We start from the raw sequence: 69,103 nt of genomic DNA, 5'->3' as shown, positions 1-69,103 counted from the left end.
TTGCATCTCTGTGTCTTATTCTTCTTCTCTTGTGTTTTATTAATTATCTTATAGGACCTTGTGTCATCTTTAGAGATAGCTAAGCAAACATGAGTTTAAAATGTAAAATACAAGTGAGAACTCCCTGCCTCTTAGTTTTTCCAACAGAAGAATGCAACTGTGTGTATATGAGCTGAGCCCAGTCATGGCATTCCAGGCGCCAACCAAACTAGGATCAGGAACGCAGCAATGGTGGAGATGCATTGGTGGCAGGAACGCAGTAATGGTGGAGATGCATTGGTGGCAGGAACGCAGTAGTGGTGGAGATGTATTGGTGGCTGCTGGGAAAACCTAAGCAATGGCAGTTAGCCAGGGTTTCTGTTGCTGTTATGAAACACCATGATCAAACACAAGCAGGGAGGGAAGGGTTTATTTAGCTCACACTTCCACATCACTCTTCGACTACATCTGAAATTAACTAAAACACAAAGTATACGTGTGAGGGATTTTTTTCTTAATTAAATCATTTAAGTAGGCAGACCCACTTTTCGTCTGGATCTGCTGAAGTAGGGAAATATACCTTAATCCGGACCTTTGCAGGTGGAAAGATCCACTATTAGTCGGGCCACACCTTCTGGTGACAGCCTGTATAAGGACAGTCGGCTCTCTCTGCCTGCTTGCCCTCACTGTCACTGGCAAATTCATTCCTTCAGTGGCATTATAACCTACTTCTTCAGGATTCTGCCATGTGCTAAGGGCCAGTTGAGGCATCCAGCTTTGTGGGCTGAATAACTATTGGATTGTTAGACTTTCCATTGGCAGACAGCCATTGTTGTACTAGCTGGGCCATAGCCTATAAGCTACTCTAATAAATTCATATATATAGATTCATTCTTTCATTTCTGTTTCTCTAGAGAGCCCTGAGTAACACACTGTTCATCACTGAAGGACATCAGGGCAGGAACTCCAACAGGGCAGGAAACTGGAAGCAGGGACTTATTCAGAGGCCATGGAGGGCTCCTGCTTATTGGCTTGCTTCTCATTGCTTGCTCAGTCTGTTTTCTTATGGAGCCCAGGGCCCCCAGTTTAGGGATGGCACCATCCACAATGAGCTGGGTACCCCGCCCCCATCATTCATCAATTAAGAAAATGTCCTACAGCAATGGTTCTCAATCTGTAAGTCGTGACCCCTTTGGGGGTCAAATGACCCTTTCATAGGGGTCACATATCTATCAGATATTTACATTATGATTCATAACAGTAGCAAAATTACAGTTATAAAGCAGCAACGAAAATATGGTTGGGGTCAGCACAACATGAGGAACTACATTAAAAGATTTCAGCCCTAAGAAGGTTGAGAAATACCGCCCTTCAGGCTTGCCTATAGCCTGATCTTATGGAGGGACTTTCTCAATCTAGCCTCCTTGCTCTCTGATGACTCTAGCTTGTGTTAAGTTGACATATGATAAGGTAGTGTAGTTAACCAGTCCAACAACTAACTATATTATCTGCTGAAGCTCATGACTGGCCCCTGGTGTGTCTTAGTAACTGAAATCAAAAAAGGCATTCTCTGTCTTGGCAGGCTTTTTAAAATCAGTAGTTGCCACTCAGAGTTGTAGCCTTTAAAAAAAACATTAGAGATTTAAAGAAAATGCAGAAGAGGAAAATATGTTTGAATACAGAATTCCTATTGGGCATCTGTATTCCACAGAAAATGAGGTCCTAGCCAGCAACCACCCTTAGACACAAGGGGCTCCAAGCTCAGAGCTTGAGCTAACTGCAAATGTCAGCTGTGCCATTCCGAGCCATGTGAGCTGTGAAGTTGCTAACATTGTCTATGCAAAAGATCAAATGGCAAGAAAACAGAGTGGTGGATCAAGGCAAACAGATGACTGCCCTGAGTCTTCTCACCTGGGAAGGCCCCAGGCTGACTAACATGCCTAGCAGGGGACCTCTGCGAAATCTACATGATACAGTCTAGGGGTCTCCAATGGGTTCGTTTTCTCTGCCACTTAAAGAATTAAAAGGTAGGAAAATCCTCCAGTGCAAACCGGAACAGGCAGAAGCAGAGGCTGCAGAAAGGTGTTTATGGGGGTGAGGAAAGACACACATACCATAGACACACAGAGAAAAAGACCTTCAGCAAAGTACAGGGAAGCTGAGGGGGTCTCAAGAAGCTGAAAATTCCAGCCTCTTTTCTAGGGCTGAGGCTTTCAAAGTCTCTGATGGGTCTTCCTCTCCTAATTTTGATCAGTCAGTTTGAAGAAAGACAGGATGGTTGATTGGCCCAGAACAGTCCTGAGCAGGCCTTGAACTTGTTGGACCAGTCCATTAGAAGGGCCTGCTGGCTAGAAGCAAAAGCAAAAGTCCTTTGTTTAAAGCTGCCAGGCTTTTTTTTTTCTAAGTCAGGAGGGTGAGGAAGAAACTTGCCATCTTGAAAATCTGACCATCCACAACCCCAGAGAAGAGAGGAAAGAAAGAGGACCCTAAGAGAGTCCTCCCACCCCACACCCAGAAGGGTAAATGCACAAGCTCTCCTTAGTAAATTGGCAACATGAGGGAATGGGGGAGGATAGCAGGTGAGTGGGGAAGAGATTATGAAGGATCAATAAGAACGAGTTGGGTAAAGGACAGAGAGGGAGAACAAGGAAAGAGATTCCTTGAGAGAGGGAGTCATTGTGAGGTTAGCAAGAAACCAGACACTAGGGAAACTCCCAGGAAACCAAAAGGATGACCCCAGCTAGGAATCTAAGCAATAGTGGAGAGTGTAAATAAACTGTCCTTTCCCTGTAATCAGATAGATGACTACTATAATTGTCATCATAGAACCTGCATCCAGTAACTGATGGAAACAGATGCAGAGATCCACAGCTAAGCCCTGGGCCAAACTCCTGGAGTCCAGCCATAGAGAGGAAGGAGCAACATTATGAGCAAAGGGGTCAAGACCATGATGGGGATACCCACAGAAGAATTGACTCAAGCTAATGGGAGTTCACTGACCCTGGGCTGACAGCTGAGGAACCAGCACAAGACCTAATTTGGCCCTCTGAATGAGGGTGACAGTTGTGTAGCATAGGCATTTGGTGGGACCACTAGCAGTAGACCCAGCGTTTATCCCTAGTGTATGACCTGGCTCTTTGAAGCCCATTCCCTAAGGAGGGATACCTTGCTCAGCCTGGTCCTGTCATAGGGGATATGACAAACTATGCTTCCTTCCCATGGGAGGTCTCACCCTCTCTGAGGAATGGATAGGGGGTGGGGTGGGGAGAAAATGGGAAGAGGGAGAGGGAACTGGGATTGGCCTATAAAATAAGATTATTTTTAAAAGAAAAAAATCAGAAAAGGAAATTTGCCTCCTTTATTACCCAGCCATGGCCCCACTACCTGTCTATCTTCATTATCAGGGAGACTGTCTATCTCCTAGGGTCTTATAAGTGTGTTTATTAGCACATAGTAAATTCCACTGGGAATTGTGGCTGGTATAGCATATAAGCAACTGTGGGCCTTAATTCCCTTCTCTCGGATGCATAGCCGTTCAAGATTAAGTTCAATGTTGTTCTAAAAGATGCAGGATCACTCCCTGTTTGAAAGAGCTCTTGTGTTAATCTTATAAATATTTTATAGGCAAGCGGTGTGGCATGCGAGTGTTTGCAGGAAAGGATCACAGAGCCATGGCTTCTGTAGGAGGGCTGCCACCACTGTGCTTGCTCTGTTCTTGGCTATTGGTGTCTCTCACAGGCAAAGGCACAGCCCAGCGAGGCTCCCATCGCCCCCACCCCCACCCCAGGAGCCGGTCTTTGATGGACTGAAGACAGGGTCGCTTCCCTCTCCCTGCATCCTGGGAAGTGGGGTGACATGACAAGAGGAATCTGGGATTTGCAGAAGCATCAAATGTGAGCCCGAATTCCAGCCCTGAGACTCAGATTTGAGTGGGTTCTGGAGATCCAACTTAGATCCTCATGCTTTTGACACAAGCCCTTCATCTAACAGCCCATTTCCCCAGTGCCCTCGATCTGTAAATGGGTTTTCCTGATCTGCTGTCGACAAGACTCTCCCATGTGGATCCTCTCAAGCCTCTCTGCTCCTCCCCTCTCTAAACACGGCCTTTGTCCATTTAAAGAGCAACCAGGAGGTAGCTTTCCTGTGCCTCCCAAGCTCATGGACTTTCTCTGCCCTCAGAAGCTCCCAGTCTACCCAGCAGATGTGCAATGGAAGTGACCACTGGGCACCTCTCTCTGCCATCCCCCAGATGGCACACCTGGCTGTAATGTCAAGTAACCTGATAACATTAGACCTTGGCAGCCTTAGAATAAAATCACTAAGAAAGGAGATGGCTGGAGTGTGGAATTTTCTAGACAGTCAGGCAGAAAAGGTCTGTGTGCTTACATGTCCCTCTTTTCTCCATTCCAAGGGTCCTATCCCTATACCCATGTCATTCCTATATCGTGCTAACCCTTCTGCTACTTCATCACAGGTATCCTCCATAGAAGGATGTTCTGCACCCCCCCCCATTTCCTTCTCTTTTTCCATGTATGTGCGCAGAAATATGCACATATGCGTAAGGTCAACCTTGAGTGCTATTCCTTGGGAGATGTCACCCTTGTTTGGAGAGCATCTTTCCACGAGACCTGGGACTCACACCTTAGAGGCTAGCCCTTGAGGCCAGCATCTCCTCCTGTATCTTTCCAGTCCTGGTATTGCAAGTACACCACAACATTGGGCTTGTTTTGTGAGTTCTGGGGATCAAACTTAGAGCCTTCCATCTATGTAGCAATCACTTCACCATCTGAACCATCTCCTCAGCTCTTGTCTTCCTCCTCTTTAACCTTTTTCCCCTGAAACTTCTGTCACAAAGGGGAGAGTGGTTTTCATTTGGGAAAGCCCTAAGCCCTGACAGCTCTGCCTCTTGGCTCTGTCTGTGGGATGGGGTGTGGGCAGAAGTGAAGAAATGGCTGCCTGTGTTCTCAGCCTTTATCTCCTGTGAACTCTGAGGTGGCTTTCCCTCCGCCATCCAGGGTTATTATTTCTCAATAATACAGACTTTTCCTCCCCCTACAGACCAACTTGAACTCACCTCCAAAAGTACGGTGTTTCCATAAACAGAGTTCTGGCAAGTTTCTGGGTGAGGGCAACTCCGCTGTGGGCTGAGGGGCTCAGGACTCTTGTTTACCTGTGCCAGATCTGCTGTGATTATATGAACAAGCCCAGGGTGCTCCTGAGTTCTGTCCTTCTGAGCGATGAAGTTGAAAGGGTTCCAGCTCCCGCAGCTGTCTCTTGTTTCTACAGTATAATCCCAGTATTCTTCCCTTGGGTGAAAATGGGGGTTTACTGGGAGGCTTCAAAGTAATCACTAAACCCAAAGACAGAAAATGTACACGCGGGCCTCGTGGGAGCCAGAATCAAGAACTAAGATAAATTTTTGTGTCTCCTTAAATACCTGCCTGTAACTAGAAGTTTCTCTCTCAGCTCCCAGATCCCAAATAACCACTCTGAGGCTTAATCTTAATTGCAAACTGTTTGACCTATGGCTCGGGCTTCTTACTGGCTAGCTCTACATATAAATGAACCCATTTCTAGTCATCTATGTATTGCCACGTGCCCCCTGGCTTACTGGTAATACTCTGCCATCTTACTCCTCCAGCAGCTGCTGGCATCTCCCCAACTCTGCCTTCTCCCTTTTCCTCTGCTCGGATTTCCTGCCTACCTATATTCTGCCTTTCCATAGGCCAAAGCAGCCTCTTTATAAACCAATGGTAATAAAACATATTCACAGGATACAGAGGGCCATCCCACGTCACCTGCCTTCTTGTGGCTCCTGTATGGGTCTATTCCATTCTGCCTTTCTTCTCTACCTGAACCGTCCAGCCACCCAGTGCTCATCTTAGTTCTCCATGGCTGATGGGTGACACCAGTCTCTTATTTCAAAACTCCTAATCAGTTCCATTGCTCTGGCCCAGTCATGGGTGGATCCTTTCAAGGATGGGGTCCTCTCATAGACGAGGAAGGACTTCTGTACTATGCTTTGCTGAGGAAGGGGAGCTGTGCCTCAAGGAGCTATGAAAAAAGGTCAAGTTCCCTAGAACTAAACCTTGATATTTATCTTTATTCTTAGCTGTCGTCACTTCTCAGACATGAAGTCTTTTGCATTGCAATATCTATGCAATTGCTGTCAGACAATATCAGTTGGTACACAGTTTGCATGGCCTGCACCTGTACAAAGAGTGAATATAGAAACATCAAAGCTATCATCAGATGTTGTAGAGTATTGGTTAAAGGTGTGTTACGTTCATTTATGCTATGGAACATTTGTTTAATGATGCAAACATGTGATGCATTCTTTTAGGTTGCATTTGTTTAACTCTGTGAAACTGTATTGCTTTGCCTGTCTACAACACCTGATGGGTCTAGTAAAGAGCTGAACAGCCAATAGCAAGGCAGGAGAAAGGACAGGTGGAGCTGGCAGGCAGAGTCAATAAAAAGGAGGAGCTATCTGATCTGGGAAGAGAAAGATGAGGAGCAGAAGGAGAGAGGAGGACTCCAGGGGTCAGTCACATGGCCAGACATGGAATAAGAAGGAAAGAATCAACATACAGACATAGGAAAAGGAAAAATACCTAAAGGCAAAAGGTATACAGGATAACTTAAGTTAAGAAAAGCTGGCAGGAAACAAGCCAAGCTTAAGACTGGGCTTTCATAAGCAAGAAAAAGTCTCCGTGTGTGATTTATTTGGGAGCTGGGTGATGGGCTTCCAAAGAGCCAAAAGAGCAAAACAAAACCAACCAACTGCTCAGGGTCTCAGCTGCCAGGTAGAAAGTCCTGGGGGTGCAGTAAAGCACTCTTGTGACAACATTAGTCACAAAGAAGGGACAAAGTTGACATCTTCAACAGCATTCTCCTAGGAGGAGTCACAGGCCCATTCTGGGTGCCCACAAAGTCATGTTCTATACGTAAAAGTTTTCTGAGACTCTCTTAGCTTTAATCCCAGCCTGAGGAAGGAAGAAGCAGGCAGATCTCTACTCGTGTGAGGCCATCCTTATCTACATAGTAAGCACCACCAAGCCAACGAGGGGTAACATAATGAGCACACGGTCTCAAAATAAAGCAGAAGACTCTGTCGGTCAATCTCTTTTACATCCCTGCATGTGTGTGTGTATACACATATTTCTTGTGATATAATGACCTATGAAAGATTGAAAGAATGACTTTAGAACTTCAGAGAAAATCAACCACTAATTGGCAACTTACAAAACCTATTAGGCACACTCGTGGTTCATCTTATCATCAAAGGTGGCCTGAGATCTAATGAGACACCATAGTGTCCTCCACAGTACACGCAGTGAGGTGAAGTGGAACTCCCCAAACTGCCACCCACTGAGAGCTCATCCACTGGGCAAACGTGGAGCCAGTCCAGCATTCACCAGCTTTTGTAGAGCAGTAGCAGTTGGTCCTGCAGAGCAGACTCCAGCGTCCTTCAAGGTTAAAGAAAAGGATGTTTGCCATGCTGGGCTTCTCAGTGTCAGCAGCATTTGGATTCTACAGTAATGAGGACTCATATTTCAGAATTGGCTCTCCCTGCATCACCCTGGCCTGGACTGTGGATGCCGCTGGCTTCTTGGTTAGCTTCCTGCCTCTGACAGCCTAGCATCCTGGTCCAAGAGCTGCAATCTTTCCCTCTCCCAGCCTTCCCCTTAAGCCACCCTCACCCCATCCCTTTGAGAACATGATGGTTCGCTTTAATTATTACTCCGTGTCTCTCCCAGAAGAAATTGTATTCAGTCAACCAATTAATCCCATCTAAAAGTACTTTTTAGACAGGAGAATCTACCTGGATCCAGGAAAAATAATAAAAAGCACTGGGATATGATTGCTTTTAATTCCTTCCCATATGAATGACGCGTTTCCACTAAGCACTGAAGCCTCTGTCTCGTGCCATGTGCTGCTGTGAGCTTCAGAAATGTGCTAGCTTCAAAATGGGTCCAAAAGCTCATTGTTTTCAGTGTGTGCTTATGAGAATTTCTGGTTAAGGAAAAAAAAATTCTCTGTTGTTTTGCCTTTTTATCCTGTCTCCTGGTATTAATTACATTCAAAATAGAAATGTTAGCCTTTCATTAGTATTGGTCCCAAGTCTATGAATGCACTGTAAGAATAAAGATAGCATTGCTGGGATCTTATTTCGCCTGCTGATGGTAGCAATTGGCGTATAGGTGGCCCCTCTAACATCCTAGAACAGATAGATAATTGTCCTTCCCGGCCACAACATATAAGCATTTGATTTTCATCCCTATTTGATTCTTCATAGAGAAATCCTTCAGGTTGGCTTTTGACTTTAATGGCTAGGCCATCTACAAGAGGCCATAGACTAAACTGACACATATGGAAATCATGTAACCGTCCATATCTGTTGTGGACAGTCTGTAATAGAGAGCAGGGGACAATTTGTGCATTACAAAAACACCAATTCTAGTTGAATTCATAAAAAAATAAAACCTGTGCTATGGAAGTTTGTTTCTGCTTGTCCCCGGACCTGAAGCAAACAAAGCAAATCACGAAGATGATTGTTTGGTGTCTTCTAGCAGGGCCACTGCTCCGATCTGGGCCACCTGTAATTTAAATTTGACTTCATTCTATCTGGAAGAATTGGGTCCTTAAGAGAGATGTGGTCCTTGGGGGGTTTTGTCTCTTGGATTTCTTGTCACTTCTGTTTTCTCAGATTAGTAAAATAGTCTCTGTGTAAGCAACCTTCCTTGAAGTGTCTCAATCCCAGTGTGTCCTCAATGGTGGGATTCTAGCCAGGGCTGCCTGCCTCAGTGCCCAAGTTCTTGTCACGGTGCTGTAATGTTTCTTTGTTCCACAGAAACACTCATCACTACAACCTTTTTACCCTGAATTAGTCTTATAAAGACGGGCATAAAGAAAGGCCTAAGGGTTTGATAACTAGTAGTATCACAAGGGGAATTCTGGCTACACATATATAATGGTAAGAGTGCGTTCGGTGCGGTTGGATTTGTAGTAGACCCTGGTCTCTGAAGTCCAGGGAGCTGCATCACATGATGAATGGATCTCAAATGTCTGTAGTGTGCTCAGAGGACGTTCACATTGATATACATGGGGAAATACACTGGACAAGTAGCATGGAGTTGGAATATAAAGATCCTCAGAAACCAGGGAGAGAGTTAGGGCTCATACAGAGGACATGAGGTAGGGCCATGGAGGAAACAGAACAAGAGGATAGCCTTGGCCACAGTGACGTGGGACCAGGACTGTGGCCATCACTAGAGCTCACTGGCCATTATTCAGGTGAATGTGGCTATGGCCTGGCTATGAGCAAGGCTGGTCAGACAGAAATAGAAGCAGGGAGAAGCATATGGCTGCTGACAGGCCTTGACATTCGGAAACAGTGAGTGAATCGGGATTTAAGCCAAGACAGTTTAGAGAAACAAGACAAGCAACTCGGAAGATGTTGGTTTTGGAAAAACACAGATGGCTCCTTTTCAGATGTTTTGACTTTGAACGGTTTCTGAGATCCCTTGGTGATGATTTCCTGGGGTCACTGGAAAATGGACTTGGACTGGAGTAGGAGATCAGACTAAGGATGCGGGTTCTGGAATCAGAAATTCCAGTAAATGCCACAGTGAAGGCTCCCTGCGCACGTATGCTCACAACACACACACACACACACACACACACACACACACACACACCCAAGAGGCTTGAATTGAGCAAACCTCAATTAAAAAGGAGTTGAGGAGGAGTGGACCTGACTTGGGAGACTGGCTTATGCTAACTTTCGCTTGTATCTGGAGCAGTAATAACCACTTTACTGACAGCAGAGATGTAGGTTTTTGGTTCCCAGCTTCCCCTTCTCAGAGGTGATGACTAGAAGTTGGATCATCAGTCTGCCTGTCATGGGAACTGCCTCAAGATGCCTAGCCATCTTGAAGGGCAAAGGGTTGATGCTTACTGACTCTGTATGTGTGTGTACGGCTCTTTCATTGAAGGTCACTGCTCCAGCTAAAGTTGGCAACTCACCACGTGCTCTCACCCTGGGATTGCTGTCTGTTCCTCTTTACCTTTTTAGGAAGTGTGTGTGTGGGGTGGGGGGTATCTTAGTTTTCTTGAGTTTCATGAGCAGCAGCCATGGACTGAGTGACTTAGCACATCAGACATGGACACAGTTGCACTCTGGGAGACCAGACATCTGAGATCCGGATGTCAGGAAGGTTAAGTCCTCCTGGAGACCTTGAGGGAGGGACTCTCCTTTATCTCCCCTCACTTGCTGCTGCTGGTGCAACAATCCCTAGTGTTTCTGACATGTCAGTTACTCACTTCCGTCTCTGCCTCCATATTTACAGGTCTACCTTCTTTCCACCTTCTGGTCTCTCACTCAAACGCAGTTATTAGATCTAGAATGATCTCACCTCACCCCTTCTTTACCTCTTCAAAGACCTCATTTCACAGTAAGATCATAGTCTGAGGTTTTTTTGGTGGATAAGATTTTTTGGAAGTGAATGCCATTCAATCTGCATATTTCTGCTGTGCCTGGCTCCAAGGGTTTGCCTTTGACCTCGCTCGCCATTCCTCTACCCCACTACCCCCAACCCAAGCACTTACAGTTCAGTCTCTGTGCAAGCAATCCCCCCTTGAATTATCCTAATCTCACTTTGCCCCCTGTCTTGGATTAGGATTCACACTGGTAAGCATGCTTTTTGGTTTGTTTGTTTTTTTTTTTAAAAAAAAAATAATGTCTTAACTCATAGGTAAACCTGCATGGAAATGAATTCATCTCCCTTTGGGGGCTTGGTATCCAGGAGAGTTAGCCTTAAGTCTAGTGCTCTGCAGCTGAAAGTCTCTTGGGCCCAAATTATCTACTAGTATTTCTCTTTCATTCTGAATGACTCTTTTGTTTTCATCTTAGCATTCCTTTATTAATTAGTTTAGGAGATATGAAATGGGGTAAGTTAGTAAGAAAAGTGCTGGTTCTCCGAGTCCCCCCTTTCTCTTGCCAAATCAGATTCGTGTGTCTTTTTTTTTTTTTTCACGTTCAGGGACGGGTGCACAGTGGCTAATCTAAAGCAGGATGCCTGTGTTCACACTCCTTGGTCGTGACCGAAAGGAATGTCGAAGCAGTTATTCCTGTGAGTGCGGTTCTGTGTCTTGTACGCCATTGTGATCACTCAAGTTTAGGATAAACACTTGATAGCATAGCTAATCCAGCGTATGGCATCAGGCCCAGCAAGGGCCCCGCTTATCCTTCGGGGCTATCTCCTGGTTTCATGTTTAGTTTGAAGATGTCATCATGTGGAACCCTCGGAAAATGAAGACGGACCTAGCCGCCAAGCCATTGTTTTCAGCTGTGGGGAGTTTGAACGTGTCCCAGAGTTCTCTGCTTTCCCATTCTTCCATCCCGCTGGCCAGCTGCCAGGCATTATCAGGATAATCTGGCATTTTTCATACAACATCAAGAGCTGGCAGAATGTGGAGCGGCTCTCACTATGCCAATGTAGCCCTCTCGTTCTGCAATGAGGAAATGACCCGGAGAAGTGAGTCGGCCTCCCAGTGTCCCAGGAGGCATTCCTGCTACAAGCAAGCAGGGAGCCCAGGGCTTCACTTCCCTAACCGTGACCTTTCTGCTGTGATTTGCTACATAACTTTTACACAGCCACAATGCCACAGACAGCAAGTGCTGTAGTGGTGTAAGAGGGGAAGATGCCACAGTTTTTCATGGCTTGAGAACGAAAGAAGACCTCAGAGTGGGAGGAGGGACTGGAGGGGCAGGAGGGTTTAGCCTCCAGCAGGTTGTCATTGGAGAGAACCTTCCCTGGAGTTTGCCTAAGGGTACTTCTAAAACACGCCTGTTTTAATTTGCTAATCAACATAATTGAGACTCCCAGTCTTTAAGTAAGTGAGGAAAGGAATAGTAAAACCCTTAATTAAGAAAATGGTTTTCAGGCTAAGAAAAAAAGTAGATATTCTCGGGTCAGATACTGCTATCAATAATGGCTGAGTGCTGCTGAGGAAAATACTTTTTATAAAACTAGATTACAAAATCAAGAAAACATGCATAGAGCTAGAATCTAATTACTTAAATCTAGTTTCTTGGAATTAGTCCAGAAAGCCATAAAAGCCAAGAATTCTAGTATAGAATTATTTAGGTCGGTTACAACAAGGCCCTACACATATATATTTCGTTGTCAAAAACTCAATGATGTTGGTAATTTTTTTCCACCCGTGGGATCTTGCTTAGTCAGAGAGTAAAGGGCTTGGGAGTCTAAGATATGTTTAGTACTTACTTCTGCCAGGTCTGGAGGAAGACGCTGAGATGAACACAAAGAGACCCGTGCCTTCTAAAAGCCTACGGCCCACATTGGCAGATGAGTGTGTCAACCAAAGATCTCTGAAGGAGGAAAGAGAAAATGTTTTACAGAGGGCATCTCTGGCTTGGACCAGCAAATAGACAGTAGGGGGGTGGGGATGAGGCCCTCCCGCCAATAGGGAGCTATCGCTGGGGTAGTTGATGTGACTGCATCAAAGCAAGGGATGACAGAGAAAAGCCCAAAAGAGTGGAGTGGGCCACTTCCACTCTGTAAGAGATTCCAATGTGACTTTTGGACAATGGGAGTGGAAAGATTATATTGCATAGGGTGTGTGCATATGCGTGCACGCATGTGTGTGCGTGTAAAATGTTTGCACTTGACAAAGTAGAGGCTAAGCCTGGCAGCAGGAAGATCAATTAAGAGGCTCTGAAAAGGGAGATTTTAAGGTCTGTACTGAGAAAACCAGTAGCAGAGATGGTGGAAGGCGGCAGAATCATGTCCAGATGTCAGTGCCAGCATAGAAGGTTCATGTTATAGGATAATCTAGGCTTTGGGGTCAGATACCTGGGCATAATTCCAATCCAGTCACTTGCTGGTTACATGAGCTGGCCAAGGTGCTCGACCTCTACAAACCTCTGTTTCCTGCTGGAATGCCCTTCCACGGCACTATCCTACTGCCTGGTGTACTGACAGCGAGAGTGAGCTCATAGCCCTCACTCAGGGAAGAACAAAACTGTCTCTGGTACCTTCTCCCCAGGTACCCTGACTTCCAAGTTTTCTTTCTGGTGCCCTTATTGCCAGTGACACTTGATGGTATATGTGTGTGGGAACTCAGTTTTCATTCATGCTGTTCAGATTTACCATGTCACTGCTACCATCTGTACCGACAGCTGAGTGGATAGTGTCACCACTTCACCATAAGCTGGTCCCTCAACGGAATAGGCACAACCCATTTCCTACAGAGAGGGAAAGCAGGGCAGGGCATTAGCCTGAAGGAACCTGGAGCTGGTCTATATGAGACAGCCTCTCGTTTTGCTGCCTTTGCAGAACTGTTTGGAGGTCTCTGTCCCTTTGTAAGGGAATTTGTTATTTTACGGGGGACTTAGAATGTTATGTGTCCTCTGATGGAAGGGACAGCTTGAAACTGGAATGGCTTCAGCAGCCCTTCCTCCCTGCCAGAGAGTTAAGACTGTTTGATTTCGGCATCCTAGCAACCAAATCACCACCAGTGGACCGGCATGGCGTTTGTATAGCTCCTCTCTGGCACGCCTTCCCTTTCAAAAATGGAATTTATGGCTTTGTCCCTAATGGGCCTTTCACCCCCTCCCCTAGAGGAAATTCAATCCACGATGCCAAGTCATGTAAGCTGAAGAATTCCAAGGCTGCGAGTCCAGTTCAAGTGCACAGGGCATGTGTTTGCTGCTGCCAGCTGCCCTCTGGCTCCCCTTTGTTTAGATAAATAATTGAAAGTGTGCCATTTACAAGGCTGGGGCCCGAGAGCCACACGAAGGAATCTGGCTGAAGCCCTCTTAATTGGAAGCAGGAGATAACCAGAGACACAGCACGTTGCTCTCTTGACATCTTAACTGCAGATAGGGTGATGGTTTGCTTGGAGCTGTCGGTTGCCTGAATCCCAGGGTAACCCTGGTCGGATTCTTACCTGTTATAAAAGCAAACCACCTTCCTGGGTCCCACAGGGAGTTGCCAAGAGTGTAAGATACTGATGTGGAGCACAGCTGGGGTCAGGCTGGGGCTGAAGAAAGCACTACACAAGGCCTGGAGTCTAAAGCATCATAGCCCAGCTCTCAGTGTTGGGTAGCTTAAATGCTTGTTCCAGCCCAGAGAGTGCTCACAGTGACCTCTCAGAGCTAAGTCACAAAGAGGAAAATGGCCATTTCACAGGTCTGTGAGGCTCTGCAAGGTGACAATCTGCTGAGTCCAGATGCTTAGTATGTGACCCTTCAACACAATTTCAAAACAGAACCTGATTCTGGTTGGCTTCATTAGGGCATCCTTGGGCCTGTGTGTGGTCTAGGTGGTCCTTAGCATAGTGTTATGACTTTTCCTGTGAATTATCTGTTCACGCCAGTAGCCTCCAGTGGGGGTGGAGGTGGGGCCTAAGCCCTGACTTATAGAACTAACTCATGTAGGAATGGTCCATGGATATCTCTCTCTCTCTGTCTCTCTCTCTGTCTCTCTCTCTGTCTCTCTCTCTCTCTGTCTCTCTCTCTCTGTCTCTCTCTCTCTCATACACACACACACACACACACACACACACACTGATAGTCTTTTTCCATGCTTGTCTGAAGGTCTTGCTCCAAAAGGGAAGTCTCTAACACAACCATGGCTCCTTTAAAAGGCTTTTGTTTGTTGTATGTACCTGGACCCACACTGCCCAGCATACTTCCAGCCCCCAAGGGATCTCAGGATCTTTCCAGTATTGAAGTGGCACCTCAGGCACAACGGACCACTGTTCATCTGACAGAGGACAGTGTTTATCTAGTGCTCTTAATCACACAGCAGGATGTACCTCTCCTGCCTGCCCCACAAACATCACGGCCACCACAATGTTTGAGACTGGAATAGGGGCAGTGTGCTGAAAACCTCAGTATTTGGCATTTTTCATCTTATTATAGTGCCCAGAGCATAAGTTATGCCCCTTAGTTGGAACCATCCTATTAACTGATAATGTAAAGTTTTGGTTATTCTAGTGTCTATTTCTCTCCATCGACTCTTGCTTGGTTGTTTCTTAGCATTTAATGATGGGCATGTCTATCAGCGGGCTTGTTGGCACTGTTTGGAATTCAAGGGTGAAGACTGAGCCCATCATGGTCGGTTTCCAAGGCTACACATGTCTTTGAATCATCAATCACATGGCACCATTTGCTCTTTGTCTTAAATGCCATACGTAGGTTGGGAAAGCAACATTGTTCTCGCCAAGGTTAGGGGTCACTTGGCCATAGGATACCCCAGAAGACCAGATGGAAAAGCATTTCAGATATCTAGGGGAGGCAAGATGCTAATAATACAAAACTGGCCAACTCTGTTAAGCAAACCCGTTGTTTACTAGTGATAGTGTTCCTTTTCCCATGGAGCCCACAGGAGTATTGCTTTGGCTGGAGACAGCTGCGGGGGAGGCCAAGTAGAAGACAGAATAACAAGGCATTGCCAGTGAACACGCATGGAAGTTCTGCATTAGGAATAAAAGAACTTCCCCATTGCCTAAAGCAGGCTCGCGTTTCCGAAGCATGTTCTCTGACTCTTCTTGCTTGGCTCTGCTTGGTACAGACGGGATCGTGTTTTGATTATGGACTCCAAGACTTTCTCAAGGCCATGCGTAAATAATTCACTAAGGCTATAAAACACCTGGACACCCAACAGATCTTAGTAGAACTGAAGTTTCTGTATGCTCAGGGAGGCTTCTGTCTGAACTTTCTGTGTGACTTCTGTCCACGATTAAAAAAAAAAAATAACGTAGATAAAACATAACTCACTGAAGCCCACCTGGACTGAATCCCCAAGTCAAAAGACCTTTTACAGGTACTTCTCCAAACGGGGTCTTTTATATGTTACTAGGCTAGCTGGAAAAGAGCACAGTCTTAGTGGTGAGTGACAGGGATGGAGATGAATGACAGGAACGAAGGGAGTTTGGGTCAGGATACCAGGAGAGAGGCATTCTTCAGCTCGACTGCTCTAATCTCTCTCACCTATACCAGGTTCTTCTCTTCCTCACCCCTTCTCTTGGGACGTTGGTTCCTTCTGCCCACTTGGGACCCCTTTCCACTGCCTGAGCTCAGCTCTGCTTCTGGAACTGTCTATCCCAGGCAGTGCTGTACTCATGGCAAAGGAGTCAGCCGGCCCTATCCTTTGAGAACTGTCGGATCGGTGTGTTTCAGTATCTTGAGCATTTTCTGATCTTTAAGGTTTATGTTGATAAATATTTATGATGTTGTCCATTGTATAGGATCTTTCTGCATTTCTCTGAGGTATCTGTCGGTGGCCTGATCTTCTCTCCAGTCACCCCTATGTGTGTGTGGTTGTGTGTATGTGTGTGATTGTGTGTGTCTATGTGTATGTACATGTACACATACAAGTGCATGTGTATATGCATGCATTTGGAGACCTCAGGAACTGTCCACTTTAGTTTTCTCATTAATAAATTTTGTTCTTTGATAATTTCATACATGTATATAATAGATTTTTGTTCCGCCCCACTCATGCCCTCTCTTATCTTCCTGCCCCCTGTGCCAGCCCCACTTCTTCCCTACAAATCTCTCTCAGTATTCATGACTCTTTGTTTTCTGTCCCACTGAGTTTAACCTTGACTGTCTCTTTGGCTGCGAGTTTCACGTTATCCGATAAAGAGTGGTAGAATCATTGGTTGGTACCCAACCGGATACTATGCCTTTCTGTCTCTTAGGATCTGTTAGCTGCTGTTAATTAGTTGTACCCACTGTTCAACAGAACTGGTAGGACCCTATGAGCCTCTCCTTCATCCACAGCTGACTGCTGGCCAAGCCAGTCTTAAAAATTCCCTATAGCCATGATGGCACACAACACCGCCAGTTTTACTTGTTAATGGGCTTGATTCAGTCAGCAGTCCTAAGAATAGATGTTATTATGAACAGGAGTACAGCATAAATGTCCTGAGGCGGCTTTGTAGCCCTGATAAAGTAGCCTCCTTGCCAAACCGCCCTAAATTCTGGGTCCAGCTGCATCACTGTAACATCGGACGGCTTGCCTGCAGTATGTCAGCTCCAATTCTTCATCAAAAACAGCAGCGTGGATGGTATTCACCCCAGATAAAGTGGAATGTTCTTATCCCCATGGGGCAGAAGATGGTAGAACAATCCATTTGTCAGTGTTTCCTACAAGGAGCATTGCTGAGGTTATACCATTGCCAGGCAACTTTGAGTCAGTCCTTTACCTCTGCCAGTCCTTAATTCCTTTTATTCTCTGTAACATGGAAAATGGAGGAAGGAAGGAAAAGTGAGAGCCCACAGGAGACCAGAAGAGATAAAATGAGGGGTGGGGGGGAGAGAGGAAGAGGAGAGAAAGCCATCAAGTCTCTTTTTATAAATAGTATCTAAGGTTGTTTCCAAAAGAAAGAATTCCAGCCAACTTTAACTCGGTGAGAACAGACAGAGCATCTGTGACTGTTCAGACACTGGGATGAGTGCTTGGCACAGTTGGGAGCATCCATCCGGGACCATTCAGACAGGGGGACGAGTGCTTGGCACAGTTGGGATTTAGTCTCTGCCCTCTTAGGGCTCATGGAGGCCAGAAACGTGGTAGGTAAAGCATTCACTAGAAAGCTACTGTCCTGCTTAGCTTTTCATTTCTGTGATTAGACACCATGACCAAAAGCTACAAAGGCAGAGGAGGGTTTATTTGTCTTATATATTCCAGATACAGTCCATCCCTGAAGGAAGTCAAAGGAAGAAACCTGGAGGCAGGAACTCAGAGTCCCTGGAGGAACACTGCATAGGGGCTTATTAATCATGACTTGCTCAGCTTTCTTATATAACTTAAGACTACCAGCCTAGGGTAGCACCACCCACAGTGGGCTGGATCCTTCCACATCAAACGTTAATCAAGGTAATGCCACCCTGGCTTCCCTATGGGCCAATCTGGTGGAGGGGTCATTTTCTCAATGGACATTCCCTCTTCCCAGATGACATTAGCTTGTGTCAAGTGGCCGCATATATGTGTGTGTGTGTGTGTGTGTGTGTGTGTGTGTGTGTGTGTGTGTGTAATTATCACAGCTACCTACCTCCAAAACTGACTCAGAAAAGACAAGGGCTGTCCCCTCCCTTCTTAATAAATTATGCACCAACTTTCATGGAACCTGGATTCTTTTTTTTTTTTTTTTCAAGACAGGGTTTCTCTGTGGGTTTTGGAGCCTGTCCTGGAACTAGCTCTGTAGACTAGGCTGGCCTCAAACTCACAGAGATCCACCTGCCTCTGCCTCCCGAATGCTGGGATTAAAGGCGTGCGCCACCACCGCCCGGCTCCTGGATTCTTTTAGAAGTGGAAAGGTACTGTATGTTTATACAACGATAGTGGAAATGTAAACTAGTCCAGCTAATACAGAAATCAGTACCAACGTTTCTCCACTAATCCAATGCAGTGGTCAATATACTGCTGGCTTCAACAGGAATGGCTGAGAAACTACTGAGTTCAAGCAAACTAGTAGTGAGGCTGGTGGTTAGTGTGTTACCCTGATTGCCATGTATAGCCTCTCTAAGGAGGCCTCTGCCATGGATCCTGGCATGCCATTCTGAGGTGGCCATAATGACAACATACCTGTGTTTCTCTGGCTCCTGAAATGGAGTGTATGCCCTTCCTGAGTTCTGACTTCCATGATGCTTGTGTTTCTGTCTGCTGTCATCCCTAGAGACACACAGTGATTGTCACCCAGGACCAATTCCCAATCGTATTCATCTCTTTGTCGCCTGTGCTACTTGTTCATGGCAAGGGCGGCCTCTGGTCTCCAGAAGCTTTCATTCTTATCCCAACTCAGCTAGTGATAGGTGCTATAGGCCTGCTTTCAGAACTGTAAGGAACAATTGTGGGATTTAAATAATCCATGGAAAAATCCATAGCGTGCCATATAGTAAGATCTCAATTAAGTGTTGGTTGAGTTAATTGAACACTATGAGTTTTGAAATGCTCTTCAATTTTTGAAAAGAAATTGAAATTTTATTTTTTTATGTCTATGAGTGCCTGGATGTGTGTCTGTGTACCGTGTGCATACAGTGCCTGAGGAAGCCAGAAGAGGGTGTCAGATTCCCTGAACTGGAGTTTATAGGCCTCTGTGAGCAAAGCCATGTGGGTTCTAGAAACTGAGCCCAGGTCCTCTGGAAGAGTAGCCAGAGGACTGCTTACCTCTTAACTGCTGGGCCATCTCTTTAGCCCCTACTCTTCAATTTTTGACTCTGATACTAAGTTATTGGTTAGAAAGTTCAGACTTTGAGTTAAATAAGTGTCTGCTCCCATGTGTGATTTGAAAGGAGAAATCCTGCTTTGGGATGAAATCCTCCCTCCAGTGGCTTCGACCTAACTTAACGTCAGATGCCTTTTGTTTTCCTGCAGAGTTGTATGCATGTGTGATGTAGGGCATGGCATGTCACAGCGACCTAACCTGCAAAATGAGGTCTTGATCTGTCCTCTTTTCAGTGTAAGTGACACCTTCAGACTTCCTCATTCCCAAGTGACCAACTTGTGGGCAGCAGCTTGAATGAGCAAATTGTGTCTGCACATTCTTGTGCTGAGATCTATGTGAAAATGCCCCATTTAGGTGGAAAAGTACGGAAAAGGGGAGTGGGCGCCAAGGGAACTCAACCCTCTGTGTGATGAAAGGAAAGAGCGTAGCCCCGTCAAAGCTGAGCATCATTCAGGTTTGGGTTAACTTACAAGGAAGGCTCCAGACATTGGCATTTCAAGGATCAGCAGTTTGTTAGGTTCAAGGGCCCCATGCAATTTATTTCTGGAGCAAAACAAAGGCTGCGTGTTCTTTGGGCCCTTTCTGCTTACGGACCTTGCATTTTCGGTAGCCTTTCTCCCGCGGATCCAATTTGTTCTGTCATTTTGGCTTTGAATGTGTGTTATGTCCCAGGAACCAAAACCAAAAATAATAAATTACACAAGATGATTTTTTTTCCTCCTGCACAACACTGTCAGGTGTCCTTGGCTCTCTTGATAACCGCTCAGTCTTGGAGTCAGCTCCCTTGGGTATTATTTACCCACCACTCAGTGTAAATTCTCTCGCTGTAATAAAATACCTAACAAAATCAGGCTTCCAACTGACAGCTTACAAACCTAGCTGGAATTTGGGTTTCTGTCCCTGTAGAAAGGGGGTACGGTAGAACTTGACCACACTGATTCCATTCATTGGTTGAATAGGATCAAGCCCTGTTTTTCCTTTCACTTAGAGTAACGTCTTCAAAGTTTATCCACATTATACTATATTGGGATATGTTTGTTAAGACTAAATGATTCTCCTGCCCCATTCTCCCTCCCTCCTTTTCTTTCTCTCTCTCCCTCCTTCTCTCTGTCTCTCTCTCTCTCTCTCTGTCTCTCTCTGTCTCTCTCTCTGTCTGTGTGTGTGTGTGTGTGTGTGTGTGTGTGAGTGACAGTTTGTTTATCTTCTCATCAGTGGATATCCAGGTTCATATCTTTGGGACATTGGGACTGACACTGCCATGAGCACTGATGTACAATATCTGCTTGGAGTGAGTGCTTCCTGTCCTGAAGAGGCATGGCTAGGACCTAAGGTGACTCTGTTTACTTTCCTTAGAAGCCACCGTAGCATTGTTTTTGTTTGATCTTGACCATTAGCTGTGCACCTACTACCAAGTTCATTACAATTCTCATATTTTTGTTGGCAAGACTTGTAATAATAAGCTTAACAAAATAGACGTGTAGATAGGGAAGTTGGGGCGTTTCTTGGTTTTGTTTTGAGTTTGTGTTTAAGAGTTGCAGTATGAAATACAGGCCTATGTCATTGGCTTGGGAGCAGAACTCGCTGGTCAAATCCTGTTCAAAGGCAGAACCAAGCACGCCCAGATGGGAAGTGAATCATTTTACTTGCTTCTGTTTTCAGGGCTTTGGTGTGAAAGGAATTGTGGTCGCCCATAAAGTTAGGCACGGCGCAGTAAAGATTACAGCAGAAGGAAAAGTTTAGAAGGGGAAAGGAAAACATTCCTCGCTGGAGGGAACTTTACAGAGAAATTCAGACCCACTTGAAAACACGAAGCCCTTAAAAAATGAGCCCCAAGGGGCCCCCATCCACGCACTCCCTGGAAGAGGCTGTTTGGATGCTTTCTTCTCAGGCAAACTGCAGCCTGGTTAGCAGGAGGACCATAAATTATGCAAACTCTTGTGTTTTTGATTTTTTGTGTGTGTATTTAGGTTTTGTTGTGGTTTTGGTTTGGGTTGTTGATTTGCTTTTTGCTTTGCTTTGCTTTGCTTTTTTTTTGTCTGTTTTGTTTTGGGGCTCACCTGTCTTCATCTAGGACAGACCTGTGAAGAAGTCCTAGCTCTGTTGCCATTTGGAGCCATTTCATTATGGCCCTCACCTTGGAGGGAAATTGTAGGCTAAGGGAGTTCTTTAACACTTGGGCCTGGACAGTGTCATCTACTGACGGGGTTTTCCACTGGCTCTCTGCTTTACTACGCCAGAGTATTGAACTTCTGGGTCTAGTTTCCCAAACCAGATATGCTTGTCCCAGGAGTGGGCAAAGGCTATCTATTAGACTGCCTGGGATTTGGGAGGAAGAGGGATGAGACTTCAAAGACTGTCAGCTCACCTTGCCTGTCTTCTGGCCCCCATTGTCTTCCATAGCTGGTGTGAGCCTTGTAAATCTTGCTGTGGTTCGATGGAGTGGGTGACGTTTCTCTGTTGTAACCACGTGGGTTAGAAAGTATCCCACTGGCCACCGCCAGTCTCATCCTCTCCTCAGTTAGATCATCTCTGCACTGTGCTGTGGAGAGATAATGCTCTCCAAAGTCCTTGGGATGCGGAGTTGCAGGTTCACTTCTTATGATTACTTGGGGTTAATTTGTGACAGAACAGGGTGGAGGGATCGAGTTGTCCTTTGCTACCAAAATGAAATCGGACGTTTCTTTCTCCCACACCATTTGGTTTTGGAAGAAGACATGTGTCCACCTTTAAGAAGTGGCAGAAAGGTCTGCCACCAATACCCAGAGGTACTCACTACCTGGGAACCTGCTGGCTATTAGTCCTGGGAATCAAGCAGGTGATCTTCATTCTCTTTCCTGCCGGATGGCCACAGTTCCCCAGCCTCCTCCCCAGCCCTGGAGCAGACCGCCTGAAGGGCCTGTCTTCCTTCTCTATCTCTGTTCCCTGAGGAATCCTTAGAATCTAAGGGCAGTCTAGAGAAGCATAAGGATATACTTTAAAATCCTGTACTCCACCAAATTGGAAGCCCTAAAATAAGTGGGTAAATATCTTGATATATATCACCTAAAGGGCTGAATCAAGATCAGATAAGCAGTTTAAACAGATTTATAACCCTTCAGAAACAATAATTAAAAGACAAAAAAAAAAACCCAGTAGGATTCAGCACATGATTCTTTCAGACTTTCTAAGAGGAGTTAATGCCAGTGCTCTGAAATTTTCCCACAAAATAGAAAAAGAAAGAACATTGCCAATTCTTTTTATGAGGCTACAATTACCCTGATAACTCAACCACATAAAGACCCAACAGAGAAAGAAAATCACGGAGCAATTTTCCTTATTAACACAGATGAAAAAAAAATCTCAATAATTACAAACTGAATCCAAGAACACATCAAAAAGATCATCTACCATGACCAAATAGACTTCATCCCAGAGATGCAGGGTTGACTCAACATATGTAAATCCATTAAGGTGATTAAATATATAAACAGACTGAGAGACATAACCACATGATCATCTCATTAAAGGCAGAAAAGGCCTCTAACAAAATTCAATATTCCTTCATGATAAAAGTCCTTGAGAGACTAGGAATACAAGAGACATACATAGGCATAATAAAAGCAGCTTATAGGAAGCCCAGAGTCAACATCAATTTAAATGCAGAAAATCTCAAAGCATTTCCACTAAAATCAGGAACAAGACAAGGTTGTCCACTCTCTCTATACTTATTCAATACAGGACTTGAAGTCTTTGCTACATCTATAAGACAACTGGAGGAGATCAAGGGAATACAAAAAGGAATGGAAGAAACCTAAGTATCTTTATTTGCAGATGATATGATTATATACCTAAATGACCCTAAAAACTCCACTGGGAAGCTTCTACAGCTAAGTAGTAGAATATAAAATTAACCCAAAAAGTCATAACTACTGTAAGCAAATGACAAACTGACTGAGAAGTCATGGAAACAACACCTTTCACGATAGCATCAACCAATAAATAAAATACCATGGGGTTATTTTAGGCAAGTGGAAGACTTGTACAATAAAATCTTTAAGATATTAAGAAGCACCAATGAGTTGAAAGATGCCAGGGAAATAATGCATAACAGGACAGGCACACATATGAACTCATAGAGACTGTGGCAGCATTCACAGGGCCTGCGTGGGTCTAAGTCAGATGGGGCCCAGGGCTAAGAGGGAAAGTAGACACAAGCCACCATCCCTAATTCAGACTATATCTCTAACTGATAACTACTCACAAAGGAAAAATTAGTTTTCTCTAATGAAGTCAGACTTGGTATTCAAGTTGACTCTTGACCCCATGACCAGCAGTAGATGGTCAACACAAAACAAACTCCGTGGCAATTTTAGAGGTTTTTTTTTTTTTTTTTTTTGCAATTCAGATCTTTTGCTTATGTATTATGGTTTCTGATTTTGTGTCTGTGGGTTTTTGCTTGTGTGTACAAATGTGTATATCTCAGCATCTGTGTGTGTTTCTTGTGTTTTTTTCTTGTCTCTCGATTTCCCTGTTTTATTTTCCCCATTCTGGTTGGTTTTTATTTTGTCTTATTATTGTTGTTGTTATTTAGATGCCAGTTTGTGTTCTAATGAGAGGAGATGGAGGGGGGAGAGCCACAATCAGAATATATTGTATGAAAGAAAATCTATTTCCAATTTTAAAAGTGGGAGAAAGATGAGCTTCAAGGTGAGAGCAGCCGAGAGAAATTGCCTTTGCTGTTTTCTTATTGTATTGATTAAGCTGCACCCTAAACACTATTTGGCTCCCAAGCCCAGACCTGTGCCAGCCACCTTCATGATACTGTGCACAGTCTCTGCAGTAGTCCGACCCTGAGGCCAATAACGTGTATCCACGTTTTCCCACAGGGGAGCTGAAACCCAGCAAGCACAGGAAGCAAGCCCGAAGTTCCATCCTTAGCTCATTAAACACCAGAGCCAGAATTGTAAAGTCAATATTCCCGGACCCCAGACTAGTTCTGCATTGACTAAGTAAAGCCTGGTACTGAGGACTATAAAATAGCCAAAAACACACATCTCTCAATAAGTATAAAAATCTGTGTATCTGGTACGTGAGTAGGGAAGTTATATAAGAGAAAACCCAGGCAGATCTTGGGGAAACCACAGTAAGGGTTTACATATTTGTCTACTGCCTCAACTGACTCTCAAGGTCCTTCTGGTCCTCTGATTCTTGGATTTTGCTAAAAGTTCTAGTCGAATGTAATGACCAGCAAGCAGCCTGATGGCCTTATCTTCACTTATCTTCATCTTGTAATTTCATTTTTCCCTTCCAAACGTATGAGTGTGTGCGTGTGCGCACACTCCCGACTGATGGGCTATCATTCTGGCTGTGTAGATTTTACTTACAATTTTATGCATGTGCTAACTCCGGGTGACACCCAGGGGAGCCATCTTTAGACCGTCTTGATTAGCAGATGTTGCCCTTGCTATGTAATAACAATCTAATCGCCACTTCCCCTTGCCAAGAAATGAGAAAAGCATCCTCGTTTGGAAACCAGCTCTAACACATGCAATGGATTAGGAAGGGCTGTCTCCCCAGAGTCCCTGCGAGCATTCTTCACCGTAGTTTGTTTTTCCTAACGATAAAAACTGCACAGTGGTGTTTGGAGTTCATTCTAACAAGCGCCTGGCTTGCATGACAAGATTTTCCTTGCGCTGCCTCAACTTTTTTACATGTAAATTATGTTGTAAGAAATCTTGGGCATGGGATGATGTGTGTAGCCCATGTTTAATTTTCCTCTATTTGAGAATATTTCATTTATTTTTTTAAACGGCAAACTATGATTGGTGGGTAGTTAACATGCAAAATAATGATAAGTTCCCAGGAACTCTGGGAAATGTAGGAAGGTGGCTCACATCTGAGCACCTTTTCTCTGGAACAGAGAGCTGGATGGACTCAGTTAAGAAAAACTCAAAAGTGCATGCTAGTTCTTAGTTAAGCTGGTGTGGAAGTGGCACGTGTTCATCCTGGGGCTCGGCACTTTCCTTGAGCCTTCTGAAACATACCAGATCACTTGGACATCATTTCATCTTGTAAAAGGTTATCCAAGAAAAAGCTCAGATTACAGTGTCCATCTGTCACCCTGGCACTGAGGGGCAGAGACATGAAGATGTCTGGAGGTCACTGGCCAGCTGTTTTGACCCAATACATGAGCCCCAAGTTCTTTAAAACCCTATGTGTGAAGAAATACATGCATATATAAATTACAATCTTGATGTCGGCCTCTAGTCTCCATGTATGTGTGTGTGTGTACATATACATAACCACAAACCGCCTCCCTGCTTCTCTCAAAAGAAATAATGGAAGCAGAAAAAAAACCTGTTTGCACAGTACAGAGCCTTTCAAATGGTCAAAACGTGGACAGTATCCAAGTGTAATATCGCGAATGAAGAGAGAGGCTGAGAGTGAGGATGGTACCGTTTATTATGATCTTTCAAATGTCTTAGAGTATGTGAGCAGCTGTATCTACGCTGTAGCACTTGCATACAAGTAAACTAAAACCTCATGCTTAGATGCTGTTAGATCTGAGTATCAGAAACGTATGTTTTCTCCTCCACCCAACCTACTCATGTGTCACTTCAGTGTCAAACAGCAAGCAGCTTTCTAAAGAGTGACTACACGTATCTCAGTTGGTAATAGCCATAAAGTTGTAATGAGCTTTCTATACGGCTGACATTCCTTTTGGTTGCAGGCATCTTGGACTGTTTTCTATGCTGTGGAAAACTAGGCTGAGTTTCAGCTCCATAGCAGTATCAAGGTGGATCTTCTGGTCATCACCATCAAAGTGTTCCACATGGGCTTCCCTCGGAGTGTGATATTTTAGTGGGAGATATCGGGAAATTATATCTAATTATGTCTTTCAGATCAATACTGTAAACTATCACTGTGGAACACTTCCGGTGTTGACATAGATTTCTGTCCCACCCAGTTCTACAGCCATTCAGTCAAAGAAACACACAGAGGCCTATGCTAATTATAAACTGGTTGGCCTATTAGTGCAGGCTTCTTGTTAACTCTTACATCTTAAATTAGCCCATAATTCTTGTCTGTTTAGCCACATAGCTTGGTACCTTTTATCAGTGAGGCATTCTCATCTGGCTTCCTCTGTGTCTGGGTGATGACTGCAGACTGAGCCTTTCCTCTTTCCAGAATTCTCTGTTCTGGTCGCCCCACCGATACTTTTTGCCTGGCTTCTGGACAATCAGCATTTTATTAAACCAGTACAAGTGATCAATTTTTACAGAGTACAAGACCATTGTTCCACAGCATTCTGGCACAGTGGCCATTTGCTGATTGTATAAAGTCCCACTTCCTTTAATGAACGAAAATCAAGGTAAGCTCTTCTTAGTTAGCTTCCACTACATCATGGCAAGGGTGCTTGAGCCAGTGGTCCTCAAGCACTCCTGAGTCAGTGATCTTCATGGTGCTTAAACCTGGGGGTAGTGTGTTAACTTGATGGAACTTCCTGGACAGTGGGGAGGCGTTATCACAAGCCTATGTATTAGTATTGTGTCAGGATAGGGATTTAACTCTTCTCAGGGCCCCTCCCTGGGAAGGGCATAGTCACTTGACCTTGCTATAGGAAAAAAGAAATTCCTACTTCTAGTGTCAAGCTCTCTGTGCATGGTTCTGACAGGAGGTGACACATGCAATACCAGTCAATGGTAAAGTTGTTTGGCTGGTTGGGTGGGGAGTTGGTCTCCTTCTAATAAAATATACTGAAGAAGGAGTCAAGTTTATCTATTTTAGGAGGACAAGACAGGCAGAAAAAGATGGGCATAGAGAGTAAACTTTTATCTTTTTGCTCAAATCTGTTTCAAGACTATCTTGACACTATTTCTTTCCATGTGTGTGCATGCGTGTTTCACCTGCATCCTTCTCTGTATATCACATGAATGGTTGGTGCCTTTGGAGGCCAGAAAAGAGCATTGGATCCCCTGGAACTGGAGTTATGGGTTATGAGTTGCCATGTGGATGCTGAGAATCAAACCCAGGTCCTCTGGAAGTGCAGTGATACTCTTTATCTCTAACCCATCATTGGTTTTCATAATGACAGCTGACTTGTGTGCTTCTGCAGAGAGACAGCCACCACGGCTTGCCTCCTTGTGAGGGACACCACAGGAAGAAGTGAAATGAGATGCCACACTTGACCCAATTTCAGATTCTCTTGCAAATATGTTTTTGTATAACTTTTCGTACATTTTACAAGTTGAAGAGAAGGCTTAGAGGTTAAGAGCATTGAGTGCTCTTCCAGAGGTCCTGAGTTCAATTCCCATCACTATCACCTGTAATAAGATCGGGTGCCCTCTTCTGGCCTGTAGGCATACACACAGGCAGGACACTGTGTGAATAATAAATAAGCTTTACAAAGATTTATAGAGTACACACTTAATAACATTTTGTAAGCCTTGTGTTTTTAGAAGAGATTTGCTAAGGTTTCTCCCACAAACAGTAATTCACTAGGCAGACAAATCATGCGAGTTGACTTGAGCAATATTATAGACTGTACAAATTAAATTATCTTTATTTTATTTTATTGAAAATAGACTTTTTCATACAATGTATTCTGGTTATCATTTCCCTTCCCTCTACTCCTCCTATATCCTTTCTACCTCCCTACCTACCCTCTCATCTGGATCCACCCCCTTTCTGCCTCTCCTTGGAAACAAACAGGTGTCTAATAAATCATAATAAAGTAAAATAAATAAAAACAAATTGTAATTAGACTAAACATCTAAACAAGAAAAAGCGACAAAGGAAAAGCACAATATGCATATAGACACACATGTTCAGACACACATGTTCATGTACACAAGACATATAGACACGCATGTTCACACACATAAGACATAGACACACATGTTCACACACACAGGAATCACATTTTTAAAATAAAACAAACCAGAAGCCATAATAATATACACAAATGATCTATAGGTTAACAAAGGGCTGGGGGGAGCTGACAGTGTTATTTGACAAAGAACAGCCAAAGATGTCGTGGAGTTTATCCAACCTGACTGACTGGCAGAAAATAATTACTGTTTATAAGTTTACTAATTCACTATTTTTTTTAAAGATAGTGTCTCACTTTGTAGCCCAGGTTGGCCTTGAACTCATACAAGATCCAACTTCCTCAGCCTCCCAAGTCCTAGAGTTATGAGTGTGTGCCATCACACCCCATTGGTTAATTCAGTGTTCTTTCCTGTGTCATCTCTCCATTTTGCTGTTAAATACACATGGCAGAAACTGTTTGGGATTCTGTGGGTATTTTTAATGCTTAGATAAGTTTTATAGTTTTAGAATTTTCATTTATTATAATAATTTTCTTTTATTTATTATTATTATTTGAGAAGGGAAAGGGGAGGGTGCATAACTCATCACACATGCAGAGGTCAAAGGACAACTTTCAGGAGTCTGTTCTCTCCTTCTACAGGGGGATTCAGGAATTGATCATTGCCAGGCTACGTGGCAAATACTTTAACCCACTGAGCCACCCAGGTAGCCTTAGAACTTCCAATCATAAGAGTTTTCTGTTTCTTTGATGAAACGTTTTATTTTTTAATTGGTTACAAGTGTATTTTCCTTTGTGTCTTCAAGCCATGTATCTGACAGCTGGGAGTGGAGTCCCCGATGGTCTCTTCAGAGGGGGTCACATTTGTACAAGCATCTCCTAGCAGCCCTGTGCATCTGTGCTCTTAGAACACAGGCACTTTCCTTGATTAGATATACATTGGAAATGGGGGTATGGTAGATGGTAGCCCAGGACTTTCTCTCCTCCTGTCTGTGGTCCTTCATTTATACACTAAAACTATATTGTTCTCCAGAGGCAATTAACCTACTTCATAGGACCCAGAGTGTTGGTTTCGTGTATTAGGTGGCAGATGCTGGGGTGTGGAAGATATGTGGTCATCTGATTTTAATATTTTTCTTTTTAACCTCAGATTGTACCAAAAATACTCCATCTCTACTTTTCTCTGGGGTTTTTTGGACACATTATGTTATATAATATCAGTAACTATAAATAACCTTATTTTCAACCCAATATTACATCTAAGATGCTTTTTTTGTCTCCTAGGAAAAAATGCTGCAAAGGATATAAATTTGTTCTTGGACAGTGTATTCCAGAAGGTACGTAATTTAATAGATGATTTTCATGACTAATGACTAGAGAATACAATGTTTGGGTACACATGGAATGTGTGTTAGCTATACATATATTATGTATGTCTAGTTATGGAAGTGATCATAATTCCCTTTTTTAATGATCGGATTCCAGGTGGTGTGCTCTGTGCGAATCACCAGCGTGCTCAGATTTTAGGTTCATGCTTAGCAAACTGGCATCACATGTACTAGTTGTAACATGATCCTCTTCAAGAACTCTTTACCTGCTCTCCAGCATGAAACTTCAAGCTCCTTTAGAGGACTTTCAGCAATGCTAACCAAATCCACAGTCCTTCCCTAAAATTAGAAAGGTTTCAGGCTTGGCCTGATCCTCTGGGCATATGATTCAGAGTAAAGAGACAGCAGGTAGATTACATTGGACAAGATGAACAGATTTTAATTACGTTTTAATGGGCTACTTAATAGGATCTTGGGCAAATCACATTTTAAGCCTTTCTCTTTTATAGGTAGGTTTTGGTACCAAGTTAAACGGGTTTAAAAAATTTTGCCGTATATAATCATACATGTGGCATTTAAGCTCACTATAAAAACACTGTGTTATGAGTGTGAGTCTTTTTGTCACCAGTATTTTATAAGAGAGGAGACAGAAACTTAAAGACCCCGAGTTTAAAGCTGGGGATAGTGGCTCAGGCTCAGATAGGCTGAGACAGAAATTCACCTCAAACTACAGCCAATCTGGGCTATATAACAAGACCCCATGTTAAAACAACAAAATCCCTCTACATTCATTAGTCCAATAAAAAAAATACCTAGGATCTCACTGATAATCAAGCACCAAGCTGAGCAGGTGGGGAATATGGCTGCTCAATTAAAAAGGCAGAGCATGTGAGTGAAAGAGACAAGCCTTGTGGGTACTGATGAGACAAACTAGACCTTGTTGAGGGTTGAGAAGACTTGGCGTTGACAACGTCACTTGAAAGCTATATAGAACAGTGGTTCTCAACATTCCTAATTATATGAACCTTGAAGATGGCTCTTCATGTTGCAGAAACCCCCAGCCATAAAATTATTTTTGTTGCTACTTCATAACTGAAATTTTGCTACTGTTATGAATCATAATGTAAATATCTGATATTTCTAAGGGTCTTAGGCAATCCCCTGTGAAAGGGCTGTCCAACCCCCAAAGGTTGAGAACCACTGTTCTTGACTATCAACCCTACAACACTGAGGATAAATATGGAGTTTTTTATCCATATTTATTTCATTGGAGGTGAAACCTTGTGTGGAGATAAGACGTGTACTATGACACAGACAACAAAAAAAGAGTTTAGGCTTTCAAAGTCTTCCAACTCATAAATGACTGAGAAGTTTGGAAAAGTCTCAAGAGCTATAATGTCAGATCGCAAACGCAAGACCAAGCCATGGTTTAAAGGTGACAAATGCAGGCTGAGCACTTCTCGTCTGAAATGCTTGGTGCCAGGAATACTTCATGTGTCAGAGTCTTTGGATAGGGAAATATTTACACAGACCTTACTGTTTGAACATCCCTAATCTGACATCTGAAAGGCTCCTAAATCCAAAAACATCACAGAACTCAGAATGTTTGAAGTTTTAAGATTAGGGATTCTCTACATATGTAAAAAGCCTGGCTTAACTGAGCAAGGACGGAGCCACACAATGCTCACCTTTGCAAGGGTGGCCTGGCAGCGTTATATACAGTGGATTTAAATGTGAAGACTCTTGGTGAAGATGCTGTTTACACAAGAGTGTCTGAGTCTGAATTAGAATCATGCCAAGAGAAACAGAACCGAGACGATAGAAAGTAGATACAATTTAGATAGGAGCTGCATGACCAAAAGTGGGTTGGCGCTAGAAAACAAGCATCAGAGAGAGAACTGAATAAATTCATTACCTTTGCTCCCTTCGGAAGCCCACAAAGCGGAAAAGACATAAATCCACAAGATCCAAAGGAAAGAAAGAACAGATATCATCAACAAAATGTTGGAACCTAGAGATCAGCCCTGGGGGTGGGAAGACTCTTAGCAAAAAAGAAGAGAATGAAGTCTGAGCCACTACCAGGAAAAGCCAGGGACAACTGACCTCAAGGTAAAATAGACAGGCAAGAGCACTAGAAATAAAGGTGAAAGTGGTAGCAAAAGCAGAAGGGGCTGGGAAACGGCTCAGTAAAGTTTTTATGGTACAAGCATGAGAACCTTGGTTCAGAATCTCAATGCTCACATTAAGATACCAGGTGGCATAATGTCTGTAACCCCAGTGTTCACAAGGACAGACGTAAGCAGGGTCCTGGGACTCACTGGTCAGCAAGCCTACCAGATTTGGGGAGCCTCCAAGATCAGTGAGAGATCCTCTCTCAATAAAAAGGGTGGAGTGTGACCAAGAAAGACACCCACTAGTGACCACAGACCTCCGCACACACGTGCATGCAAACCAAAAAAAGCAAAAACAGAAAGAAAAGGATTAGCTAAGAGTCAGAGAGATTGCCCTCCTAGATCTTGTTCTGTCTCAGACAGAACACCGACCCTTGCTTGACCAGACAAGGAGAGTCAAGACAGTTCTTCTGGGAGGTGAAACACAGGCTTCGGAGAAGACAGCCAGACAACAGAGGCATTCAGCTCAGGCTCACACATTACCTGCTCAAGCACCAAGCCTTCACTCTTCCTTTCAGTTGCAGTGACTTATACTCAGACAAAGACTTAGAAATGTTATCCCTGGGTATACCAGATGGCTCGTGCCAAAGACCTGACACTATCATTCTAGTATATATAATAAATGCAGTATGAAATTTCAGCACAGTAGAATTAAAAAAGAACCCTAAAATTTTTCAAAGAGGAATAAAAATTCCTGTGAAATAGAAAGACTAGGATTTAGCTGTGGTAGGACCATAGGAGACAATAGAGCAAACAGGGACGTAAAGTTGACCAACCTAGTTACATATTCCAGGTATCAGCACTCCTATGTGTTGGCAGTCATTTTTACATGTGTGAGCTCAACTTCTTTTGTGGCCTTTTTTTGGGATATACTGGACAGCAGGCTCTACTGAATTAGGATAGTAAATCAGGAAAAAGAGGGTATGAATGGCAGAAGGCAGGGGTGCCCCTCAAAAGATAATCACATAAAGTCTTAATAGGAAGAATGTTCCATTAGAGTGCCCACCCTTTTGACAGTGTGACTTGATGTCATCTATAAATGCATTAGGTTATATTCACAGTTACCCAGGGACACATGTGACTGTGTGGGTTAGACATGCCTGTTTTGGGGAACCTCCAATATATCCAAATACTTTAGTCATTTTACGAGAGTTCCAAACTTATCTCTGGGGACAAATTGGTAACAAAATTTAAGAAACTGAGTTGTGTGGATCAAAAGTTAAGTCCAGAAGGAAAACTAACTGATGAACAGAGAGGATTTGATAGGAAGAATTTCTGGCTGGACACTGAAAGTTGAAAAAGAAAAACATTAAGTACAACAGAGATAAAAGGTGCAGTCAGAGACTACCAGCTCTGCATAGGGAGCAAATAGAGACAGTGGACCAGTTCAGACTGGTGAGCTCAGAGGGAGAGTATCTATCTGTGCTGGCTAGTTTTATGTCAACTTGGCATAGCTTGAGTCATCAGAGAGGAGGAGCCTTAGTTGAGAAAATCTCCATAGATTGCATTGTGAGCAAACCTGTATGGCATTTTCTTTTCTATTTTATTTTTGATTTTTTTTGAGACAGGATTTCTCTGTGTAGCTTTGGAACCTGTCCTGGCACTCACTCTGTAGACTAGGCTGGCCTCAAACTCACAGAGATCTGCCTGTCCCTGCCTCCTGAGTGCTGGGATTAAAAGTGTGTACCACCACAGCCTGGCAGGCATTTTCTTAATTAGCAACTGATGTGTCTCTCAGGGATGCTTACCACCCTGGGCTGGTGGTCCTAGTTTCTGTAAAAGGCAGGCTGAGTCAGCCATAAGGAACAAGCCAGTAAGCAACACTCCTTCATGGCCTCTGCATCAGTTCCTGCCTCCAGATTCCTGCCCTGTTTGAGTTCTGGTCTTGACATTCTCTGATGATGAACTGTGATGTGGAAGGATAAGCCAAGCAAACCCTTCCTTCCCCAAGTTGCTTTTGGCCATGTTGTTTCATCACAGTAGTAGAAACCATGACTAAGACAGTATCTCTGAATGGAGCCTAGACCTCTGAGGAACTAGACAGTCAGGACTGTTGTTCTGAACTCGGAGAACATAACCCATAGATCTAGAACCCAAACTTTGGGGTATTTCTGGTGCTGGCATATCTCAAATAGGATATAATGAGGTTGATTCTGCAAGTGGCAGGAAAATGATACAGCGGCATTTCTTACCGCTGTTGAGACACTATGCTAGTGTGCGGAAGGAAGGAAACACAGATGAGTCTCCCAGGAAAAGAAGCCCAGACAACAAGCAGACATGCATAGCCCTCCTTCCTCTGGCAGCCTCTCTGTCTTTGTGTTTCTATGTTCATCTTCATCATGTTCCTCCCCCTCCCCCAGTGCCCCTTACTGACGGTACCTAGTAGGCCAGTGACTACCAAAATAAAAATGGCCGAAGACCCAAGTCGTAAAGCAGCCCATGGAAAAGGAGGTGACACAGATTTGAACTCGTTAGCAACCACCAAACATACACCAGGGTTATCTTCATTCTGGGGAAGCAAAAAAGTGGGGGGTCCCCGAAAAGATAAATGGTCAGAGATCATGTCTAAGCTCAGCAGAGGACAGCTTTCATATTGTCAATTGGTTGACAACACCGAAGTCCTATTCAACTAAAATTCCAAAGAAATCACTGACTCCGTGGAAAAATTTAGAAGGGTGTTGTTGCTCAAGGCGTGTGCGGAGGCGATGAAGACTCTTGCACGACAGGAAATGAACAGGGAGTGCTGAAAATGAAGACGTGAGGTGAGCTGGCCATTGTGAGACGCAGGGGTGAATAATATGAGAAACACAGCTCACCGAATGTGCTGGAAGTGACACCCCAGGGAAGCAGGGATAGAAGGGGGGATGCTGGGACAATGGCTTCTCAAAGCACCCTTGCCACAGTTGATGCAAGTTCTTTTAGGCAGGCACTCTGCTTTCCTCTTGTCTCTGGCTTCTGCCCAGTTATGGTGACCACTGGGAGGAAAGGGTTGCTCACCAGCCATACTGAGATCCTGCTCTCTCCAGCCAAAAGAATCTAGAACTTCATTCAGAAAAAAAAAAAAATCCTATATAACCAGAAACGGTTTGCAAGGCTGGTCAGAATCCGTGCAGGCAGAACAGACCTGGGCTCACACTTATAGGAAAAAGGGCTTAGTAAGGGCAGTTTTAGGTCATCCTGAGACTGACATGACCCTTGTCATGCTAACCCAGGCTGCATCAGGAGCTTACACAGCCTGCGCTAGGAGCTGACAGCCCACCTGCTTGACTTCATATCTACCAGAGCAGAGCCAGGCGCTCTCTGTATCCAAGGAGACTGCATCTGTCGGCACCCGAGGAGAGCGGCCGTGATTAATGAGATGTTGAGTCTGGTCTGGGAGCAAATGCTGAGCCAGAGCTTCAGACTTAGAGCCAAAGGCCCTTCAAGAGGTACATTAAACACCAGTTCATCAGAGCCCAGGGGAGCCTATGCCCTAATTCTTTGGGTAATAACAACTCTACTCTAGTTTACACAAGCTTCAAGCTGATAAGACATTGGTAGCCATTCAAATGTGTGTTAGTCTTCTCCGAGGGCAGGGTCGACCTTCCTGTTAGTACACCTGTGACTCTTGCTCACACAAGCACTGGCTCTGAGAAGTCCCCACAACCCCAAAGTGTCCCCGCTCCTTCTCAGAGCCTGCCTGACCCCAAGGTCTTCCTCTCAGAGTGTGACAGTCAACTCTCACCAGCTCTGGCCTGTCCTCACATTCTGCTGGAAGGAATACACTCTCTGTGTCATTTGGAGTGAAAGACAACACAGGTCTCAGGGATGTCGTGCAGCCTGGCTGCCTAAACATCTTTGTGTTCCGGATAACGATGGAAATGGAAGGAGAAAATCCAAGTGACGTTTCTTTTAATCACAGAGATCCTTGCATTAAGTCATCCACTGTGATACTCTTGGAAACTTTGAAAGAGTTGACAGCTCTCTAAAGGTGGCCAGCCACACTTCACATTTAACTCTTAGCAAAGAGCAGCCTTCCAAGTCTGTTCCAGGCTAGGGCTGGCTCACCCAGCTCCTGCTGAGGTTGATGTGAACACACTCTTTCTTTCAGACTATGACATCTGTGCCCAGGCTCCCTGTGAACAGCAGTGCACAGATAACTTCGGCCGAGTGCTCTGCACGTGTTACCCGGGATACCGATACGACCGTGAGAGACACCAAAAGCGGGAGAAGCCGTACTGCCTGGGTGCGTAGGAAATGCATTTCTAGCTCCGGGGGATGTGCTGTGTTCAGATACCTCTGCCCTTTGGTGGATTTGCTGCTGCCTCAGAACCAGGTCAGAGGAGCTGCTGCAAACTGAGTCCTCCCCTTAAGTCTTTGGACTCATGGGATGGAGTGGTGTTTGGTTTTAGCCTGGGGACCCTAGCTTTCGTCATGTTCATCAAAACAAATAAGGTACAAAGATGGCTTCAGGAGCTGGAATTAGAGCCTAACTGAGAGGAGAGCTAGGGAAAAGGGAGGGTGTCCTATACGAACTAGAATCATCTAAGACAGAACACAGAGGGGCAGGAGCCAGGTGTGGTGGCACACACCTTTAATTCTAACACTCAGGAGACAGAGGCAAGGAGATCTTTCTGAGTTCAAGGCCAGTCTGGTCTACTTATTGAGTTCCAGGACAGGTTTACATAGAGAGACCCTGTCTCAAGAAAAAAAAAAATCAGAAATGCAAAAACAGAACAAAATGAGGCTTGGCAGCCCGAGAGCACAAGCAAGAGAATAGAAGTATTGTTGTCGAGGAGGGGGAGAAACAGTTTAAAGAAAGCTGAGACCAACTGCCTGGACTACAATTAAGCAAACAGCCTACGCACCCTCAGTGGCTACCAGCCTGTTTCTTTGTTTCTATTGGCCATGGGTTTCCTACCATGCCATCCAAAGAAGACGCATTGTCTCAAGAGATTGTCTATTTCAAAGTGTGATCATTCTGTGACTAACCTGGGGTCCTGGCCTCATCTCCAGGGCAAATAAGACACAGCTCTGAGTGGTAGACCCAGGAATGTAACTTTTCACAAACATCACTTAAGTGATTGACAGGTTTAGAGAAGTTCAAGAATCGGAAGATGAACATAGACTCAAGTGGGAATTATTTAGCTGCCTTGATCAACAGTCATTTCCCTATGCCCACCAGGGCTCTGGAGAGAAACTTTGGGGCAAAGGTCTAGCCATAGGCCTTCTACAGCCTCCCAACAGTATCTGGAAACAGTACCACACACTAGCAAAGGATGGGGCCAACACAATTAAGTAAATAAAGCAGGAGCCCATGACATCACCTACAAAGAGCAGGGATGTTACAAATGGCTCAGTGCTACACATGGAGGCTAATATTTCAGTGTCCCATAGCCGCTTCAGCCTTCTGTTTTCTTTTGGTGACCAGAGGAGGCTGGGTACAACAAAAGGCGCCCCTAAAATACAACAGCTTCATACTTAGCATTAGGACAGGGACGCCTCTAAAGTAGGCTTCATTTGGGACCCTCAGCCTCTAGACGACAGTGTGCTGCCAGGGGAACACCCGCATCGCCATCCTCTCCCTGGCACCCTCGGCTCCTGGCAGAGATAGACCTTTGGCAGCTTGCCCAGGGAGGAGTTGGAAAGCTGTCCATCTCCTGGATTCCAGGGCTGGGCTCTGCCTGCCACATGTGTCGAGTCTGAGGTGGTGTCCTTTTTCCTACCCGCTACTCCAGATGTCTTCGTTCCGTGAACAGGAAACGGAATATAGCCTTCCCCTTTTTCCCCCGTGGTGAGAGACAGTTCTGTTTCCCACTCCATGCCATAGGGAACGGAATCAGCGCTGTCCACAGTCCATGCTGACTCGCTTGTGGTCCTGTGTTTGATAATCTCATGGCTCATTTCCACAGCTCACCCGGGGGTCAGCATGGGTCTGTGTGGAACAGGGACTGCCTGGGGAAACCTATCTCCATGAGGCCCAGCCTACTATTTACTTTTGTTAGAAGTAGTGTCTTCCAGTTACTGCCATGTCTCTTAACTGGGAAGAGACCTTTCCCAAGTGACCTTTGGGTCACCATCGTGCTGTTTGAAACCTCCCATTAGAAAGGGGGATGAGACCTCAGCACACCAAGCTACCTGCCGAAGTCAGCTGTGTTGCTGGTCATCCTGTTTTCTCTTCCATGAAGCCCTGGTGATGGAGGAGGGAAATGATATAAAAATTAGCCAATAAGAGGCTAGAACTAATGGGCCAAGCAGTGTTTAAAAAAAATACAGTTTCCGTGTAATTATTTCGGGTAAAGCTAGCCGTGCGCAGCTGGGTGGGAATGCAGCCCACTGCAGCTCCATCAACACCCTGGGGAGTGCTTAGGACTGGCCTCATTGTCATGCCCTACCACCCGTGAGTGAGCCTCTGTGGCACCCACCTGCATGACAGACACCACCTCTCTAGGTCTCTAATGGCAGGCGCATGGCCCAAAGTTAAGGTTTCGTGTACGGCCTGTGTTCCTGGCACTTCACTTTATTCCACACTTCTCTGGTTCAGGTCTAGAAGTTTCTCTCACTCAGGTCAACAGAGGGGGCAGCTGTGTTGCTGTGTTGACATTGTTCTATGTATTTGATTCAAACCAGATATTGACGAATGTGCCAGCAGCAACACCACTCTGTGTGCGCACATCTGTATCAACACCATGGGCAGCTACCACTGTGAGTGCCGGGAGGGCTACGTCCTTGAGGACGATGGGAAGACCTGCACCAGGGGAGACAAATACCCCAACGACACTGGTGAGCAAGAGAAGCATGGTACCCTTGATTGTGTGCGCGTTTCTATTAGATCTTATTTAGAGTGTCAGTTTAAGAATTACATAGACATAGCAATGAAATTGTCTCTTATGTTTATGATTTTATATTCTATAGATGTAGCTTATACGTATAATGCATATTGCATATTTATATGTAAAATGGTATCCCATGCTACATCTTATGGTATGTATGCATGATATATAATAATACACACAAAATATAAAACATGATTAGGTATAATCTACAGTCTATATTACGTAATTATACTATATATAGTTCGTGTTACTTTTAGTACATATGTTATTTATCCCATTTTATATATTTAGATGTAGTATGGATTATACATACATAACGTGAAAATTATAGGTACCTGGGAGCCCAGCCACTCCTCTGGTGACTCTGTGCAGGGTGGGACACTTACAAGTGGCACCTAGGAAAAAGTCATCTGAAGGTGAGCTGTCAGGAGCAGGGTCTGTAGTGTGGCATCCTGACTGATACTGGAGGAAGGGGGTATGTCTGTGGGAAAATCAGTAGCACTTGGCTGTGTGTTTCCAGGATCCTAGAATGAACAGGGAAGAGGCCAGACATGGTATTCTCTCAAAGAAAGTATGTTGAAATGTGTGTTTGAATAATTGCCACTTACGGTCACAGTCTATTTCAACACAGCCCAAAATGCAGTCCGTGTCGTGTGCCCCTCTGTGAACTCGCTGCCTGGTTCAGGATCAGATAAAGACAGAAATTGGAGTGCGAGTGAATTTTTACACCCGTTTTGACAGAGGACATTTATTTAAATTCCAAATTTCATGCTTGCATTTCACATATAATCTTTTAAGCAACTCATTTTGTATGAGCCCACAGTCAGTTTCCCAATTCCTACCATCTGGAGCTTCAGCGTGGAGCTGGGAAGCTGCCGGACATGAACACGGCAGCCAGATTCAGCCAAGATGAGACTGGTCACCAGAGCGTGGGATCAGCCTGCATGCTGGGGGGTAGTTCCTCTGAAGGAAAAAAAGAAAGAATAAAGTAAAAAAGAGGAAGAAGGGGAAAGAGAAGAAAGAAAAGAGCTCCCAGATTGGTGGGGCAAATGCTTATAACATTCACGTGCAAATTGGCCTCTGATCTCTCTGCCAAGTGCCAAGCTAGTCAATAAAATCTAGAATTTTAGCCTGTGGGGACCAATGTCCAGCTGGGATGAACTTTGAGGCAAAATAGTCTTCCCTACCAGTGTTGGCCAAACAAGTTCCCTAGAGAGAAGATCCTTAGCCGTTTAGAGGCCCAGAGGCCGAGTTTGTACCATCAGGAGCATGCACACTGCATGTGCTGGAGTGCGCACGTGAACTCACAGTTAAGAGAGGTTAGGGGGCCTGAGCCATGCCCGGGAAGGGAGGCGACTCCTAGGGCAAATCACGTGTATCGAGAAAACCAGAAACATCTGGGCACTCACGTGATGAAGCCTAAGCTTCAAAGGGGGCTGGGAGGCAGCAGACAGCTGGCCACCAGCTGCCTCGCGAGAAACAACTACAAAGGCAGATTCTGAAGAGCAGCTAGGTTGAGTCATGGAGAAACCTCCGTGGACAAAAAGTCAATGCAAAACAGCGACTTGGAGCCAGCTCAGGGCAGGGCATTCAGACCCCGTATACGTAGAGGGGGCTGAGCATGGGCACCTTTGAGACTCTGAAGCATACGGAGCCTACCCATCCAGAGGGCGCTACAGATAAAAAAGGGCGGCAATCTTTGAGGTACAAATGAAAATAATTTACAGACCATTTTTTAATTCAAAATTAAAATCACTGCTGTCTGCCCCACGGGCAGGGAGATACGGCATATCTCCGTATTGAAATGAAGGCACTCATTGACAGCGGGTACCACCTTTTAGCCATCAATCCACTCACATGTGGAACTGTGGAGGAACGTCGCAAGGACATTGTAGACTTGGGTTCCCAGCTGCCTGTACACAGTTGGCTGTGGGTTGCCTGAATTGATATAGAGACAAATATTTTTTCTATGCGGACAGGAGGGAGCCTGGAGAAGCCCTAAATAGAGCAAATCCATCAGAACAGCAAATGTGTTGCTGAGTGTCAGGGTAGAAATTCATGCCTTGAGGGGAGGGTATTCAGATACCCATAACACCGAGCTGACCACTCCCACAAGAAGTCTCTGCCTGTCAGGGCAGAATGATCTTCAGGAGAGATGGCTCAGTGGGTAAAGAGTGTGTTATACAAGCACGAGGATCCACATTCAGATACTCGGCACCACATAAGAAAAGCAAGATGCAGCAGCCCACGTCTCTGACCTCAGAGCTAGGGGGCTTGGAGACAAGCAGATCCTGGGGGCACATCAACCAAGCAGTCTAAGCAAAATAACAAGATCAAACTTGAAGTTCATGAGAGACTTTGTCTCAAAAAATAAGGTTGAAGGCCTGGAGAGGTAACTCAGCAAATACGGGCTGGTTTTAGGGCCCAGCATCCACATCAGGCCTCTTAGAACGATGTGTAACTCCAGTTCTAGGTGATCTAGTACCCTCTTCTGCTCCTCCGGCACCTGCATGTACCTGGTGCACACACATATACACCATCACACACATAAATGTCTGGATTTTTAAGTAATAATAAGTTGGAGAATACTAAAGGAAGACACCAAATGCACATTCACACCACATAAACACACACACACACGTGCAATATATCAATTCGTAAAAGGGGTATTACTATTTTAGTTTCTGTTTATTGTATGTGTATGTGTGTTTTGCCTGCATGTATGTCTGTGCACCACATGTCTGTGCACACAGAACCCAAGGAGGCCAGGACAGGGTATTGGATACCCTGGGACTGGAGTTAGATATGGTTATGAGCTGCCATCTAGGTGCTAGGAACCGAACACCATTCCTCTGAATAGTGAGTGGCCAGGGTCCTTAACAAATGAGCCATCTTTCTAGCCCCCAATTAACTATTTTAAGATCTCGTAGGTGATGATGTCCTAAAAATCACAGATTGGAAACTACCTTATGCCACAAATCTGAGTTCTAGAGCTAAACTTGGTGGGACATCTGGTCAATTCTCAGACAAAGGTGTTACTAACCGACAGCAGTGGAGACGGAGATTCACTGTGCAGGGCCTGGCATAGCACAGGTGGAAACAGGGCAGGCCTCTTTCAATGTGCCATATTCAGGAATTCCTGGTTCCTCTAACAGTGGCCAAATGGGAAATGCCCTTGTCTTTTGCTGGAAAAAAAAACATCTGCTGATTTTACCATTAAATCTTACTGAGACACAAAGCGTAGAACAGTTGAATCGCGTTGTAGGTTTTCTCCCATTTCCTCCTGCCTCTTCTTCCACCACCCTCCGCACACGGCAATTCCACCTGTTTTGGAAGAAATAAGACACGTTAATAAAACGCCACCATCAGCTCTTTCACACACCCCAGAGTGTGATCCTTACAGTATCATTTCCAAATACTCCTAATTGTCAATTTACAGTCTCCACTGCACTAAGCACCATAGAGGGATTTGGTCTGGTTTTATATTTGACAAAGGAGCATGATTACACTGGTGGTCAGGGAAACTGGGGTAGAAATTGAGAGGAATCATTCATACAGATTTGAGAGAGGACAAGGTCTTTGTGCACCCAGGAGTTCCCTGTCCTAATTCAATTGCTTGACCCCTGAGCCACCACTGCCTCAGGTACTTTTGTCTCTCATGACTCTGGGGACAGAGAGAAGAAAAGGGGAAGGAAAGGGCCCATGAAGACAACCATGATGCCGCAGGAAGTTCCTCACCTAGGACGTCAGAGCAGGTGACCCAAGCTAGGTTAGTGCTCACTGACAGTGTGCTTTGAGACTGGTCTCTGGGGGCACTGCTGATCTCCAGCTCCGGGGTCCCTTTGCTCTTGGAAAACGTTTCAAAATATGCTGGGATACAGTATAACAATGCAAGTGTTCCCTGCATTTTTATCTCCTTGTCCTCTATCCGTGCAAGAACTCAGACTTGAAAACATGCCCAGCTTTAACACCTTCCATGTAGGGAAGGTTCTTTTCAGTATCTCAATGTTGAGGGTTTCACATCGGAACAAGCAGCTCAGTTGTAAGCCATGCTCATGGCAAAACGAGCCTTCTGGATATGAGGCAGCTAAGCATTTCCAGCTGCTTTGGACAAATTGGGCGGCCCAGTATTTCACCGTCTTATTTTGTTTTATAGTGAAGATAATGATTATTGAGTATAAACACGTGATCTAAAAAGCACCTCTCCCTGTCTGGTATGTTCTGAGTTTGGGGGGAATTTTTTAGGGTAATATATTTCTTAGGCTTTCCATTCTCCAACAGCTACAATGTTAGAGTCAGACAAACTTAAAATAGAAGTCCAGGGTCGGTGAGCTGCTTGTCATACAAACCTGATGGCCTGAGTTTGATCCCAGAACCTGTTTAAAGGTAAAAGGAGAGAACCAACTCCACAACGCTTTCTACAAGTCTCCATGAAGTCAAGTGTATTCTCCACATGCATGCATGCCTTAACACGTACACATAACAAAGTATAATAAACTTTAAAACTAAAATGATGATGATGATGATGATGATGATGATGATGATGATGATGATGATGATAGGAAGTCTAGCAGATGTGTCCCCAGGACAGCCTCTGACAATTTGAAAGAATGCCCCCTGGCTGAGTGATACAAGCCATCTGACAAATTAATGTTCAGTCATTTTGATTTTTATCTTTGAAAACCCAGAGCCGGAGCCAGCAGAGACACAGGGGAGTCTGCGTACCGCAAGGGGCAGACAACGAAGGAAATGTTGGCTCCATCGTGATTAGCTTAACTGGCCTTTATTTTTCAACTTGTGTTTATTTTCTGATAAAGTTACCGTGACCCCAAGCGTCACTCAATACAGTTCAAAGACTCAGAAACGGCCAGGTGTTTCAAATAACTTTCAAACTCTGATAATAATAGATTAGGCATTTCTTAACGTGGGTAATGTTAACACACACTGACACTGCCCCTTACAGCCACCCCTAGGTGGGCGGGCAGAGTTTTCAAAGTCCTGCTCCCTTCCCCCCCCCCCCCCCGGGTGGGGGGATTGTGATGTGCTGGGGCTGGATTCACCAGACAGCATAGTCAAGTTTTTAAACCAAAATCCTTTATTCACTTGGGGCACTTCCCACGTGAAGCACATTCTTGGGTTCTTCAAAGTTTGTGATATCTGTTACCCTAATTTCTAAGCCATTACATTTCTAGCGTTCAACATGTTTAACAGGACTCTCATAAAAATTAGAGCTCCATGCCCCCGTGTGGCTTCTTTGTAGTACTGCAGCCTGAAAATCTGGAAAGCCAGCAACATGGAGCTAGGAGCGAATTTAGGTAGACAGTAAGTTTAGTGGAGTGTCTTCCCTGGACCTGCCAGACCACATCTGGGTATTCTCAGCAGAGACTCTAATAACAGCATCCCTTTGTGCCTACCCCATACCCCAAATGGCCAATTGGGTCCTACAATTGTGCACGCAGTATTCTGCGTAACCAAAGTAAGCCCTAGAAGGGGGGGGGGGTAACTTATCTCTAAGAGGCCCCGCTAAAGATGTGTCAGCTCTAACATTCCGTGATCCATATAACATGAGTCCAGAACCGAGTGACGAGGTAGGATTACCCTGTCATGCAGACATGCATTTGCACCATCACTTGGAAAATCCAGCTGGGGATGTGCAAATGGGGGTGCAGAAGAGATCCACTTTTCACTCCTACGCGTGTCCCCTCAGCAGGGGGGCTTGGTCTTACAACAAGGTCAGATGTCAATGGTGAAGCAGAAGTGTTGTTTTGATCCCCCATTCATAAAACCTCCTTCCCACACTGAGCAGCTCCCTAGGAGAAGAGGGGTGGGTGGAATGGAGTAACAGTAATGAATGTGAATTATCAACGTGACACCCTGTGAGTCATCTGAGTGGACTCTCAATGAGCAATTATCTGAATTGAATCTATGGGCACATGGGGTGGGCATGCTTTGGTTATGGTGATCGTTAGTTGAAGACCCCACCTAAAAGTGTGGAGCATCATTCTGGGCTGTATAGAAGCGATCTGGGTGTAAAATCATGTGCTCGTGTCCCTCTGCTCTTGACTGGCCTGGACTAGTTGCTTCCGTTTCCTGCCACCGTGATTACCCCAAAGGCTATGACCAGGAATTGGGAGCTAAATGAGTCCCTTCCCCTTTCCCTTGACCCTGGGTCATTCTGGATAATCCAAAGAACACCTACCCCTTATACAATTTCCACGGTCAGCCTCTCTGTACCCCATGCCTAGGGACAGCCCTTCTGGTGCCATCGCTCCAGGAATGTGCGCTGCTAGTCTCTGATCATCTAGCTGAGCTGATGTCTCTCCCCAGGGCATGAGGAGAAGGCCGAGAATGAGGTAAAAGCTGGGACGTGCTGTGCCACATGCAAGGAGTTCTCCCAGATGAAGCAGACGGTGCTGCAGCTGAAACAGAAGGTACTGGAAGCACATTGGGCAGGGTGTGTATGTGTGTGTGTAAAAGGAGGGTGAAGGGCCTGTAGGGCAGATGGTGGGTGAGTGAGAAAATAGATCTTTCTGGTTGACCACTCATTGCAATTGGTGTAAACCGGTTGTGAATTCTGGATGTTTTCCCCACTCCAGAGCTGACCACCTAAACAGCAATGGAACCCAAGGCAAAGACCTGAGAAAGGAGGTTACTATAGCAGGCCTGGCGATAGGTACACGCAAAGTTGTTCTAAGAGTCATACAAATACTGCCGTGACTTCAAAGACTCATGGCCCTGGGCAGACCTAGACAACAGTATTTTATCCATGTTATTCATTGAAAACATTCTCTTAAATGTCCTCTCTCTTCTGTAAACCGATGTCTTCCGTGGCGCCTTCATTTCTCATGTAAACGTTAGGGTCCAGGGGAAGACGTGCATCTGGGAAAGCAGTCCTCTGAGTGCCTCATGTCACCAGGCGTGAGGACCAATTCCCTTCCTGCAAGCATCTGCCCGATGAGACAGATCGCAGAGCGCAGGGCGCAGTCCTCGGTTCGTGTTTATTACACCTGAGGGTCAGCGAGCTCTGAAACGGTTCTTCAGCTCCCCAAACATAAACTTGCTGCTTTGTTTGTTTAATCACTTCCACTCAAGGCCCTCGGGAGATCAAAGTGCTGTGTATAATCTGTTTAGCTCTGGCAGTCAGTTTTTCTAAAGGGTAAAAGGGTAACATAAGACACTATCTCTTCCATGGCCAGGAAAGTGGCAGCCGCCCTAATGAGAAGCCCAGCTACCAGCTAAACCAATTGAAACAACAGGCCCAGACGGGGAGCAGTGTTTCCGACCTCTGAAGCATGGGCTGGTGAGGTCATGATCGACTTTAGCAGAGGCTCATACGTACTTGCATAATCAAGAGTAAATCATGGACCTAATCATAAATAGCTTGTGCTATCATAGACAGGCAGAAAACCTTGTCTGGGAGCCAGGATAAACAAAGAGAAAGGAGGAAATATTTCCCATAGAGCTATCCCCAGGTGACACTTGAATTGATGTTAGCATCTTTAGAGGAAACCCAGGTTTGTAGAAGCATTAAGCCTGCTTTTCATAAGCTAGAAGCATCAGGCTTTGGAGAGGTAGTTAATTATGGTCTCAAAGCACAAAGCTGCCCTCACTTGCCTTCCCTGGAAATAACCTATGACCTTACATAAATTCTCTCCAGCTGGACTGCTTTGAAGGCACTCAATATTGTGAGTCGTTAGCAAACTAGTTGCTGTGTTTGGCCTCTCTCTTTCTCTGTCTCTCTCTCTCTTTGTGGTTTTTCAAGACAGGGTTTCTCTGTAGCTTTGGAGCTTGTCCTGGAGCTCGCTCTATAGACCAGGCTAGCCTCAAACTCACAAAGATCCGCCTGCCTCTGTCTCCTGAGTGCTGGGGTCACAAGCATGTGTCCCCATACCCAGCTGAAGGCAAATTCTCTTTAGAAGGTACCTCCTGGAATGCATGGCTTCCTGCCATATGTGGAGCAGTTTTATATACAAAAATCTCACTTAACTGTCACCATAGCCTTGCAAGAAACATGCTAGCATTCCCAGAGATGCATGCATGTTCAAGAGGTCAGGCCTGAAATCCAGGCCTTCTCCCGAAGCCTGGTGTAGATAGATAATTTGCTTTTAACATCCGCTTGCCATTGCTGATGCCTTCTGTTCTATTCATAGAACACAAGTCATTTATTTGCCCGGATAAACATTGTCTATGAAGTAGGATCATGGAAGGGGGGCTGGAGAGCAGCCAGCCCCGTAGGATGAGGTAGAGCACACACATGTTTAACTACACTCTGACTATACAGTAGCCAGAATTCTAGCCACAAAAAATGCCCCAGGTCAAATCCCTTGGCTCTTCAGGAATCAATTGGAAAAGAAAGCCACATAAAACGGCAGCATGCAGAATACAAGGAGCCTACAAGACCTGCCACTTTTTAACTAGCAAGGTTAACCACAGTGTTCAGGGAAGGACTGCTGGGCAGTGAGTTATTGGTTTAATGCAGGACATAATGTACAAGTCAGGAGAGTGGTGAGGGGCACTTAGGGAGAGCTGGGGTGACCGGAATGTCTACATGTTGGCTCGAGTGTCCACTGAGTGTGTGTGGTTCAGTAATTTTCTAAGCGGCATCTGTTCTACGAAACTTCCTGTTTGGGGCTTGTACTGTCCTTTCAGCCCTCAGTGCCTCTTCCCCTTCATTTCTTTTTAAGTTAAAAAAGAAATAGGAACTGGTGAGAAGGGAGCTTGAGGACCACAAAGTACCTGTCATTCAGGTTTTGGTTGAGCATTGAGGAGAAGCAGCCAGCTTCTTCTGAAATTCACTCGTACGGCTAAATGAACGGCTGGGAGTGAGATAGCCAGAGAGGACCAGGGGAAAAGACCCCAGAGAGAGAGGCATAGCTCGTCAGTGAGCCTGCACAGCAGCTCAGGACCCACAAGCGTGCTCAGCCTCTGAAAGCCACTGTATAGGGAGCAGGGGATCACGGCCCTCTTATGCCAGAAATGCTTAGTTAACCGACAGTGAGCAATCAAGATAATGTTACAGGTATTTGCTGAGCACCCACTGTGCCATGCAGAGCAACAAGGAAGGACAGTGTGGAGTAAAGTCCTGCCTCAAGCAAGTTGACAGTTTACAAAGAAACCGAGCCAACAGTGTGACTTAATGATGATCGAATGGAGTGAGGCGGTAGCCAAGCTTGAGAACTCGGAGGTCAGTGAGCAGGCTTTTCTACCAAGTACATGTGCAGGTTCTGAACTGACTTCCCCAGCTAAATCGCATGCACACACACGCACGCAGACGCGCTCTCTCTCTCTCTCTCTCTCTCTCTCTCTCTCTCTCTCTCTCTCACACACACACACACACACACACACTCACACACACATACATGTTATAATTTTTTTAAATGTACATATGTACCACAGAATTTTATTGACCCACAAAGAATAATCATGTCCTTTCCAGAAAGATAGATACACTGGAGATCAATATGTTTAATGAAATTAGCTAGATTCAGACAAAAAAAATGCACGTTATCTTAGGTAAGTTTCTATTGCTGTGATAAAGACCATGATAAAAGCAGCTTGGGGTGAAAGGGATTTATTTGATCATGTGTATAACTCAATCAAAGTCCATCATCAAGGGAAGTCAGGGCAGGAACTGGAATGAGCCATGGAGGGACACTGCTTACCAGCTTGCTTGTTCACAATGGCTTAATCAAACTGCTTTGTTACGCAACCCAAGACCACCTGCCCAGTGGGCTGGGCCCTCCTACATCAATCATTAATGAAGAAAATGCCCACAGGCTTGTCTACAGAACACTCTTCTGGGGGCATTTTCTTAGCTGATCCTTCTTTCAAGATGACCAGAGTTGGTCAAGTTGTCAAAAAAACTAACCAAAACAAATGTTTTCTTACATTTGCAATTTAGAATTTGTAATTTAGATTGTACATATATATGTATATAAATATATGTCTTTATATATAGATATTCATGCATGCATACGTGTGTGTGCCAGCATATGTGACATGAAAGCAGAAGGCAGACTTAAAGAAAGAGATGGGGCTGGAGAGATGGCTCAGTGGTTAAGAGCATTGCCTGCTCTTCCAAAGGTTCTGAGTTCAATTCCCAGCAACCACATGGTGGGTCGCAACCATCTGTAATGAGGTCTGGTGCCCTCTTCTGGCCTGCAGACATACACACAGACAGAATATTGTATACATAATAAATATTTTTTTTTCGGTTTTTCGAGACAGGGTTTCTCTGTGGCTTTGGAGCCTGTCCTGGAACTAGCTCTGTAGACCAGGCTGGTCTCGAACTCACAGAGATCCGCCTGCCTCTGCCTCCCGAGTGCTGGGATTAAAGGTGTGCGCCACCACCGCCCGGCTTAAATATTTTTTTAAAAAAAGATGAGAAGGGAGAAATAAGAGGCATATTTGGGTGAATTTAGTCCTAACTACGTGATGGACTTGGAAGAAATGACTTTTATGAAAGGAGATAACACCTGCTATATTTGGTGTCAAATTAATTACCGCCCATAAGAGATTGACAGCAGCGCCTGCTGCCTGGGACAGGCTCTGTACCTGCCAAACACGCGCTGAACATTAGCAGCGAGCATGCCATCTTCAGTGTCCTACCTGCTCATGCCAACAGCCCTCTCAGGTAGATGGTCTAACACCAAGTAAATCTGATCTGAGAGAACCCCTCCCCAAGCCAAGTTGCTGGATTTTGAACATAAAGATGTGATCATCTAGAGACACACTCCTCATTTTGTCAGTGTGGAGATGATAACTTGTGCCCAGAGGCAGGAGCAAGGGCAGGCACAGCCTTCCCACTGGACAGTGACAGTGGCTGGACACTGGGCCCACGCATCCATTTTCCTGGGCAGCAGCCCCCATAGGCGAATGCTACCATCTTGTTTAGAGATGATATCCAGGCCCTAGAGAATTCAGTGTTCTTTCCAAAGCCAGAGCCCCATGCCAGGATTCACACCTCAGTGTCTCAACTGGTGCCTGATGGTAAAATCGAACGAGGCTTTGGGGCCAGAGCTGACCCATGGACCCAGAAAGTGTATAGAGTTTTCTTATTCCCTCATTATTCCCTATTCCACATACTCATCTCTAAGTTGTAGCTGTCTACGAGACATTGGGAGCATTTTATTGAACTCCAGAACACGGCAATATCCTCTTCTAACCCTGAGCCTCATGGCTGATCCTCAGTTTGCACAAGGCTGTCTCCACCCTTCTTCTCTGTCCCTGAGGAAATTACCTTTGCAGCTGTTCAGTTCCCACCAAAGCTTTCACAGAGTCCCGGGTTACCTGACTTCAAGGTCTGCCAATGCCGCTTGTCCATGTGGTTCTCTGGCTTCCTCTAGAACGAAAAGTTCCAGGCAGGAAGCAGGGCAGTAGCCTTCGCTCCCACAGTATCAGAAGCTACACACTGCCACCACAGCCACACTCGTTATTAGAAACCAATAACCAATCCAACAATGAGAACAAGCCTCGCCTTTGGAAGGAGAAGTGTTGAAGAACTTGTGGTCAGGTTTTATGTTAACCACCAAGGTTTCTGCTGTCCATCTGTTCTGAAGGTTGGTCCTGAATGATGTATGAACAGTCACCCACAGTCCTGTCCCTGGTTCCCAGGACTGGACATTCTCTAAGGAAAGGGGCCATATCTTGGTCACCACTGGGTTCATAAAACAAAGCTCAGATCCTGGCATATAATATATAATGAATATATGTTTGAGTTATAAAGCAGTTACTTGAATGGACAGGAAGCACAATGCCAGTATGTTTTATTAGCTGTGGTAACTGTTCTATAAATCTCAGCAACCTGAATGTCCCTGGCTTCAACCACTGACTCACTGAGGAAATACTTGCCAGGAGTTTGCCCTGGACAGCTCATCAGCTGGAAAGGAGCTCTGGCCCATCTACACTCTATCTAGCTACAGTGGAGAGCAATGGTGAGCCGGCCTTGCGGGCTCTTTGCGGGCTCTTTGCGGGCTCTTCGGACGACTCTAACACAGACTTCCTCGCAGAGCAATGCTGGCGTTCTGACGCAGGTCTCCCTTGTCTTTATAGATCGCTCTGCTTCCCAACAACGCTGCAGAACTGGGCAAGTATGCCAATGGTGATAAGGTGCTGGCCTCAAACGCCTACCTTCCAGGACCTCCCGGCCTGCCTGGGGGGCAGGGCCCACCGGGTGAGTATGCACTAGAACATAGGCTGGGAGCTCACACTCAGTGAGGCTGCACCGTGCTCTCCAGCGTCCTCCTGTTCTCACAGGTGAAAGGTGACGGGCAGGGCAACATGCCTGTGTGATGAGAGGCCAGGAGGGGGTTGGGTCCTGTCGCTGGGGAAGGAAGGGTTAATTTTCTGAGATCAGATAGGAGGACTTCTAGTGGTCATTTTAAGAGGTGATCATGGTACCACACCTGGAATCCTAGTGCTCAGGAGTCAGTGGAAGGAGGATCCTGAGCTTGAGTCTAGCCTGGCCTACATGGTGAGATCCTATGTCAAAACAGGTTATTTTAAATTAATGAGAAGCACCATGAAGACTATTATTTAAGTTCTCCCTAGGAAAACCTTAACATATAGAGTAATAGACTTATAAAACCGTACAGTTCTACTGAATCACAGCCAGAGGTTCACAATATGGCCCCATCGCCACTCTCCTCTGTTCTTTGGCTACCTCCTTTTCTTACTTAACGAAACTATATTCTTACTCCTATTATATTGTAAGTGGGATTTGTTGAGGCATGTATCGTATAATGAGGTAGCTTGAGTTTAGCTTTGCCAAGTGTAGACTCCCCTGTAACTTATACTTCACACCAACCTTACAATACAGGAAGTTTCCACCATCCACAAAGTTCCCTGGAGCCATGGACCGACCACCAATGTTCCCCCTGTACCAGCTCTAGGTATCCACCAACTGCCTTCCTTCCCCAAGACTTTCCCATTCAAGGGCTGCATCTCAGACATCTCTCATAGCTTCTGTTCTGCATGGCCGTCTTCTTTCTATCAACATACGGTCTCAGAGATTCAGCCTTGCTTAATCAGAAGATTTATAGTGAGAACTTATTTCTTCAAGTTCTGAGGCATTTTACACTTTATCGTGAATCTCTCTGTACATAGATCAGTAGAGTCTTTAACACCAATAGAAGAAATGGCATTAGTGTTAATAGGTGACTCTAAACCATGGCTGTCTTATCCCTCGTTATCAACCCAGCAGTGTGCTGGTTCTGGCCTTGATGTTCTAGCTGGGAAGATGTAGCACATACAATGACTGTAGAGGAAAGTGAGCCAGACTTGCATCTATAATCTTAGCACCAAGGAGGCTGAAGCAAGAGAGTGCTGTGGTCAGTATTGGGCTGAAGAATGAGATCCTATCTCAAAAAAAAAAAAAAAAAGGCCAAGCAAAATCAAGAAAGGTATATACCTCCCTCCAGGTCAGGCCGCAGGGAAATAACGTGTAGGTTGAAATCAGAGGTTGGCATTAGGGGATTGAACTGGTGAAGGAAGATTGGTAAACTATCAGAAAGGGAAGGAGCTGGCCAAGCTTTAGATCCAAAGATCAGTAGGAAGGCTCAGATTTCTTTCCAAATGATTCTGTGCTTTCCATCTGCTTGTGTCTTAACCCCCAGTTCCCCTTACTGACCTGAGGCTCAGTTCAGACAGAGGAGCTGACCCAGGACTTTGGTTTATCCTGATGTTCACCTCATGACCTGAGTATTCTCCATGGCACTTTTCTTACATCAGCATCCTCTTCTTCTAAGTAGGCAGTGGCTGCCTCCTATCACTGTGATTCCTATCACAGTGGCCCCAGCCCCTCTGTAAGCAGGTGCTCTTGCTTTGCATCTCCGTGCTAGTCTATACATCACTAGAACAAGGACATGTTCAGGAAGAGGGGAGTCATTAGTCGTGTGGTTTTCTTAAGGCTGATAAGTTTGCCTTCTGGTTCTGCCATCTGGTTTCAAACACGGTGTGAGCTGTCCAGGGTCCTTGAGGGAACCGCAGCATTGAAGATGAATGGGCTTTTGCAATACATGAAGAAAATCTCAGTTTTTTTTTCTAGTCGGATTGCTTTCCACTGAGATGTATCAGGGTGTCTAGAAGAGCTCATGAGGTTTTCTCACCTTTAAACAGAATTTCCACCCAGAGCCCATCATATACTGCATACTGAAGCCACAGCACAGGAGACTGGAGATAAGAGGTGATTCCAGCTCTCTGGTCTCCACCGTTATGACAAGGGCTTTCCATCCGCAACCAAGGTCCTACATTTTAAAGGCACTTAGCATACACTGACTGCTAACGTTTACTGATTAGGTAACTGCAGGTGACATCTCACCCCTAGCTTGTCTTTCTGCTCTTGGAATAGAATAATTATATGAGCAATCTGACCCCCTTCCTAAATAAACCATTGCAATACATAACCAGGAATGGGTATTGAGAGTTGGAACATGAGACATGTTTGAATGGAGCATTCAAATTTGCCTTAATTATTCTGTGAACTAGAAATGACTTCTCCACATATGAAAAGCTTAACATCTTTGGTTCCAGAACCTGGAATTTTCCTGTGCAGTCACTGTGTCCTGTTAGTAGGGGCTAGTGATGAGGACAAAGATAACTCAAAGGAGAAAGTATAACAAAGCAATCAACCAGTCTCCCCATTTAACAGGAAATCTTTCTAAGCCATCTACTGACAAGCACCTCTCTGGGAGAGGGGGGATGATGAAGACACAGCCTGTGCTCTCATGGGGCCAATTATCTAAAGTGCAGTCAAGTCTGGTGTTCCCCCATATACAGGATAATGACCCTGGCCTCCACCAAACAGAAAAAGTTAGTTCAGAGTGGATTGAAGACCTAAATGTAGAACACTGAAGTCATAAGAAGTGACATACTATGGATTCAGCAGTGATTTCGTAGACACATTCCCCAAAGTAGAAACAGACAGAAGTGAGATTATCCCAAACTTAAAAACTTACGTGTGTATATGAAACACTGGAAGAAGCCAAAGGGCTGGCTATAGAAAGGGAGAAAATGTCCGCAAGCCATTTACCTTAGTGAAGGATTAGCATTTAGAATATGTTTTAAACATAATAATTTAGTAGCAATAAAAGTCAAATTGATTCAAACATGGACAAGGAAGTTGAATAGTCACCTCCTCTATATATATACAAGCATCCAACAAAGCCTCGAGAATCACTCAGTATTATGAATCATTAGAAGAATACAAACCCAAACCACAGTAAGATAGCCACTGCTATCAGAAGAAAAGGGCAAGGGAAAGTTAAGCATTGGTCTGAGGTTTGGCGATAAAGTGTATCTCCCCAAAGTCCTTGTGTGCTGGGATTGGTGCCCTGCTGGTGCCATAGTGTGGGGAGATGAGATCTGAGAAAGTCTCTGGGGCCATTTCCTAGGATGTGTCTTGTCCCTGGCACTCCCCTGCCTGCTTCTCTGCTTCCTATGTTGTGAGTTCTGCCATGTCATCTTCACCATGGTGGGCTGATAACTCTGAAACCATGAGCCAAATTAAATCTGCTTCCTGGGTTTTTCAGTTGGCATTTGGTCACAGCAACAATAAAACTAACTAATCTAGAAAAAATATAGGAAAATTGCAAAATGTAAAATAATGTAGTCACTGTGGAAAAGTAGTGAGATCACCTTAAAATGTTTAAACTAGAACCTTCATATGATCAGTGATCCCATGTCATGTATTTATTCATGTATACATTCCCCTAAGAGGATGGAAAGCAGGGTCTTGAAGAAGCTTCCAAGTAGCCATGTCCATGACACCGCTCTTCAGTGGCCAATAGAGGCTATCCATTTGCTCTTTGGTGGGTGGCTAAAGTCATGAAATTTATATATATAAACATACAAATGAATTTGTATTCTACCTTTTAACATGATACATGGACTAGTCTTGGAGACATTAGGTTAAGTAAATTAACCAAATTTCTAGAATAGACAGACACAGCCAGGCATGCTAGAGAACACCTGAAATGCCAGCACTCGAGAATAGCTCTGTGTACACAGAGATGCATCCTTAAATGATGAAAACATTCTGTGACACAGCTTTCTGAGGGCGCCCAACACCTGTGAGTCACACACACATTTTTAAGATGAAAACCTTTGTAGTAAGCATTTTATACACTCTAATTGCCTGCACCCTTTCCCCATATCGTCCCTGGACAATGTTCAGGGTCAGAAGTGAGCATGCTGTAGTCCACATGAAGGTTCAGCCCCTCCAGTTGAACATTCGTGTCCCTCGTGTAGAAAGGCATTTCCTGGCGATCTTGTCAGGTGACAATCTGTATCCTGCATGAATGTCTCAAATGGCAGTGCCAGGGTACCCCTTCCTTTATTGCAAGCTCAACCCAAGCCAATGTGGCTGTTTCTGACTCTGTCTAGAAAGGTAAGGGAACATCACAGATTTCCACATCAACCTCCATGATAAAATGACTTGAAAAAGGTTGGGTAGCAACTATCTTCAACCAGGTACAAAAAAATTGTCATATGGCTAGCTCTTAAATATGCCCAATGCTCTCTCTGTTGGCACAAGGCTCCAAAGAGAACCTTAGACAGCAAACTTACTGTCCAGAGATCCAACAGGCAGCCTTGGTGAGAGTTTGACTGTGTGAGGAGCCCAGCTGGCACAGAGCACAGGCTTCGTCTAAAAGGACGCTGCTGGTGCTCCAGATCACTGTGCCAGCAGCAGAACTCAGGTCTAATTTTAGTTCTGTTTTCAAACCACAGTCAGAGACCCAGATTTTTAGCAGAAAGTCTCCAAATTTCTAAATAGCAGGAATATTCAGGCATCAGTTGCTTTGGAAGACACGCCCATGGGCATAGTGATGCATGATGAAGTTTTCACAGGGAAGGGAATTGAGATGACTTGGGGTACATGGTCTGCTGTGTTTCAGTGGGGTACACGCAAAGCAGAAGAATAGAAGGCTGGGCAACACACCATCTCAGGCTCTGTTGGGAAAGGACAGGGGTCACCAGGTGAAGAGAGCCTTGGAGAAAGATGAGAATGAGCGAGTATGAGATTGAACTTTAAAAGGAAAAACAGCACTTCTTTGCTCAAAGTCAGCTCCTTGCAGAGCATTGGGAGAGTTTAAGAGCTAGCCATTGATATAACCTAGTATATCTGGTTTACATGCGAGTCACCTCAGAGTCTGATTCTGCTCACTGTTGTGTCACTTGGTGTCTGCTTGTTTGTTTGCTCTTATTTATGTCTGTCAGTTCTTTTTATTGAACGCTGCACATTCGTAGATAAACACCAGAACCCGAGGAACTTGGCGATCACTCTCTGAAGCAGGCCTCCTCTTCTCTTGTCAGATCTGTAACAGGAAGTCAAGCCATCCTAGAGTAGTTGAGTCAGGTTGGGGTTTTATCGTCACGATCTTTACCTTCAGTGCTCTGTGGTCTTCAAATGTTCAAATCCACCCAATGGTAGGATGCTGTTCCTCTGTGCTGAGCGTCAGTGGGTTTCCTCTGTACGCTTGGTTCTCTGCGGTTCCTACACAATTCTCTACGCTCTTGTCTGCTCCCCACTAATAGGTTCCTTTTAGACAATTATTGTGGAAGTCAATGTCTCTTTGTCCTCTGCTTCTGGGCCTTGAATAAGTAAGACCTCTTCTTTACACTCATCTTTAGAAAACCATGGGCAAAACAGGATCTTCTATCATTTCCTCACAAGCAGCAAGTATACATAATGTCTACAGGAGAGAGCTTATGCTCCCTATCTTGCGGGGGTTGAGGCTTCTCTGGTAATGATTAAAGGTAGGAGATTTCTATAGATAGAAACACTCCACTGAGCTTCAAAGGATGAGTGGGTGAGGAGCGAACAATACAGGTAGGAGGCAGGGGAACCAGCTATGAGGCAAGCGTTGAAGCGAGCATAAGAAAGGTAGAGGCCTGGCAGACTTTCAGCACTTACTGTGGGTGAGGTGCTATGCCATGTCATGTGTGTGTGTGTGTAAGATTTTTATCTAATGCAGCCATTGTATATTGGAGACTTTTATTCCAATTTGGAGATAAGAGACTAAGGCTCAAAGATCTCAAGCAAATTGTCAAGGAATCAAATGTAGGTCTCTTTGATGGTAAAAAAAAAAATTCTGCTAGCATGTAGGTGTGTATGAGTGCACATGCATGGAGGCTAGAGGCAACCTTTTGGTGTCTTTTTATATCACTGTCTTCATCTTACATTCCAGAGAGATTGCTGACCAGCAAGTCCCTAGGATTTTTCCTGGGTTGACCCACTCATCCTCTGGGACTGTGTTTGTAGCTACTCACCACCACACCACACTTTTACATGGGTACCATGGATATGAACTTGGATCTTCATTCTTATGCAGAAACCACTTTATCCACTGAGCCATCTCCCCAAACCCAAAACCTTGTACTCTTAAGCGCTCTGCAGATAACATCACATACAGTGATCCAGGGATAGAGAGACATGGAGCTGGCCAGGCTTAAAGAGGTAACGCAGGCAGATCCCTGAATGATTACAGAGGCTGTGCAACCAGAAAGATTCTCAAGTGCCTGACTTGAGCAAATAGGTCCAAGAAAAGACAGAAAGGTGGAGTCACTTTAAATTGTGTTGAGTTTAAATTTCCATGAACACCTTAGTATAAATGCCACAAGGCAAAGAGCAGAGTTACAAGACAGATGTCTCCAGTGACGCCTAGACTCTGTATTTGTCTTTATTAAGGGGCAAGCACTAATAAGATGTTCTTGATTACAGGCTCACCAGGACCCAAGGGGAGCCCTGGATTCCCTGGTATGCCAGGCCCTCCTGGACAGCCTGGCCCACGGGGCTCAATGGGACCTATGGGACCATCCCCAGACCTATCTCACATTAAGCAAGGCCGGAGGGGCCCTGTGGTCAGTATCCTCTGTGATCCATTTAATACTGGGGGGAAACACGTTCTTGTCCTGTAATTTCCTTTTTAGTTAAATCAGATGCTGTGTCTTCTAGGGCCCACCGGGAGCACCAGGAAGACATGGCTCCAAGGTAGGTCTTAATAGCTACAGTTGTTTCTACCCCCTTGAGCATCCAATGAAGCTCGACAAACCCCATTTATCTTTGACAGCTGAAACACAGATATACAAGTTGAGAATGGCAAGCCCCACAGTCTCTAGCGCTGGAAAATCCTAAACTGTCGGAGCACGTGCAACACTGGGGGGAAATGAATTCCAGGCTGGGTGTGGTGACGTAAGCCTCTCTGTGTAGTTACAACCACACTCGTGTGTCTTGGTAATTGGTATGTTATAGAATGGTCTCCCTCGTTCAAGTGGCAAACCACACACAGCTCCATTCTACACAAGTGCTGACTTCCTTCTTGAGAGCCGACAGCAGCGTGGGTGTCTTCCTTCAGAAAGACTGGTGTTTTACACACTGCCTAGAGAGGCAGGATTCCTTGTCAGAGCTGCTTGGGAAGTACACAGCCTTGTGAGAACTCAGAAGTTGTGCTACTCAGCCTAAGCTTGCCAGTTCTAATAAGAGGTCCCCTGGGCCCAGCTTCGACTTGAAATTTATTTCCTGCAGGAGGATAGTTGTGGGTGGTGGGTGTCTAGCCAGAGACAGCAGTGCTCAAGAATACTAACCCTTACCTTTCGGTTCTAGGGGGAGAGAGGAGCACCTGGGCCTCCAGGGTCTCCGGTAAGTTGCCCTGTCTGTCCTGCTTACCCAGTGAGGATGCTCTCGTGAGTGTGGCACTCATAGAATGGTGGAGCTGGGGCTGGCAAGATGGCCCAGTGGGTAAAGGCAGTGGTCATCAAGCCTGATGACCTGAGTTCAGTTTCCAGGACCCAAATGTTGGAAGAAGAGAACTGACTGCCACAAATGTCCTCTGACCTCCATAGGCCTAATATACATCTCCCCACACAAATAATGTTTAAACACCTTTTTAAAATGTATGTGTAGGCCAAAGTTTCTGTCCCACCAGCTAGTTCCCAACTAACCACTCAAAGACTCATTATTATTTGTAAATACTCTTCGTTAGCTTAGGCTTATTACTAAATAGCTCTTACACCTTGGATTAACCTATTTCTATTAATGTATGTGCTGTCACGTGCCTCATGGCTTGTTACTTCATTCTCTACATGTCCTGATTACTCTGCGTCTGGCTGGCGACAGCATCCTTCTTCTTCCCAGCATTTGCCCAGTCTCAGTCTCCTGCCTCACCTCTTTCTGCCTAGCTATTGGCCAGTTGGCTCTTTGTTGAACCAATGAGAGCAGCACATCTTCACAGTGTTCAAAAGGATTATTTCACAGCCTATGAGAGCGGCTCTTAGTAGCAGAAGCTCACCCTCTTTGGCTGTCACTCAGGCAATCCGGTCTGTGGTCAGGAGGAAAGTTGTAGATACTTTAAGCAGCTGGTTTGGATTTTTAAAATTTGTTTTCTGAAGTTACTTTTTCTTTGATCTTGATAATCTGTATGTGAAATATCGCTTCTGAAGGTCACCATGCCAGGAACCCATTTCCAAGTGCCATCAGAAGACGTTTGAAAGAGGGGGTGAGGAGACAGCTTAGTCCGCATAGGACATGACATGCAGGCAAGGAAGCCCGAGTTCAGTCCCTTGAGTACATGTGAAAAAGCCAATGTTAGTAGAGTGCACTTGTAATCTGGCTCTGAGGTGGCAGAGATGGAGGGATCCCTGGGACTTGCTGGCCAGCCAGCCTAACAGAATCAGCATTTCCAGGCTAGTAATACATCCTGTTTCAAAAAAAAAAAAATCAAAAAACCAACAACCCAAAGTGGACAATGTCTGAGGAATGTCAACCAAGTTGACTTCTGGGCTCATACACACCTGCACGCATGCACCTATACATACACACAGTAATTTAGTTACTTTTTCATTGCTATACTAAAACACTATGATCAAGGCAACTCAGAAAACATTGACTTAAGATTTCACAGGGTTAGAGTCCCTGTGCATCATGGCGGGGAGCACGGCGGCAGGCAGGCAGGCAGGTATGGCACAGAAGGAGTGGCTGAGGACTTATATCTTGATTCAGAAGCGTGAGGCAGAGAACTGATTGGGAACAATACGTGCCTTTGGAACCTCAAAGCCTGCCCCCAGAGGTACACCTCCCCCAGCAAGGCCACACTTAATCCTTCCCAAATCGTCCTACCAGTTGGGAACCAAGGTTCAAATGTATGACTCTATGGGAGGGGCCCTTCTCATTTAAACCGCCACATTCCACTCCCTAACACCAGTAGGCTTGTGGCCACTGTATAGTAATGCAGAATGTAGTTAGTGCAACTTCAGAAGTCCCCGGAGTCTTTCATAGTCTTAACATAATTCAAAAGTTCAGAGATTTCTTAGACTCAAGACCACCTCTTATTTGCAACCCCCTGTAAAAATTACATGTTTTCTACATACATACAATGTCACAGAATACACATTGCCATCCTAAAAAAAGGAGGAATGGGTGCATAATGGGGAAATACTGGACCAAAGCAGGATGGACATCCAGCAAAGCACACACAAAACCCTGCAGCTCGGTGTCTGATGTCGAAGGGCTTAGACGGCTCTGCCCTTCCAGTTTTGTTGACTATTCTCAGGCTGGTTCCTCTTCCTGTATGTAGCTCTCCCTGGTAGGCACCCCACAGCTTTGGTACCTCCAACATCCTGTCAATAATGATTTTACCTTTCAACTTCTGACGTACTCAGAACATGCATGCTTAAATGCTTTTGGTTTTTCTTTGCACCATGCTCTACTAAGGCACTGCATAAAAATTAAAGCTTACCAGATATTATACAGGATGAAGAATATCTAATAATAGAATAAGGAAGGTTTGAGTTGGATCTTTCTAGACAAATAAGGAACAACATACTCTCAGCTTCATTATCCCCTCCTCTTACAAACATATTAACTTGATTTTTTAAAGAAGAGCAGAAAACATTTTGAACTCTTCATTCTCTCTCAGCCCTCTGCATTCTTCCCATGTCCACCTCTGAGCCCGCTGGAAACCTGTGATGCTGAGTCTGCATTTTACAGGAGGGACAAGCTTAAAGAAATCAGGTCATTTGCCACGGCCACATAGCTTGGAAGAGGTTGGTTCAAATCCAGCAGAATCTTAACCTCTTGAGCACCACTCTGACTTTCAGATTTCTTTGGAAACTCCCCTGAGAAAGGAGAGGTGACTGTGTGCGTCACCAGGGCTCGTGTGTGAGAAGAGAGACTGGAAGACAGTCCTGAGGCCCCCATGCTGCTCGTGTAGTCCTTAGGTCTACCCTATGTAGGCTACAGAGGTGGTTAGCAGGCAGTCATCCATCCACAGCCCACAGACTTACAGAAGCAGCAAACTCGGCAGGGTGCTGCTTTGACAAGTAGCTATAACTTCACAGCTTTGATTCCTCCCGTGTGCACAGGGACCCCCGGGTTCTTTCGACTTCCTGCTGCTTGTGCTGGCTGACATCCGAAACGACATCACCGAGCTGCAGGAGAAGGTGTTCGGACACCGGACGCACTCTTCAGCAGAGGACGCCCCCCTACCTCAGGAATTTTCCAGCTACCCGGAGACCCTGGACTTTGGCTCTGGGGATGACTACTCCAGAAGAACTGAAGCAAGAGACTCAGAGGCCCCCAGAAACTTTTATCCATAGCACATCCCTGTCTTCATGTCACCAGGAGAAAAGCATGGCTTTGTCCAGTCATAGCGTCTGAAGAAAGTTACCACTGGAGGCCTAAAGCCCTTGGGCTGTCTTCCTGCCCTCTCTTGTTATTCTGCTTCCCAAGTGTCCTGCACATCCCTCCAGCAACAGGACACGATGGTTCTTGAAGAGCTGCTGGGTGGCGTTCCTTAACAGCCTAGTTTTTCTGGAGCTTCTGAATTTCTAAATTCATTGTTCCCACAGAAACTTAAATTCGGACAGAGTTCCAAAAGGGAGAAAATGGCAAAGTGAGCTCTTAGAGGTGTAATAAGGTCCATTCTAAAAAGCAAGTTATGTTCAAAACACTTGGCTATTCACCCTCTGCTGGCGGGAGTGTGGCTCTTCAGTTGAGGGGAGGATGAAGAAGGAGCACAAAGATGGATGTTGGTTAAAAAAAAAAAAAATGACTTTTCCTTAGCAACATCACAAATTTCAAATTCTGAATCCTATTTTTTGGTCTTGTTTTTTTAAATATATGTATATTTCTGTAACCAAATATATTGGTTACAGAAACAAAAGAATAGAAAAGTACAAAATGTCCTGGTGGCCAGAGGTGCCATCAGGTCCTGATTCTGGCTAAATCAAGGCTGGAGGGAAGTTGCTGGCCTGGAATCTTGGCAAAGGGTGACGGGGAGGCATAGAGAAGGGCTTCACTAAAGCTAGATCACCAGAGGCAGGTTAATCTGCTCTTAAGATATTTGGAGTCCTCATCCAGAGTCAGCTAAGTGGTGCCTTGGGAATAACGCACAGCTGAGAGGTCTCTTAGGTAGAGGAGGGTAAGGAATTCTATCTAACCTGGCATAATTTCCCACCATTTTCTTCTGGTTTAGTTAATATTCCTGATCTAGATCTCCTTGACTCTCTCCTGGACCAGGTGGGATGGCTTGGGGAGAAGCAAATTCCCTGTGTCTCCCTGAGTCCTTTCTAGAGCACTTCTAGATCCCCAGGGAAACGTGTTCCCAGAAAGGAGCAAGAGGCCAGGTTCCTTCATGTCTTTGGGTTCTCTTGAGCTTCCCAAGGGATCTTGTTCACATGGTCATCTCTGTTTGCTATCCTTCAGTGCCCCCTTTATTTCTAAGAAGTTTCCCTTTAGCTTTTCCCCATAGCCCTTGAGCCCCCATCTTCTCCTGACCCCTATGTGACAATTGGTCAGGAGAAAACTGCTATTGGGTTTGCATGACCCTGCATTATCTGTTCTTCCTGAGCAATGAGAAGGGGATCTGTCTACAGAGCCCAGGTGGCCCAATGGGCTTTCTCTTCCCCTCCCATTCCTCTCATGACTCTCTTCTTTCCCTCTCTTCTCTCTCTTCCTCTCCCTTTCCTCCTTCCTTCAGTCCCTTTACTTCTCTTTTGCTTTCTTCCCTCCCTCCATCCCTGCTCGCCTGCTGACCCCCTTCTATCAGAAAGGCAGGGTTCCCACCCACTCATGCCAAATCCCCAGTGGCTGTCTAACATCAGGTCATGGTTAAGGCAAACACACACTTGCACGGCTTGCTTGCTGTCTCTTCCTCCTCCCCCCTCGGTCTCTCCAGAACCTGAGCCCCACCCCAGATGGCTTTGTCAACCGTGGGTTCCTGGGGAGATAGACGCAACCATAGTCCAGTCCCAGCTGGACTCTATTTAATGCTTGCCTGCTTACAGAACCTAGAGTTTAAAGGGTGTGGATGGATGAAGTCTCAAAACTATGCAAGGCTCTATGAGCAATGATTATGTCCATCCTTTTTATGAGGAATTTTATAACCTCTTTTTTCTAGACAGTGAGATGTGTGTAGAAACATAATCTTTATTGCTGAATGCTGGTAAAATACAAGCACACTCCACGCTGGGCCAGAGGCCAGGGTAATGTACTAAAAGAATGAAGTGCAAGTCATAATAGCTGGGATTCATGAGTCTCTCCCTAGATAATTCTCTCCAGTAAAACATACGAGAGGCTGTATTTGGTAACCTCAATCTTCTGGACCATGTCAGTTTAGGTAATCATTACTCCTCAGATTTTCAAAGCTTGGACTGCTAACTATAAGACCAAAGTATGTCCTCTACTTGTGAAGATCATTGGGGTATTTTAGTGAAAAAAAAAAGCATTATTGCTTATGTAGCTTTTGGATAGAAAAAAAAAATCAAAGCTTCACTATCTAAGCAAACTTTTGCTCAAAATCCCATGGAAAGGCCTTTGGGAGGAAGGACAGTACAAAACAGATTTACTGAATCACTTCATATCTCATGACAAAAAAAAATATTTTGTTTTGTTTTTTAATACCTCCATCAACCCTTTGGTAGAATTGTTCAATTTTTCTAATATCCCCACAAGTAAGACTTAGCAATAAATTGCCTCTGTGTTATAAAGAATAAAAACTCACTGAAAAAATATAAGGAAGACATGCATTTTAGTTCAGAAAAACTATTCTCCCTTCCCAGTTCCCAAGGGAAAATTAGCTTTCCTGTGCCAAAAAAAAAAAAAAAAGTTATTAGGAGCCAGATGCTGTGGTATACACCTGTAACCCTGGTACCTGAGAAGTGGTAATTGGGCAGGTCAGGAGTTCAAAATCAGCCTCAGCTACATAACAAGTTTGAGGTCAGTCTGGGCTATACAAGAGCCTATCTCAAAATAATAATAATGATAATATAATAATGAGTAGGGTACTGGAGAAATGACTTAGCAGTTAACGATGCTTGCTGCTCTTCCAGAGGGTCAGAGGTCAATTTCCAGCTCCTGCATCAGGCAGCTCACAAACTCCTATAACCCCAGTTCCAGGTGACCTACTACTGCCCTCTCTTGGCCTCTGTGGCATCTGCACTCACATGCACATATATACACATAGATACACACAGAGATAATGTGTAAAAGTCTTTTTTTTTTGTTGTTGTTGTTTTTCCGAGACAGGGTTTTTCTGTAGCTTTGGAGCCTGTCCTGGCACTAGCTCTTGTAGACCAGGCTGGCCTCGAACTCACAGAGATCCACCTGCCTCTGCCTCCCGAGTGCTGGGATTAAAGGTGTGTGCCACCACCGCCCGGCCTAAAAGTCTTTTTTTAAAGGAGTGGGTAACAAAGGGGATATTGGCTTTTCTTGTTTTCTATGTTACTCTCCAATACTTGCTACAGAATTAACTAAAGTCATATTTCTGTGTAGAATCCATCATCTAAGAGGTAAATAACAAGTGTTTATTGACCTTCGAGGGAAAGGAGTATAACCTCACTCAAAGACCAGGTGTAGAGCACCCAGCTAGGTCCAGATAGGTAATGTCCTCTTTCCAAGGTTCTGAACAGCCTTGGCCTTGGGGCAGATCTTCTTCAAGACCAGCCATCATATTTTATCTTGGGGGTCTCAGGAAGCAACTCCCTATCTTATTTTGAGCATCATTTCCCTCCTTTTCCCTTATCCCGGCTGCCTCACAGAGTCAGCCTTGGCCACCACCTCCCACAAGCCAGATGGCTTTTCTGAAGGGGAAAGTTATTTGCTGGAATCTAAGCCAAACAATTAGTAGAATAGAGCTGCCTAAAGTTATCCGTCATGTATTCATGGAAACGGATGCATTGTTTCCCAACACAGCAATCACATATGTTCACGGCATTTCACAGATAATTTTCTATTGGGCTAAGAAGACAAGGGCTGCAAAGGTTAAAGATGAAATGACATGCTTTATATACTTCTGCAAATGTTATGGTCAGAGAGAAACCATGAAAAGGGCGATTGGGCTACATACCCCTCACGAAGCTCAGCATGTTTTGTCAGATTCCCAGAGGTTGGTCCCTGAGGGGTTCGTGGGTCCATTTTTACTTTCCAGTGACTGGTCATATACTTCAGTATCTTTGTCCATTATTTATATCAGATATATATATATATATCAGTCAAATTGATATTCCAATACTCATGGATGTAATACTATGAAGTGCTTTTGTATGACTGTATATGCTTAATAACAAAGTTATTTTTCTTACGTGGGTCTCCTGTGTTTTGTCCTGGTATAAGGAGCCATCCCCTGGCCAACTGAATATAGTGCATCCATTACTTTCTTGTTGTATGTCAAAATATCTATATGAAACAAGAAACTTAAGGAAGGTTTTTGTTTTGTTTGGGTTTCGGTTTTCGTTGTTGTTATTGTTTGGTTTTGTTTTCTGTTTATGGTTTGAGGCACACTTCACCATGGTGGGGAAGTCATGGCTGCTTCACCATGGTGGGGAAGTCATGGCTGCACAGTGTCATGGTAGCTGATGACATTGTATTTTCTCTCAGGAAGCAGAGACACATGCTTCCTTGTTGAGTTTTGGCCTCTCGGAGAACTAAGTACCTATCTATCTGTCTCCTTTCTATACTAAGGGAACCTGGAGGGCTGAGGAGACTGGTTGGTTGGTAAAATGTTTGCCACACAAGCATGAGCACTTGCATTCAGATCTTTAGCACCCACGTAAAAAGCCAGGTGCTATAGTAAGTGTCTGTAATCCTAGCACTGTGGAGGCAGGAACAGGAGAGCACTTGGGGCTTGTTCTGGGTTCAATGAGAGACCCTATTTCCAAAAATTATGTGGAAAATGATTGAGGAAGACACCCTTTATTGACCTTTGGCTTCCATTTATATGCATGTACACATCCATACCGATATGTGTAATACACACACACACACACACACAGCCATCACAAACAAAAACTTTGCTTTTCTCTATTGTGCATCTGCACAATTCTCCAGCATACAGAAAGAGCTGAATAAAGTAGATTTAACGAAAGCTTACTCTTCAGGAAACCCTAAAGCAGGGGCCTTTATGATGGCACACACACTTCCTGAGAAGTTATCTTGTCAAATACCACAAAGCTAAAACCATCTTTCATAAAGGTATATTTCAGAACATACAAGAATCGCTGTGTTTGTTGATTGTGTAAACATAGCACAATCATACACACATTTTTCCCCACTTGGGAATCACACAAAAGGCCTCCATGGTGCAAAGGTGTGTCAACAAGACAGCACAGGGCCCTTGCTTCCCAACGCTACTCTGCACTCGGTGCTGCGACTGACAAATGCATACGTAAGGCTGTTTAGACTGTCTTCAGTGGCAAAGGAAAAAAAAACAGCAAAGCTAATACAGTTCATCCCCAAAGATAACTTGGAGTCAAGACTTGAAAAGGAAAAGCAGAATAGATTTAACAAATGTTCTAATCCAAGAAACACACACAATGGTTTGGGATAGTTTTTAAGTCAATTCCTTATTAATAACCATTGCTGGCCTATTTCACTTTGAGCTGTGTGCAAAGGGTGGGGACTCAGAGGTGTGTTCTGATTCTGTCTCTGCATAGGGCTCTTACTGAACAGATAGGGTTCTGGTGGGTCTCAATGACAGGGTAAAGCACAGAGGCCTTGAGAAACGGTCAGATGATAACTTCAGTGGTTTTCAAAGGCTTCTTAGCATGACCAACCGAGAAAGTATGGTTTACACAATATGCCAATGCATGCTCTTGTATACCACTGAAGCAAACATTTTGCAATGTTTACTCTCACCATAGAGTGTATTCTCATGCTCTCACCATATGATAGTTTTTAATTTGGATCACACCCGAGATCCAAACTTACTGATGGGTTATAACTTAAAGACCACTTGACTCAGTCAGCCCCCTCAAACTCAGCGGTACACACTAATCAGTTGCAGGCCTTTGTAAAGATGAAGACTGACCCAAAGCATTTGAGGTTTACATTCTTGCAAGCTCCCGAGGGATGCAATGTGTTCATGAAATGAGCTCGATGTAGCAAAGACTCTTCTCTCCCAGGAATGTGGGCTCTGAATCGCACACAGCAGGGCAGAACAAGATGAATTCACAACTCTGCTGGGAGCTGGAAGCTCACATATGGCTGGAATATCCGGATTACTCAGTCCCTTCTACCACTTTAAAAAATTACGTGGTTAGCCCCATGTCTGTGGATTCAGCTGAGGACCTAAAATAGTGGGGGGAAACATTTTGTGTCTGAACTGAATATGTGCAGACTTCCTTCCTGCCCTTCTCTAAGCAGTGCAGTTTCTTACATAGCGTTTCACTGTAAACAAGTCATCTAGAGATAAAGTCTATGGGTGAATGTACACCACTTTTAAAGCTTGTTTTCACACACACACACAATGTATATACATGTGCATCTAGGTGGCTGTATGCCATGTATGTTCAGTGCCCTCCGAGGCCAGAAGAAGTGTCAAATCACCTAGCATAGGTCCTAGGAACCAAACTCAAGTCCTCTGGAAGAGCTGAGATACCTCTCCAGCCTCAAAGAAACCGCTTTCTTTTATAAAGCACCTGAAAATCCACAGAATCTTGGAGCCAAAAAGGAGGTTGTTAGGGCCAATCCCTTGAGAAATCCCTAGAAACCGAAACATCTTAAGAGACCAAGAATTAGAACTTCTCTGATAGGCTGACATGGTGGCGTACACCTTTAATCCCAGCACTCGAGAGGCAGGCAAGTCTGTAAGTTCAAGACCAGCCTGAGCTACATAGTTCCAAGACAGCCAGGGCTACAGTGAGAAACCATCTCAAAAAAAAAATTAAAAGGGGGGAAAAGAAAAAAATAAAAGAGCTTCTCCAGTAACCTTTATATATATATGGAATAAAGTTATAGCAGCCAAGTGAAAGACAGTGTCCCTATGGAGGAGGTGGAAAGATAGCAAACATGACCCTTGTCCTATTAATTAACTCTTGCCAACCTGGACCCTGGCCTTGCCACAGCCACTAGTATTTGGAGGCTGACTCAGAGTTAAAAGGACCATAACAAAGTCCACAGAGCAAGTTGACCCTAATAATCTGAAGTTGCCACTGTACTTGCATGATGTCAATTACCCCAGCTTCCCCTGGTGACTTAAGTTCCTGATTCTTCTCCATTTCTGGCCTAGGTGACTACTTAGGTTCCGGATTAACCCTGCCCCAGTGTCCTCTGCTGCTTTTGGTCCTTTTCTGCCTCTAACATCCCTACAGAATCCCTGGGAAAGGGAGCCAGTGAGAAAATGATGAAGTCGGAAGGAAGTTGGTATCTGCAGGCCCTGCAGGGTCATATTTTGCTATCACTTTTGTGGTGTGTGGGGATGGAACCATTTCCAAAGTCAGCTTTGGTTTTTAAACTATAGTTGTGAATGCCCTTGAGTCTGGCACCACAGCAGTAACATAGCATCACGGAGCACCTACCCTGGCTCATCTTAGAGGTTGCTGTGACCTTTCCAAGTGAGTCTTCTGCAGAGAATGTGCAGCCTTCTGCCTCGTGCCATGTGACTTAAAAAAACCACGTCATGTGGAAGAAATACTCTCTCCCATGTATTGACAGGATCATTCATTGACAATTTAGTAAAAACTTCAGCCCAAACCAGCTAATCACATACATTAAACGCAGAGAGCCATCTGTGGACAATTGGCCTCCTGGAAAAGAAAAAGGTGCCACAAATTGAATTAGGCACCGATTATTCGGGAAGGAAACAACAGCTGGAAAATATTTTGAAAAGCGATTCCTTCAAAGTAGTCTTCCAGGGCACCAGGGAAACACATTTCTTCTTCCAAGTTTCCTTCTATTAACACTGCTGACTCTGAGTCCCAAGTCTACCGGTCAGATTGATAAGAGTTTTGTCTACAAACATCTCCATAACATGGGATGAAAATCTTCTATATGATTTGATCTGGGTATTCCAAATACATGAAACTGGGCCCCTGCAACACACAGGAACTGTTTCAGTAGAAATACGTCTGGGTTCTGGGTCAACACTGTACTTTCTTTTAGCTCTATGGAGGAATCGGTGACTTGGTCTGCACCTACATCGTCACTGACTTAACCCATGGTCACTACACTTGAAGCTGCATGCCAGTGACTGGGCCATCGTCAGAGGGAACCAGATGCCCCTGCTCCTGCTCCCTCTTCTGCACTAAGTATGAGCTTGCAGGCTCAGTAAAATCCAAAAGGCCTGTTCAGGAAACAGAACTGCCAGGTTGAAACCAAATTGTGTTGTAGTCCCAAAGCAGGGAACAAAACCCACCAGGAAGCCCCGAATTCTAAAATAAAGTTCAGAGGACAGGTGAGGAGTTGCTGAACGAACAGCTTCTATGCAGAGTGTGTTCTCTCTCTCTCTCTCTCTCTCTCTCTCTCTCTCTCTC

At 44.8% G+C, this 69,103-nt stretch overlaps 1 protein-coding gene across 1 annotated transcript; it reads left to right on the top strand.

Moving 5' to 3' along the window:
• Positions 1-9,185: 9,185 nt before the first annotated feature.
• Ccbe1 (collagen and calcium binding EGF domains 1) lies at positions 9,186-62,262 on the top strand. The gene is made up of 10 exons (XM_013349424.2): positions 9,186-9,376; positions 29,333-29,385; positions 35,638-35,772; positions 38,157-38,309; positions 44,690-44,793; positions 50,414-50,534; positions 57,081-57,220; positions 57,315-57,350; positions 57,963-57,998; positions 60,719-62,262. Exons 1-10 carry the CDS (start codon positions 9,186-9,188, stop codon positions 60,950-60,952), a joined length of 1,203 nt encoding a protein of 400 aa, XP_013204878.1. The 3' UTR covers positions 60,953-62,262.
• The last annotated feature ends 6,841 nt before the right edge of the window (positions 62,263-69,103 follow it).

Source organism: Microtus ochrogaster, chromosome 18 (assembly GCF_000317375.1).
Source record: "Microtus ochrogaster isolate Prairie Vole_2 chromosome 18, MicOch1.0, whole genome shotgun sequence".
NCBI classification, from domain to species: domain Eukaryota; kingdom Metazoa; phylum Chordata; class Mammalia; order Rodentia; family Cricetidae; genus Microtus; species Microtus ochrogaster.
Note: the sequence above shows the minus strand (reverse complement) of the source record. Positions and strands in the feature narration are given on the sequence as shown.

What these genes read in the sequence shown, in the direction of transcription:
- Ccbe1 (XM_013349424.2), top strand. Translation starts at nt 9,186, where the DNA reads ATGGAGGAAACAGAACAAGAGGATAGCCTTGGCCACAGTGACGTGGGA. An exon ending in GGAGAAGCCGTACTGCCTGG is followed by an intron (nt 35,773 to 38,156) that starts GTGCGTAGGAAA and finishes GATTCAAACCAG; the next exon opens with ATATTGACGAATGTGCCAGC. An exon ending in TGCTGCAGCTGAAACAGAAG is followed by an intron (nt 44,794 to 50,413) that starts GTACTGGAAGCA and finishes TTGTCTTTATAG; the next exon opens with ATCGCTCTGCTTCCCAACAA.